We start from the raw sequence: 72,089 nt of genomic DNA on the forward strand, positions 1-72,089 counted from the left end.
ATATTGTATACTTATTTATAAAATATTTGGAAATAATAAAAATGTAAAACTATACATTTTTGAAATAGATGTTTAATGTAGTATTTCTATTTCTTATATGGTATATTTACTTATCTAATTGTTTTTCTTTTATATCAAATTGTAATATTACGATAGATGTTTAATGTAATATTTCTATTTGTTATATTATATATTTAGTTATTATTTATTTTATAATATATTTTTCAGATAGATGTTTAAAGTATTTTTTTGTATTTTTATATTGTATATTTACTTATTATTTTTATGTTTTATATTTACTTATTGTAATATTATAATAATTGTTTAGAGTAATATTTTTATATTGTATATTCACTTATTATTGATTAAACTACACATTTTCAGATATATGTTTAATTTACTTTTTCCATTTTATATGTTGTATATTTACTTATTCTAATTTTCTTGCTTTTATATCAAATGATAATATTATGATAGATGTTTAATGTAATATTTCTATTTATTATATTGTATATTTACTTATTATTTATTTTTCCTAATATTGTATATTTAATTATTATTGTTTAATGTAATGTTTCTATTTCTCATATTGTTTATTTACTTATTATTTATTTTATATTTTTTAAATAAAAATGTCATGGAAGAAGTTTTTTCCGCTGATGTGAACCCTTTATGGAACCTCAAAATGTTTCTTTTATTAGTATCTATTTCTACTATTGTATATTTACTTTTTGTGTATTTTTCATTATATTGTATATTTACTTATTCTAATATTATGATAGATGTTTAATATAATATTTCTATTTTTTTAAATTGTATATTTACTTATTATTTATTATTCTAAATATTTTTTTCACATAGATGTTTTATTTAGTTTTTAATTTCTTAATTGTATTTTACCTATTGTTTATTTTTTGTTATATCGTATATTTACTTATTTTAATTTTATTGCTTTTATATCAAATGATAATATTATGATAGAGATTTGAAATAATATTTATATTTCTTATATTGTATGCTTGTTTGACTTATATTGTTTATTTACTTATAAAATATCTGAAAATAATAAAAATGTAAAACTATACATTTTTAGATAGAAGTTTAATGTAGTTTTTCCATTTCTTATATTGTATATTTACTTTTTATTACATATTTACTTATCTAACTGTTTTGCTTTTATATCAAATTGTAATATTACGATAGATGTTTAATATAATATTTCAATTACTTATACTATACATTTACTTATTATTTATTTTATTATATACTTTTCAGATAGATTTTTAATTTATTTTTTGTATTTCTTATATTGTATATTTACTTATTGTTTATTTTCTTTTTTTTTTATATTTACTTATTGTAATATTATAATTAATGTTTAATGTAATATTTTTATATTTTATATTTACTTATTATTTATTTAACTATACATTTTTCAGATATATGTTTAATTTAGGTTTTTCCATTTTTATATTGTATATTTACTTATTGTTTTTCTTTTCTTATTTTATATATTTATTTATTCTAAATTTCTTGTTTTTATATCAATGATAATATTAAGATATATATCTAATGTAATATTTTATTTCTTATGTACTATATTTGCTTATTATTTTTTATTTTATTTTATATTTATTTATTCTAATATTATGATAAATATTTAATATAATATTTCTATTTTTTATATTGTGTATTTAGTTTTTATTTATTATACTATACATTTTTCAGATATATGTTTAATTTAGTTTTTTTATTTCTTAATTATATATTTACTTATTATTTATTTTTCTTATATTGCATATTTACTTATTATTGTTTAATGCAATGTTTCTATTTCTTATATTGTTTATTTACTTATTATTTATTTTTCCTCATATTGCAAATTTACTTATTATTTATTTTCTATTTTTGAAATAATATTGCAACGTATCATCTTTCGGGAGAATTGTTTTTCGCTGATGTGGACGGTCTATGGACAATAGAACACTATTTATTTTATATTTTTTAAATAATAATGTCACGTCTCATGGGAGAAGTTTTTTTCGCTGATGTGAACTCTCTATGGAACCTCAAAATGTCTCTTTTATTAGTATCTATTTCTACTATTGTATATTTACTTATTGCGTATTTTTCATTATATTGCATATTTACTTATTCTAATATTATGATAGACGTTTAATATAATATTTTTATTTTTTTTAAATTGTATATTTACTTATTATTTATTTTTCTAAACATTGTTTTCACATAGATGTTTTATTTAGTTTTTAATTTCTTAATTGTATTTTACCTATTGTTTATTTTTTGTTATATCATATATTTACTTATTTTAATTTTCTTGCTTTTATATCAAATGATAATTTTATGATAGAGGTTTGAAGTAATATTTATATTTCTTATATTGTATGCTTGTTTGATTTATATTGTTTATTTACTTATAAAATATCTGAAAATAATAAAAATGTAAAACTATACACTTTTTAGATAGAAGTTTAATGTAGTTTTTTCATTTCTTATATTGTATATTTACTTTTTTATTATATATTTACTTATCTAACTGTTTTGCTTTTATATCAAATTGTAATATTACGATGTTTAATATAATATTTCAATTACTTATATTATACATTTACTTATTATTTATTTTATTATATACTTTTCAGATAGATTTTTAATTTATTTTTTGTATTTCTTATATTGTATATTTACTTATTGTTTATTTTTCTTTTTTTTATATTTACTTATTGTAATATTATAATTAATGTTTAATGTAATATTTTTATATTGTATATTTACTTATTATTTATTTCACTATACATTTTTCAAATATATGTTTAATTTAGGTTTTTCCATTTTTTATATTTTATATTTACTTATTGTTTATCTTTTCTTATTTTGTATATTTATTTATTCTAAATTTCTTGTTTTTATATCAATGATAATATTACGATATATATCTAATGTAATATTTTTATTTCTTATATACTATATTTGCTTATTATTTTTTATTTTATTTTATATTTATTTATTCTATTATTATGATAAATATTTAATATAATATTTTTATTTTTTATATTGTGTATTTAGTTTTTATTTATTATACTATACATTTTTCAAATATATGTTTAATTTAGTTTTTTTATTTCTTAATTATATATTTACTTATTATTTATTTTTATTATATTGCATATTTATTTATTATTGTTTAATGCAATGTTTCTATTTCTTATATTGTTTATTTACTTATTATTTATTTTTCCTTATATTGCAAATTTACTTATTATTTATTTTTTATTTTTGAAATAATAATGTCAGGTGTCATCTTCGGGAGAATTGTTTTTCGCTAATGTGGACGGTCTATGAAGCCTCTAAAAGTCTCTTTTATTAGTAAGGATTTAGTCACAACATATTCAATAGGTCCAAAATTAAAAACATGCCGTGGTAGAATTCAAATAGGACTCTATTTTAATAGATTAGATGTTTCTAAACAAATTTTTAAAAAAAATTGCTATACATGTTTCCAAACAAACCTAATTTGTACTTGAGCTTTAATAAGATAAATAATTAGGTGAATGTGCATTAAACCTCCTCCTAACGATGATAGATGAAAGTGAATTTAATAAAATTTATATTTTTATATTTAGTCACAATATATTCAATAGGCCCAAAATTAAAAACATGTCATGGTAAAATTCAAATAGGACTCTATTTTAATAGAGTAAATGTTTCTAAACAAAAAATTTTTAAACAATTCTAATTTGTACTTGAGGTTTAATAAGATAGATAATTAGGTGAATGTGTATTAAACCTCCTCCTAACGATGATAGATGAAAGTGAATTTAATAAAATTTATATTTTTATATTTAGTCACAACATATTCAATAGGCCCAAAATTAAAAACATGCCATGATAGAATTCAAATAGGACTCTATTTTAATAAAGTAGATGTTTCTAAACAAATTTTTTTAAAAAATTGTTATACATGTTTCCAAACAATTCTAATTTGTACTTGAGCTTTAATAAGATAGATAATTAGATGAATGCGTATTAAGTCTTCTCCTAACAATGATAGATGAAAGTGAATTTAATAAAATTTATATTTTTATATTTAGTCACAACATATTCAATAGGCCCAAAATTAAAAACATGTCATGGTAGAATTTAAATAGGATTCTATTTTAATAGAGTAGATGTTTCTAAACAATTTTTTTTTTTAAATTGTTATACATGTTTCCAAACAATTCTAATTCGTAGCTTTAATACGGGATTGATTCCAACCGATCAAATGTGTTTGTCCTCGTTTGAATTCCATCTTCACAAGACATAAGTTTAAAAACAAATATATATTTTTATTTCATAGACAGAGAAATTACCTCGAAGATTGAGTCAAGAAGCTTCGCTCCAAAACGAAAAGGGGAAAAAGAACCCAAGATCCCTGCCAAAAAAAATAAAATTTGAACAATTAAGAAATTTAAATCGCGAACAGTAGAAACATAAGAACGATTAACACGAAACTTATAAACCCTAATTAACATATAGACTGAGCGGAAACAAGATCTACTCGATATCTCTACAAAAAAAAACAGGAAAAGATTGAACAGTTAAGAAAATTGAAACCCAAAAGATTATCCGAAGCAACGATTAGACAAAACACTTACTAATCTAATAATGTAATCGGGATTTTGCCTCTTTTTTTTTGAAGAGTCGATCGTCAGAACTCTCTCAATTCTTCACAGGAAAAAATAGTATATGAAAAATGTGGAAATAAAAGTTAAGAGAAAATCGTACATGTCCAAACGGGTATATTTTAAAATCTGGGTCGATTTATTTGGAAACAGTTTATTCAAGTAGCAAAACACTTTGTGTAAGGTCTGAAGATGTAAGTCTAGTGAAGCCGAAGAATACTAAGCAAGTTTAGAAATCACAAACGCGATATCATGTTTAGTAATATTAATAGTCCAATAATATTAAAGATTGTTTGATCCAGTGAAGAAATGAGTCCCTAAACAACAAAATGTACATCTTGCTAAGGTTTTTCCTTTCTAATGTAAATGAAGAAATGAGTCCAGTTAACTAAGCACGAAGAAATGAGTCCAGTTAACTAAGCACTGGCAGCCTAGGAGTAAGAGCTAGTTTGAGATAATGCGTAAGTCCTTCGGTCCTGGATTTGTTTTTCTTTAGGAATAAAATTGTTGTTGCTTTAATCCTTATTAAAAAGTTTGGGACCGGACTAGTCGTCGGTACTGTTCTCTTGGATGATTTGTTTGGTCATATTACCCACAAACCCTCCAGGTTAAAAAGGAAAATGAGTCCTGAGAAAATAACAGCCACTATTCTTGTCTTCTCCCCTTTTTTCCACATAAGTTGATCTTGTGTTTGGAATGGACCTTTCATCTTTGCACAAGCCCATGGTATTTCCTTTGAAGCTTATTCAAGATTGGTGGTTTTCTCCTCTTCTTCTTCTAAGCCCACATGAAGTAATGTTTAGTGATTCTGTTTTTGGAAGCCAAACCTTCTTCAGACCGTTTGCACACCATTTCTACTTCCCAAGTGTTAAGTGTCGGTTATTAAGCCAAAAACAGCACACGTTTTACTAAATAAAAGGTTTGAAACCTCTAATTACCGTTTTTGAATAGAAGAGATTAAATTATGTGAGTAAACAACATATTCGGACGCAATTCACAGAACTGTAATGGAGAAAGACTTTTATTGCAAAAAATATCTTATAATGGGATGATAAAAGCTTCCTTTTGGAAATATTTCAATGTCAACGCGACATTACATAATGGTCCATCATAGTTTGCTGCTTAAGATTAGTTTCCTTATTATTTTATTGCTATGAATACGTAGGCAATATATCCCTGAATACGTACAAGTAGAATTTTTTTTTTTTTTTTTTTTTGCAACTGATTTTGTACAAGTAGAATTTTTGTGAAACATTCTTCACTTTTCACAATTTCTGGATCTATCTCTTAAGAACGAAGGATAATATCAATTAATGATTGATTTCGCAATACGCATAAGATTAGGCGTTTGGTAAATTTTAATACGGAAAATAGAAATTTGACCAAATATCAGTGTATCTTAAATTACCTACGTGCGTGGGCTAATGAACTTCTCATGAAATACAATATTGAAAATGCTATATCTGCTTTCACGACTTTTTAACATCCACGTGATTATATACAAACACAAAACAATCAATGTCACTACTATTCATTTATGAAATTCATATTATATATAATATCACACTCGATCGTTCTTATCAGTAATTGAATCACTTGTCATGCAGACATAAACATTGCCGGCTTTGTGACGGAGATCCATAACTCGTGATTATTGTTTCTTCTTATCTGCTGATTATTATTTTAATCAAAATCTTTGTATCTATTCTCCAAGATACATGCTTCTATAATTGTACTATATTTATTCCTACTGATGTATACAATTAGAGGATGGACAAAAAACAAATGTATGTAAAAAGAGAAATCACATGGCTTGTGGGAGGGTCCTGGCAGTGATTAATTATTATGCCATCCCTTAAGCAATCATAGCTTTGTGGAACCTTTTTTTTCTTAGTTGTTGCCAAAATTAATTGTTTTATTATCTACTTAGATACTTTTTTGCTTATGAATTTTAATAGACTACATTTGATGATTTGTCTCTATTGCTCTAGACTTGTAAATATTCTATTCTGGAATAAGTTCCAGTTTGATCATTATATTTTACCTGGAAAATCTTATAATATTCCATGCAAAAACCAAAATATTCACTCCACATAGATAATAATATAAAATTTGCTAAAATAATTGAGGAAAGGCTGCCCATGTGGGCACTTCTAAGTAATCTCCAGAATCGATGCTTGAAATACATTGGATATTTACTAAACAACACATATATGAACAAACAAACACCCACAAAAGAAGATCAGAAGACCATATCTTTGTTATAAACACACAAGTTCTCTCTTTTTAGCATCTCTTGTCTCATCTTCTCAACTTTCTAGTCTTTCTTTTCTTTTGTTATCTCTTGTCTGAAAAGGAAATGAATCTCTCAAGTTCAAGTGAATCACTTATTGATGATCTTCTAGATGATTACTGGTTCTTTGAGAACTTATTTACCAGGAGATCGAGAGTCTTAAGGTATTGTCACTCAGATCCTTACCCATCTTCTTCTTTTTTGACAGCTCCTGAAAAAGTGGGAGATTCAGATGAGAAGAAGTCTTCAGAAGCCTCCACAGGGAGGTGTTTGATCAGGGCAGCTTCCATAGATGGAAAAAAAGGAGAGACAAAGCAGTTCTCTGAAAAGATTAGGGTTCAAGAACCGAGACCAGTTGGATGTTTCTTGCGGCAAAAGGAACCTGTGGTTCTTCCCAAATCTGCTGGATCTTGTTCTGCTCCAGGAAAGATTCAAGAAGCTTCCACCGACCGCTGTTTGGTCCGAGCACCCTCTTTGCCGCCTCGGATAGAAAAAAGAAATGTTGATTACGAGGCAAAGAAGATGATCAGTAAGCTGACGCGTCAGTTCTCTGAGAAGATTAGGGTTCTAGAACCGAAGACAACGGGTGAACGTTACTTGCATAAGAAGAAAAGGAATAGTGAAAGGAACATGACAGAAGGTGGTAGTAGCAGTAGTAGCAGCAGCAGTGTCAAGATTAGTTTGCAAAGAACTCAAACGATGCCAAATGACATAAGAGAAGAAGATGAACTTGAAGATCACGAATCCGACTCAAGAATGGGATTCTTGATACGTGAATCCCTCGCTAGCTCACAAAATGTTCCAAAGGTAAATAAATTAATTACTATTTATGTAAAAAGCAAATGGGTTTTTGAAAATCTAGAAACCAAAATAGAGTTTGATTCTTGATGTAGGTTTCGATCAATCCAAGGCAGAGACCACCAAGACAGCTGAGATCAGAAGAAACTGTTGTGGTCAAACAAGGAAGCTCAAGTCCCAAAACGCTGCGTAAAACGGTAAGTAGCATAGAAACAACCAAAGAGATTCAAAGGCTGAAAGGTTATGATGACCAGCTGGTCGAGCCACATGGATTAGCTACACCGCCTAGGGTTCCAAAGGATTCGAGGAAAGAAATGAAGGATCAGATCAAGTTTTGGGCTCGAGCAGTTGCTAGTAATGTCAGACAAGAGTGCTGAAAATTCTTTTAATTACACTTATTAACTTTGTGTTTTGTATGACAATATTCTGTACATATGATTCTTATCTTGAACTCTTTTGTGATCTTTTTTCTTTCTGAACCTCCTGAAATAATGAGATTCCTCTGTTTATATGATGATGTTGTTCTTTTCGTTGGGGGCAAGAAGAAAGTCATGATTATCATGAAGAAAAGGAGATGAGAGAAAAACAACAAGGAAGAACATTATAATAATCGAATTTATATTGAAAACCAAAAGAAAGAACATAATAATTTGTGATTTGATTGCGATTTATGAAGAGTTTCCTAGAAGCATTCGAATCAAAATATTCATTCGATTTGAGTAAACATTACACGTAAAATACGTTGAATCATGTTGAGTTAAATCTATATATAAATGTAATAACGTGGAACTAACTAGATTGAACCGGTTCTTGATTGCAGATATCTCTCGTAAGACCAAAACAATAATAACTTATGCATTCATTTAACTTCAGTTTCTTTCTTCTTTTTTTTTTTTTTTTTTTTTTTTTTTACGTCAAACGACCATTCTATTACTCAAGCTTGAGGTGGTCTGGGTAACCAGACCAGAATAGAACAACCAATGAAAAGTAACTCCATACGAAAGGTTCTAGCAGTCTTAGCTAAAAAATCAGAAAATTGATTGCGCACTCGTGGCACATGGATGATTTTGAAGTCCGGGAAACAAATCTGCAGCGTCTCTATCTTCTCCAATTCTGTCGCGAAGCTTGGCCACTCCTGAGGTTCCTTTATCATTGCAATCAGTTCCTTGCAGTCTGTTCCGTAGCTCTGGCATGGCGAGTGTTGAAGCATATTCTCCATCGCCCAATCGCAGTGCTTCTACCTCCGAATGCATTGCTGATTCACATCGAGTGAAGTTCCGTGTTCCCATAAGTTGTATGTTCTACTCACTATCCATCGAGACCCATACACATCCACTAAAGCGATCAGAAGCTGTCCATGATCCATCTAATAGGCAAATATTACCCAAGCTTAAGACTTGGTTTTCATCATTATTGCTGGCCTGTACTACTGGTGGTATCATCTCATTTGCATTAAACCAGGCTTGACATTCACTTTCTGTGTATCGAACTAGCTCCAAAGGGTCTCTGTCTATTCCCCTGAAAAGTTTATCATTGCGAGCCTTCCAAATATACCATATTATCCAGGGATAAGGATCCCTGTATTTGTCTGGTTCTAGGATATTATTCTTCCTCCAGAATAGATAGTCCATGTTTGTGTAGACGCTTGCCATTGGAAATGTACTTGGGCTTGTAGGAGTTGTCGATAAGGACCATACTTGCAGAGCTGGAGGGCATTCGAATATTGCATGAGTTACAAATTCCTTTGTTTCCCCACACTTTGGGCAATAATTATCGCACCTCATATTCCGCCTTACTAGATTCCTCGTTACTGCTACCTGACCCGTTATCAATTTCCATATAAGATGGCACATCTTCCTTGGCGCTTTCAACTTCCAAGCAAAGGCTTGAAGTTTAATGATACTTGGTTCCAGTATTTCCTTTTCCTCTTTTGGCTTCAACAGATTTTGAGCAACCCAATATCCAGATTTAACTGTGTATTGGCCATTCTTCGTGTAGTTCCAGCAGAAAGTATCACGGCGATGAGTAGGCCATACTGCGAATGAGTGTTATGTCATCAGGATGGACATAATCCTCTAGTAGTCCTACGTCCCATTCCTTCGATTCCTGATTAATGAGGTCACTAACTCTCATATTTGGGTGCATCACAGGCGCTACAGGTGTAGCTGGTCTAGCAGGTGTCGTTGGAATCCACGGATCCTCCCACACCTTGACTTCATAACCAGAATGAATCTTCTGTCTGATCCCCAGAAGTAAGAGCTTCCTTGCGGCGGAGATGCTTGTCCACACATATGATGGGCTACTTGCAGAGATTGCTCTTAATGGCGAGGTCATCCTATAATATCGTCCCCTCAAGACTCGGGCAACCAGTGAATCGAGGTACTGAACCAATCTCCATAATTGCTTTGCCAGTAGTGCTAGACTGAACTCATGAATTAAACAGAAACCAATCTTGCCCTTTTCTTTTGGTAGACAAACTTTTTTTCATTTCGCCTAGTGTATTCCTCTTTTTGGTGGATTCGAACTCCACCAAAATTGTGCAATGGTACTAACGACGTTTTCACAAATCTCCAATGGGAGCGAGTAAAACAGATTTGATCATTTTCTTATTGTTAAATGATTAGTTTAAAAAATATATATAAATGATAATAACTGAAGATCATTTGATAGGATCACTAAGCATATCAGTTTGCACAAAATGATTACATAACATGTTACCGTTAATTACGGGTTATTGTTAGGATGAATAGTTGCTACCTTCCATTTTACTATCTTTGCGACCCAATCATCTTACAAAAAGAGAAACACATTTAACAAACAGACAAATCTCACCAGACTTTTAACACTTTTTCAGATGACAGAAAACAGTAGGTCAGATCAAATCACTACGTAGAATAATGAAGAAACTATGACTTTTTAAAAGCATCAAATAAGAAAACCCTGAAAAGTAGAAAAATGAATTTACAAAAAAGTAGCCAATTGGTGTAAACAAACCAAAAACAAGTAGCCACTTTTTTGAAAATTACACATCCTATTCTTACTTACCCTCATGTGAAGAGACCATCTCTTTCGGGTGGATCATAGACAATAAAAAATAACCTTTTGAAATGCACCACGAAAAGCCAAACTATATATATCGTAAAGCAATCTAATATTTTATTATCTTAACTAAAAATTAAAAGAAAACTTAATATGATAACAACCAAAAATATCATATATCAATAAAAGTTACTAAAATAATGATAGACACTATTATATATAAAATTTACTAAAATAATAGGGCTATATTATTTAAACGAAGAAGTGTTTTACTTATAAATCCCATAAAATACAAAATAATATATGTCAAAATATATTTTTAAACACAACATGTAAATATAAATGATCTTTAATATATTTCTTTTCTATAATATAAATAAATAAATTTTAAAAATGTATTATAGAAAAATGTATAAATTAATGAAAAAACATATTTTGAAGGAGGTTGTCTATTTGATTATTTCATATTGTTATTTTATTGTACCTAACTCAAAACTATATTAGTAGGTAATAAATATTAATAACAAAGTAAAATGTATTACACAAATCACTATATATTAATAATACCGAATAAGAAATAAAACAATAATATTATAGAGTTACATAATATATAATACTAAAAAGAAAATTTAATATTTAAAACATTTGTAATAATATCAAATATGTTTATAAAATGAAAAATATCCGCACGGATGTGCGGCTTAAAATCTAGTTAATGTTAAAATATGTTTAATCACATCTAATCCGGCTAAGCCACATTGCTAAGAGAGTCTCTCATATTTACATCCAGAAGAAAGCAAACACTTTATCTCGTGTGACACTCTGTGGTGAGAAACAAATTTTGGTCAAGACTGACAGAAAAAGACCATAACATTTGAGGTTGATAGCTCTGATACGATTGATTAGGCCTGGGCATTTTACCCGGACCCGAAGACCCAAACCGGAACCGACCCGAAAATACAGATTCGGGTCCGGGTCCGGGTCCATGCTGAGTACCTATTGAATCTTTTTTTTTGGACTCGCGGATCTCGGTTAGGATCCGGGTCCTATCCGAGACCCGTCGGGTACCCGAAGTACCCGCAAATAATTGTATATACAAGGTATATTTAGGTGATTGGGTAAATTTTTGGTATTTTGGATTTTTTTAAAAGTTTCGGGTTTAGATTTTCGGGTATAATTGTAGGTTTCGGGTAAAATTTTAGATTTTTAGAAAATATAATTCGGGTATTCGGGTAAAATTCGGGTATTCGGGTAAAATTCGGGTATATTTTGGGTTTCCGGGTCTGATTTTGGATAAAGTTTTGGGTGTTTTTGCGGTTCTTCGGGTATTTTTAGAGTTTTCGGATCCAGTTCGGGTATTACGGATCTATTTCGGTTCCTAAATACCCGAACCGATCCGGATCCAAAATATACCCGCAAATGTGAAGATGTGAAGAAGAAGAATGATGCTTAACTCCTCTTCTCCGGTTGATGAATATGTGAAGAAAAACAACGATGGATTAACTTCTCCGTAGGGTGATGATAATGATGATGAGAAGAAAAATGATGGCTTAACTATTCCTCCTCCGGTTGATAAAGATATGAAGAAGAAGAACGATGGCATAACTCTTTTTGCTCTGGTTGACGAAGATTTGAAGAAGTAAAATGAAGGTTTAACTCCTCATCCGGTTGATGAAGATGAGAAAAAGAACAACAAAGGTTTGAGGCTAAGGAGAGAATATGAGAGAATGCAACATGATGATGAGCTCGAGGCTGATGAGAGAATAGTAGAAAATGAAAGGAAGCGGCATGATGATGAGTTTGAGGCTAAGGAGAGAATAGCCGAAGATGAGTGGAAGCGGCAGGATGATGGGCTTGCAGCATGGATAGCTGCTGAGGAGCTAGGACTTCAAGCTCTTTATGAGAGGAACAAAGAAGCTGACATGGAGGAGCTGCTAAGTTTTTTGTAACCAATATCATCTCGACATGAAATTCAAGATTCCGGCAAAAGGAGTAGCCAGAAAGGGAAAGTCCGTTGTTGATTGCAAGTTATGCAAGGCACGTGGGCACTATGCCTCGGATGCAAACCAGAAGATATTTTATGCGAGAAATGAGTTGTGTATGATTGTTTCTGAGGTTCAGTTTCAAACGGAATGACTTTTATAGTTGAATTGAAGCATGATGTTTATACCTTTAGGTGGGATAAGGAAGGAAGCCTTGAGCTTTGGAGAAATAACTATTATGAAATTGTTGCATAAGTGGACGGAGAGGGAGAATAGAAGAAGATAAGGACCGGCGGTGGCGGTGAGAAAGTCATCGGGTCCGGGTCCGAGAATAGCAACACGTAGAAGAAAGTAGATGGATGAGATTAGTTTATGTGATGCTTTAATTTTATTTCGTCTCATCGTGTCTTGTAATGGAGCCCTAAATTTAGTCTAATCTTGTTTAACCCTTCTTATTCTCACCTAGACTATCAAACTCTTGATATATCTCCCTAAACATACAAAATCTCTTTACATTAACCCCCAAACTTTTTAGACATGCACAATACCTCTCTGTAATGAAATTTCGAAATCAATGTTTTAGGCTGTAAAAAAAACGGTTATACAAACGATGGTGATGAGGATGATGATGAGAAGAAAAACGATGGCTTAATTATTCCTCCTCCGGTTAATGAAGATGTGAAGAAGAAGAACGATGGCTTAACTCATTTTTCTCTGGTTGATGAAGATATGTAGAAGAACAACGTATGTTTAACTCCTCCTCCTCTAGTTGATGAAAATTTGAAGAAGAAGAACGATGCTTAACTCCTCTTCTCCTGTTGATGAAGATGTGAAGAAAAACAACGATGGATTAACTCCTCCGCTGGGTGATAATAATGATGTTGAGAAGAAAAATGATGGCTTAACTATTCCTCCTCCGGTTGATAAAGATATGAAGAAGAAGAACGATGGCATAACTCATTTTTCTCTGGTTGATGAAGATGTTAAGAAGTAAAATGAAGATTTAACTCCTCATCCGGTTGATGAAGATGTGAAAAAGAACAACGAAGGTTTAACTCCTCCTCATCCAGTTGATGAAGATACGAAGAAGAATAACAATAGCTTAACTTCTCCTCTCCGGTTGATTGAAGATGTGAAGAATAATAATGATGACTTAACTACTTCTCATTCGGTTGATGAAGATGTGACGAAGAACGATGGCTTAACTTCTCCTCCTCCGGTTCATGAAGATGTGAAGAAGAACAACGATAGATTAACTCTCTTTCCTTCTGATGATGATGCTCCTCCCAGTGGTGATGATGCTGAAAACAAGAAAAAGTAGCAAGAAGAAGCTAAGAGGAAGCGGTAGGATGATGAGCTTGAGGCTGAGGAGAGAATAGCAGAAGCTGAGAACAAGAAGAAGCAGCAGGAGGAAGCTGAGAGGAAACAGTAGGATGATGAGCTAGAGGTTGAGGAGAGAAAAGCAGAAGATGAGAGGATGCATCAGGATCACGAGCTTGAGGCTGAGGAGAGAATAATAGAAGATGAAAGGAAGCAGCATGATGATGAGTTTGAGGCTGAGGAGAGAATAGCAGAAGATGAGAGGAAGCGGCATGAGGAATAATTATTATGAAATTGTTGCAGAAGTGGACGGAGAGGGAGAATAGAAGAAGATAAGGACCGGCGGTGGTGGTGAGAAAGTCATTTGGTCCGGGTCCGAGATTAGCAACACGTAGAAGAAAGTAGATGAATGAGATTAGTTTATGTGATGTTTTAATTTTATTTCGTCTCATCGTGTCTTGTAATGGAACCCTAAATTTAGTCTAATCTTGTTTAACCCTTCTTGTTCTCACCTAGACTATCAAACTCTTGATATATTCCCCTAAACATATAAAATCTCTTTACATTAACCCCTAAACTTTTTAGGCATGCACAATACCTCTCTGTAATGAAATTTCGAAATCAGTGTTTTAGGCTGTAAAAAAACAGTTATACAAACGTTGTTGATGAGGAAGCTGAGAGGAAGCGGTAGGATGATGAGCTTGAGGCTGAGGAGAGAAAATCAGAAGATAAGAGGATGCGGCAGGATGATGAGCTTGAGGATGAGGAGAGAATATCATAAGCTAAGAACAAGAAGAAGCAGCAGGAGGAAGCGGTAGGATGATGAGTTAGAGGTTGAGGAGAAAAAAGCAGAAGATGAGAAGATGCAGCATGATGATGAGCTTGAGGCTGAGGAGAGAATAGTAGAAGATGAAAGGAAGCTGCAGGATGATGAGCTTGCAGCATGGATAGCTGCTGAGGAGCTAGGACTTCAAGCTCTTTTGAGAGGAACAAAGAAGCTGACATGGAGGAGCTGCTAAGTTTTTTGTAACCAATATTATCTCGACATGAAATTCAAGATTCCGGCAAAAGGAGTAGCCAAAACAGAAAAGTCCGTTGTTGATTGCAAGTTATGCAAGGCACGTGGGCACTATGCCTCGGATGCAAACCAGGAGATATTTTATGTGAGAGATGAGTTGTGTATGATTGTTTCAGAGGTACAGTTTCAAACGGAATGACTTTTATAGTTGAATTGAAGCATGATGTTTATACCTTTAGGTGGGATAAGGAAGCCTTGAGCTTTGGAGGAATAACTATTTTGAAATTGTTGCATAAGTGGATGGAGAGGGAGAATAGAAGAAGATAAGGACCGGCGGTGGCGGTGAGAAAGTCATCGGGTCCGGGTCCAAGAATAGCAACACGTAGAAGAAAGTAGATGGATGAGATTAGTTTATTCGATGTTTTAATTTTATTTCGTCTCATCGTGTCTTCTAATGGAACCCTAAATTTAGTCTAATCTTGCTTAACCCTTCTTATTCTCACCTAGACTATCAAACTCTTGATATATCCCTCTAAACATATAAAATCTCTTTACATTAACCTCCAAACTTTTTAGGCCTGCACAATACCTCTCTGCAATGAAATTTCGAAATCAGTGTTTTTGGCAGTAAAAAAAATGGTTATACAAACGATGGTGATGAGGATGATGATGAGAAGAAAAACGATGGCTTAACTATTCCTCCTCCGTTTGATGAATATGTGAAGAAGAAGAACGGTGGCTTAACTCTTTTTTCTCTGGTTGATGAAGATTTGAAGAAGAACAACATAGGTTTAACTCCTTCTCCTTCGGTTGATGAAAATGTGAAGAAGAAGAACGATGCTTAACTCATCTTCTACGGTTTATGAAGATGTGAAGAAAAACAACGATAGATTAACTCCTCCACAGGGTGATGATAATGATGATGAGAAGAGAAATGATGGCTTAACTATTCCTCCTTCGGTTGATGCAGATATGAAGAAGGAGAACGATGGCATAACTCTTTTTCCTCTGGTTGATGAAGATGTGAAGAAGTAAAATGAAGGTTTAACTCTTCATCTGGTCGATAGAGATTTGAAAAAGAACAACGAAGGTTTTAACTCTTCCTCATCCGGTTGATGAATATGTGAAGAAGAATAACGATAGCTTAACTCCTCCTCCCCGGTTGATAAAGATGTGAACAATAATAACAATGATTTAACTACTTCTCATCCGGTAGATGAAGATGTGAAGAAGAACGATGGCTTAACTTCTCCTCTTCCGGTTCATGAAGATGTGAAGAAGAACAACGATAGATTAACTCCTCTTCTTTCTGGTGATGATGCTCCTCCCAGTGGTGATGATGCTGAGAACAAGAAGAAGCAGCAAGTTGAAGCTGAGAGGAAGCGGTAGGATGATGAGCTTGAGGCTGAGAAGAGAAAAGCAGAAGAGGAGAGAAAAGCAAAAGATGAGAGAATGGGGCAGGATGATGAGTTTGAGGCTGAGGAGAGGAGCATAAGATGAAAGGAAGCGACAGGAAAATGAGCTTGAGGCTGAGGAGAGAATAGCAGAAGCTGAGAACAAGAAAAAGCAGCAAGAGGAAGCTGAGAGGAAGCGGTAGGATGATGTGCTTGAGGCTGAGGAGCGAAAAGCAGAAGATGAGAGTATGCGGCAAGATGATGAGCTTGAGGGTTGAGGCTGAGGAGAGAAGAGCGGAAGATGAAAGAAAGCGGCATGATGATGAGCTTGAGGCTGAGGAAAGAATAACAAAAGCTGAGAGAAAGCGGCAGGATGATGAGCTTTCAGCATGGATAGCTGCTGAGGAGCTAGGACTTCAAGCTCTTTATGAGAGGAACAAATAAGCTGACATAGAGGAGCTGCTAAGTTTTTGTAACCAATACCATCTCGACATGAAATTCAAGATTCTGGCAAAAGTAGTAGCCAGAAAAGAAAAGTTCGTTGTTGATTGCAAGTTCTGGAAGGCACGTGGGCACTATGCCTCAGATGTAAACCCGAAGATATTTTATGTGAGAAAGGGGTTGTGTATGATTGTTTCAGATGTTCAATTTCAAACGAAATGACTTTTATAGTTGAATTTTAGCCTGATGCTTATACCGTTAGGTGGGATGAGGAAGGAAGCCGTGAGATTTGGAGGAATAATTATTATGAAATTGTTGCAGAAGTGGACGGAGAGGAAGAAGAGAAGAAGATAAGGACCAGCAGTGGCGTTGAGGAAGTCCTCGGGTCTGGGTCCGAAAATAGCAACCCGTAGAAGAAAGTAGATGGATGAGATTAGTTTATGTGATGTTTTAATTTTATTTCGTCTAATCGTGTCTTGTAATGGAACATTAAATTTAGTCTAATCTTGTTAAACCCTTCTTATTCTCACCTATACTATCAAACTCTTGATATATCCCCCGAAACATATAAAATCTTGATATATGGTGTTTTTAATATCATTATATGTGTTCTTTGAGTTAATTCTCAGTCCTAATTCGTGCTTATTTGATATCATTCCAGGTTTAGAGCAGGTGAAAGAGTAAAGAAGAGAGTGCCATGAAGGAAGAAGTCATTTTGGAATATCTAACGCAGAACAGCCAGTCGGATCAATCCGAAGATTGTTCCCAAAAAGAGAAAGCGACTGACTGTTCCCGACTATTAAGGAAACCTCCAAGATTTCAGGGGTTTGCCCTAGATTTTCTGTCCTTTCTCAGCTGCCGGCGCCTCCATATAAAAAGCCTATGCTATCATTTCTAATTCTTTACGCTAGTTTTACAAGAGTCCTAGAACTATTTTGGATTTAGCAACTTGTAAGGGAGAATGCTTCATCTCTCATTTTCACGAGAATATCATCTTGAACCCTTGTCTTTCTACTTTATTTTATATGAAGTATTATTCAGAAATCATGTATGTGTCATCTTGCTTTATGATTGAGTAGTCGGCTAAGCTTACTTAGGGTTTAGGGTGTCAATCGCATGAGCTAAACGCTTCGATCGATATTATAATCGAATAATCGGTCGACGGTTCAACAAGTGTATCGATCGATATTCCTATAGAATCATCGATCGACACTTATATCTGGTCAATAGACAAACCTAGAAAGCGAGAGCCTATCGGTTTGTTTATAAGTGTTGAGCTCTATAATATCATGCATACAACTTGTTAGGAATCTGTAGGATTATAATCCTGATTACCTGAATAAAAACCCTAAGTCTAGCTATTTTCATCTAAGTACCAAAACCCCCCAATCAAATCAATCGAGCAACGGCCTTGCTCACAAACCTGCTTTTACATTTAATCATAATCTAGATATACTAGCTTAATCAATCTGATTAGATATACTAGGTTCCCTAGCTTCCTGTGAATTCGATCCCTAAGTACTACAACTGAACATCTTATTTGAGAAAGTAATTCATTCCTTACGGTAATTTGAATGAGATAAATTATTAGATTCACAAACCAGAATATATAAATATCTTAGTTTTTAGTATCAGCTTGAGAAGGTGTAAGTAATAATTGATTGGCTCTATTGAAGTTAAGAAATGTTCAGTTTCTCACTCGGTTTTATACTTGGATGTGTCATCATTATGTTGTTACTGATGTTTTTTTTTCCTAATAAATCAAAAACCTATCAGAGAGCTTATGCATTAAGTGAAACTAGACAAAGAAACAAAACAGTGGTCGGTTTAGAAATGGAGAAACAGCACCATTCTCCTTTAGGCAGCTTTACACAGCAACAACTGGTTGATGTGGTTGCAGTTAAACGTTCCTAATTTAGTTGATGATCATTATCTTCTTCAAGACCCAACTTATGACAACACATCAATGTTCTATGGTCTTCCTCAGTACCATCAATATCATCCTACCAATTACTATGTTCCCTATGTTGCATTTCAAGCTAAGCCACCAAGTCAGTTACCATCTTCAAGCAGCCACGGAGTAAGTTCTGATCATTTTTGGATCACACATGGTGAACTTATAAAAGAAAAGCACATAAGGAATACACATGAATCCTCAGTTTTGAGTACTTTTGGAGGCACAAGGAACATACCAAGAGCTGTTATTCCTCCTCCTCATCTTCCAAACAGATTTATTTAAGGGAACTATGCTGGTCATCATCCTTTCCCACCTCCTGGCTCAATCTGGTATGACCAACAACACCATGGTAGATCTGATGGTTCACCTTCCTTTTGGCCTCTCACACCTTACGTACGTACTAACCGATGATCTCTTTTGAAAGTGTTTTGGACTTTGTAATCTTATTCATCTATCTTTGAATGGTCTTTTAGGTAGTAACATTGTCGCTGGTTCTAGAGTCTAGTAGTAGAAACCCTGCACCATTCATGAATCCTTCTCAGTTAAATCCAAGGAACCATTATTATAGTCATCATCATCCTCTTGTACAAGGAGTGAGAGGTCAGAGCGCCATATTGTTCCCTCCTAAGGCTTCTTCTCCTCCCTTATACAGAGGTCCTACTGTGAACACAATCAGTAGCGCGGTCCCTTGAGTTCAGAGATGGGTCCAGTTCAACCAACTGGGTGTATGATATACCAGAATCATCAGCGAGATGATTCAGTACCTTTAGAAACTCTTAGACAACACCTTGGAGGAGTTCCTCGTCTTAGAGTGATGCCTGATGATGTAGCTATCTTGCCTTGATTGTTCTTTCCCATCTTCTTCATTCTTGGTTTTGCTCAATATTCTGCGTCTTTTGGTTCACGCAATGTGTTTAGGAAGTTGCAATATTTGAGTTTGGAGACTTCCTTGGTGGTTATGTGCATAATCACATTGATCATCATCGAGATATGCGATTAGACATTGAAAAAATGTCTTACGAGGTCAGCCAATCATATTACTATTAAGCAGCTGCAAGTTGCATTGTGGACTCTCAAGTCGACAATGTAGTTTTTTGTGATCATGGTTAGGTGTATTTTTGTTAAGTCTGATTTGAAAATCCATGGCTTTGAACAAGAGCTTCTTGCCTTGAGCGAGCGAATAGGAACAGTAAACACTGATTTGCCAGAGGAAGATGTAAAGAATCATCTGAAAACAAGAACATGTTTTGGAACCAACCTTGCACAAACTATTGATAGAGAGACTACACCTTGCATTATATGTCAGGTTAAAGAGATATATCCAAAGATAAAAGCATTTAGAAGGCTTCTCTCAATGTTTATGTATTACTGGAAAGCTTCAAGAAGGAAGAAAAGATTGCAACTTTGGATTATGGGCACGAGTATCATGCAGAATGCTTGGAGAATGACTGATTGTGAAGAACGTTTGCCCTGTCTTCTAAGCAGAGGCATTGGTCATGGGGAAGAGAAACTTATAACAAGAAGAAGTATCTTTTTGGTTTTATATATATATTTACTAGGGTCGGGCGAAGCGCGGCGAGTGGATTCGCTAAGTAATTGACCTGATTTTTTTAATAATTTCTAAAATGCAATTATATATATTGTATAGGGCATTATTTCTATGAAATCGCTTTATAATGAATTTCAGTAAATTAAACCACAAAATCGTTGCAGTTAAGTAAATTATGTGATAGATGATTTGTCTTCTGCTTTTTATAAAACACATATCATTTATTCTTTCGTTATATATCACTACAAAATCACAAAAGAATAATTGTTAAACAAAATGAATAATATTTCAATCAGATATAAAGAATCAAACTAAAATAGTTATTGGAAAAACACATAATACTACACTATATAATTTTACTATTTACTTAATGTTTAAAATAATTTTGATGTGGTATTTATTTGAAAAATACTTAGAAATGGATTGACATTTGTTTATGTTCCATGATATACAATTAATTATAAGATTAACTTTCTTTAATTATATGATTTTGGAAAAAAAAATTAGTTACACTACTATTACTTATTGTCATTATTGCTAGATATTATGTAATTTCTGTAAATAAAAACCTCAAAGAATCCCTTTGGATTAAAAATAATTGGTACCAAAACTGATAATAAGATAATTAATTTTTAACCGCAAATTTCAACATTTTCCGTCTCTTTTGATCTTTCTTTTGTTTGATATTTTTAATATTCATTCTTCATGCCAGTGATTGTTGTTTTTGGGTGTCATCAAAGGTACAATAGTCACTTCTTGTCTTACAAATTGTTTTTGTGTGTTTGAATTAGATCAGTTAGTTAAATCTTGAGCAATTTTTAGATATTCTTAATCAATGTAGTGAACCATTTATCTTGTAGTTTTAGGGAGTGAGTTGTTTTTATGATTCTGTATTTGATCCTTTCAGATTAAAATCATATACAATATTTTATTACTGTTTTTAAATTTGGGATTATTTTGCTTTATGTTTTTTTTTCATAATTTGTTTTAAGGCTGATGTGTATTTGTGTTACCCGTTGAACATGCTTAGACCACGAAGAAGATCATGTTGAGACTTCTGTGCCAAAACTGCAAGCACTTTTCTCAACACTCGATCAAGGTAAAATGAACTATCTCCATGCATTAATTCTTTTTTTAATCAATTCCTGTGTATTCATGGGTATTACATGTTATTCTTGTCGCAGTAGTCACGTGAAGCTCTGTTTATTTTTTCTGTTTATTTTTTCTTTTTTTTTTTGCTTAAACTTTGGTGTTTATTTTTTCTTTGTAGCGGAAATCTATAGATGATAGAGATACACAAAAGGTCTCAAACGTGTTCCTTTGAAACAATTTGGAATCAGAAGTGTTCCATAGTTCATAAATCTACACCCATAGACCACATGTATATTAAAAACATTCTTTGAGCCAGGTGGGAAAGTGACATTAGTAAAAAGCTTGAGCCTTGGACTCATCACTGTTCAAGCGATGCAAGAAGAAAACACTGAGAAGCAGAGCACTTGATAAAAAATGAGACAGCATGTCTGGCCAAGAGTCATAGTAATCAAACGTATGTCGAACTGCAAGACATCAGAGACGAATAACCCTGAGGTGCAACTTCCACCCCCATACTGAAACGTGTAAGCGCAAATGTTGTTCTGAGCAGAACAGCCTGAATTAGAGGACTGAACACCCCAGCTGCATCTTTGGTCAGAACATGAGATTGGTGTCGTTGTTACTGAGCTCCTTGGATCAAAGTAAGTCAACTGAATCTGTAAAAATAGCAGCACATTAATCTCAAATCAGAGAATTTAAAAATGAAAAAGACATGAAAATCACAAAACATCACAGTGAATCACATTAACTCAAATCATAGAATTTACTAGGAGTTTACTGGTTTGAGGGCAGCCATTGCAAAAAGCACAACTAAGCACAACGAACACCAAACTGAGCGGAAGACAACAAAACCAGAGAAACAACTATTTGATTGAGACATGAGAAAAGAAGAAAATAACTCAAACACCTTATATATAGAATATAGGCAATCAAAATCATGTATTGAGAAAATAAAGATGGAAACTTTAGTTACCCAACAACGAAAGGATCAAAAGTTCCCTCGACGGGATATTTAATAATCGGCCGTGTGACTGTAACAATCTGTCGTATCTAGTTTGATCACGCAACTTGAGTTGAATGATTCCCATCTCATGACTAAAGGGAATAGCTTTTTCCAGTTTCAGCGCTGCCTGAACTCTCATCCTCATCTCAACTCCATCTCCTGTCAAAAAATCTTTGCCATAGCTTTTCGACAAAGCCCGCTTCATACTGAACAACGGCAGCTAAGATCTTCGACCTGATCCATCTGGTTTGTATTGAGCCAACAGTAGATAAGACAAAATCATAAGCAATCTATAGTGTTTATCAACAAATCTTATGGAGAGGAAAGAGAAAAAACAAAAAAGACAAACAAAATCTAGAGTTTGATAAACATAACAACTGTGGAAGAACAACGTTTGCTTTCAAATCAGAGTGGAAGACAGATGATACAGCCATTATAGCAAAAAATGATTTCTCTCGATAATAGGAGATGTAAAGATGATGTTCAAGGGATGAATACTTACCTTTTTATAGGAGAGAATCACCGACTGGAAGTTGAATAAGATTCATTGAATTCTTGATTGTGGTCCTAGTGGTGAGGAAGAGTTAAGTTTGTGTTAATGATGCCAATCTATGCGACTTGTAACGGTTTGGAGATAAAAGATAGAGTGTGTTAATGATGTCAATCTATGCGACTTGTAACGGTTCGGAGGTAAAAGATAGAAGACAAAACGATCTGAACATAAACGGATTTTGAGATTGTTGACAAAGCGTATACGAAAATTTCAGAACTGCAATTATTAACATGGAAGATTCCTAAATCGGCTGAATCTGGAGAGAGATGACACAAAATAATAGCGAAGCCCGTAACAATTAAATGAAACAGTACGTTTTGGTCAGTGGACACGTGACAGGCTAGGAGGAGATGAATTAGTGACGTGGAGGGAACTCTACTTTATATAATAAGATATATGAAGAATGAAACTTGCAAGAAGAGAAGAAAACAGAGTTTCTGTAAATTTTGGACTTCCTTTTTGTTTTTTATGCACATATATGTGTGTGAACGGTCCAAAAACTGTATCATTTAAATTGGTTTCTTGGCTACTACGTGAGAATGAAAAATGTGTACAGTCTAATTTGTTTTTGTTGTTGCTATCATTCTCTAGCATACAAGTGTTGTTCTTACTATTCTCCAGAAGACCGTACAATGTTTTAACATAACCAAACTCTGGTCCGTAGATACGACTTGCACATGCTGCTTTGTAACTCAGCAGGTCATTACATTGATGTCCGGTCAAAGATCAGAAATTCGCTTACAATTGGACAAAAAAAAAAAAAAAAAAAAAAACAGGGTCAATAACATTTACCTGTTCGGGCACTAGCCCAAGAGAAAACCCTAATCTCTGTTTCTTTTCCGGCGGCCGCCGCCTTGTGCGGTCGCCGGATCTGCCTTTCGTCCTCTTGTGTGTCTATGTGTTTCTCTCAATCTCTTCTCTTTCCCCTTCGTTTTTCTGCCGTAGTGTCGTAGTGAATGAGCTTTTGCTTGAAGTTCAGATCCGGTGTTGCTCTCTTCAGATCTGGAAGTTTCTGGCGTTTGGAGTTGCTTGAGGATGACCTCTCTTTCTGTCGTGTTCGTCCTCTATTATTGTTGCAGACTCTGCGATTGGTTATCTCTGTTCCAGCTGGTGCTTCGTGGGCCTCACGATGGGTTGGGGTTCTAGGTTTCACCATTCATGTAAGATTCGTGCTCTCTACTGGTTTGAGGTTCCTTTGTTGGTTCTCCGAGAATTTCTGGCTCCTAGTGGAGAGATGGTTTTGTCGTTCGTTTCCGGTTCCTAATGGAGATACGGTCTTTGTGTATTTGTTGACTTGCTCTATCTCTTGCGACTTTCTGATGGCAGGTTGGTTACATTTTCAGCGGCCAATGTTAGGTTATCATAAGCCATAATTAGTGAGAATTGGTCTTTTAGAGAAGGATCTCAAAAATTTGTGTTCTTTTCAAGCCACTGCTGTGGATAAAAAAGGAGCCAGTTTAAAAGATCCGAGTTTGTGCTTTAACAATTTGGACCCTAATTTTGGATCTTCGATATCAAAGACAAATGGCACATAATAGTGTCATCTCTGTGATCTCATTTTTTCATGCTTCAGATGCTATCTTGTACATGTTGCATTGTTCATGCTTAAAACATGACATGAATTTTTAGTTCATCGCTAATAGTGTCACAAGTACGTAGTCACCGTTATCATGCGTATCTTGCGACATTGGTCCTCAATGGCTTGACCTCACTATCCGAGAAGAGGCATCCAGTGATGGCGTATAGTTACATGGATGTGGCGCTATGGATATTCTGTTCTCCATGCAATTATTTTTCGCTTCTTCGGTCCTGCGATTTGATATGACACCTAATGGTGTATTCTTTTTACTTTCTATATTATGTTTTTTGTTTTCCCTCAATCCTCTGTTTGTGAGGTGTGTGTGCTTCAGGGGGTTCATTTGTTAAACTATTTGTTATTGAATACAATCAGCGTTAAAAAAAAATTGGACAAAAAAAGCATAGAGAATGTGATGCCAATGTAATAAGAAATTATAAAATATTATTTTATATTAAATTTGGTTCTACATGCCAATTTTTGATACAAAATCTTGGGGAAATTGTCAAAAATGACTCAAAACTTGATTTTGAATACAAAAGTATATTTCAAATTCAATCAAATGCAAAAATAACCCAAAAGACTAATGAAATTACAACAACTTCCTTATGACCAAACAAAAAACATGTATTGATTTTTATCATTATAACCCTACGCGTGAGAAGACTTCTTTGCAAGTTTTCTCGTTCAGTATATCTTTGAAATAATTTAAGTTTTTTATAAAAAAACATTTTGAAGGGGAAAAATTGAAATCATGTAATATTAAACATTTCTAAATGATGTAAATTTAGTTTTACTAAAATTGAATTATTTTCAAGATAGATGAGTTAAAGTAGATTAACTCACTATAGTCATTGATTTAGGGTTTGGTAACATATGTTATAATATTGTTGGTATTTTTAGAGTTAGATTTTGAAATCTTATCTTTTTTTTTTTAATTTGACCTACGTGTTCAGTGACTATATAATAACTTGATTTAAACACTTTATAAGTATCTTAAAAGTTTAAAGAAGAGTTTTTTATTTAGTTATTTAATTATAGAGACTGGAAGACTCACAGAAGACTTCCCAAGAAATCTTCTGAGATATACCGCCTAAATTTTAGTAGAATTTAGGGTTCCCGTCTAAATTTTAGAAGAATTTAGGTTTCCCGCTTAAATCGAAGTCTTCCATAAGTCTTTTAAGTGAAGTCTTCTCATGTAGTAGATTTTAAAAGTAATTAACAAATTTTATAAAGAATATTTTGAAAGAGAAAAAATCAAAATCATGTATTAATAAACATTTCTAAATGATGAAAATTCAGTTTTGCTAAAATTGAATTATTTTTAACATAGATAAGTGAATGTAGATTGAGTCATGATAGCCTTCAGTTTAGGGTTTGATAACTTATGTTATAGTATTGTTGATATTTTTAGGGTTATATTTTGAAATCTTATCTTTTTTTTAGTTTGACATTGTGTGTTTAGTGACTATATTATTACTTGATTTAAACACTTTTTAAGTTTCTTTTAAGTTTAAAGAAGTGTTTTTGCTTAATTATTTGATTATAGGGTCTGGAAGACTCTGAGAAGACTTTGGTTTAGGGTTCAGTAACATATGTTCTAGTATTCTTTGTATTTAGGGTTAGATTTTATAATCTTAACTTTAAAAAAAAAATTGACCTACATGTGTTTAGTTTTGTGTATATTAAACGCTTTATAAGTTGATTTTAAGTTAATGAATTGTTTTTGCTATTTAGTTAGTTATTTGATTAGGTTATGGTTTGGAAAACTTTTAGAAGACTTCTGACATATTCCCGCCTAAATTTAGTAAAATTTAGGTTTTTCGCCTAAAGCGAAGTCTTCCAGAAGTCTTCTCTTATATTTTATTTTAGGGTCTAGAAGACTTCCCAACTGTATCAAAAATATTTAATCAAATTGGAATTTTGGTCTCCATATACAAATAAAATTTGCACATTTTTTTCCTCATAAATGGCTGCAGTAAAAATGTAATGTTTCTCACTCTAAAACTTCACAACCTCTCTCTAATCTCTTTGAACATCAAAACGCCAAACTTTAAATCCATTTCTCATTTTTTTTCTTATGTCTTCTCACTAATTTATATTCTTTTTTGCAGGTTTTTCATTACATGGTTCTCATCTTTCACTCATTTAAATGTAGTTATATAAATTTTGGATATATATTATTGTGTGTTTTATATATTAGATTCTAAAAATGCTATAGATTCAACATAATGTGACTGTTTTGTTTATTATTTAAGCATAAAATTATATTTTTAAAGTTTTTCTCTGTTTTGAAGTTATTTGAATGTTTCTGAATTTGCAGATTTTTTAGATCTGAGGCAGACTTTGAAAGACTTCTCAGAAGACTCTCGGAAGACTTCTCGCAAGACTTTAGGCAAGTCTTCTAATACATTTTATGCTAGAAGACTTCCCACAAAGTCTTCAGGAAGTCTTTCGAAGTCTTCTGCCCAAAGTGATACAAATTTTGGATATGTATTTTGTGTGTTTTATACATTAGATTCTATAAAGTGATAGATTAACCCTAATTTGATCGTTTTTTTATTATTTAAGCATAAAAAAAATATTTTAGAAGTTTTCTCTGTTTTGAAGCCATTTGAACGCTTCTGAATATGCAGATATTTTCAGATCTGAGTCACACTTTGGAAGACTTCTAAAAAGACTCTTGGAAGATTCTCGGAAGATTTTTGGAAGACTCTTCGAAGACTTCTTGGGAAGTCTTCTAGTGTATTTTATACTAGAAGACTTCCCACGAAGTCTTCTGAAACCTTCTGCCCAAAGTGGTACAAAAGAATGATGTCAATTGGAGTCCAAACTTATCTATGTTGATGAATGACATCTAGCTCCATGTGTAATAGTTTTGTTTATGATATGTATTATGATTTATATGTGTACTATTTTAGTTGTGAATTTTTTTGTAAACTTGAAGAGATGCTAATCAAAAGAATTTGGTATATATGTTCATGTTTTCCAAAAGTACTTGACATTATTGAAGTTATTGATACAACATACCAATAATTTTTTTAAACTATTCTACTCACTCATAACAAAACACAACAACACAAAAATTTAGTCAAATTTACTAAACTAAGAGAGAAGACTTCACAACAAAACTTAGTCAAATTCACAAAAGATCAAATTTGAATTTTAAGTGAAAGTTGAAATTTTAAATCTCATGTAAGTTAAAAGTTATAACTTATGATCTAAAAAGACACATTAAACCATATGACTTTATATTCTTGAAGTTACTTAACACTTTTGAAAGTTTAAAACATACCTTGAAGTTACTTAACACTCTTGAAAATCTAAGATTAGCTAGAAACATTAGTAAACATAATATTTAAAATCTCACAATTATCACTAAATAAGTTATAAATTTCATCCACGAGCCCCAATATTGACTAATACACATGAATTAATAAAAAAAATACTAAAAATTTATTTTAATTGTAGAGAAAATGAAAGTTTATTAAACATTAACGTAGACGACTTCCTAAGAAGTCTACTCTACAGAAGACATCTTGAGAAGTCTTCCTTTGTAAATATTGTCTTAATTTTGAATTTGAAAAATTCTCGAAAATGCTAGTGAATAAACATGTTAGTTTTGCAATTGACCGAAGCTTGTCAATATTTACGAAGGAAGACTTCTTAAGAATGCTACTCTACATAAGACATCTTGAGAAGTATTCATTTGTAAATATTGGCTTAATTTTGAATTTGAAAAACTCTCGAAAATGCTAGAGAAGACTTCTCGAGAAGTCTTCTTGGATAAACATGTTAGTCAATGTTTGTCAAAAATCATTGACTTTTTATAAGTCTTCTGAATGTCAAAAAAAACATCGACTTTTGACTGAAGTTTGTAAAAAACTTGACTTTTTATAAGTTTTCTGAAAGTCTTCTCTATGTCGCAAGAAGTCTACCTGAGATACTTTTGCAATTGACTATATTTAACTTTTCCAGAGAAGACTTATAGAAGTCTTCCGTCGGAAGACTTCTATAGAAGTCTTTTCTCGTAATGAAAGGTTTAACCAAAACTCGGGATAAAATTTGAGAAGTCTTCTCATTAATATTAAGTGTTTCACTGTTATTTTTCAATTGCAAAATAACCCATACAGACTTCTTGCGACAGTGAGAAGACTTCGGAAAAACTTTCAAAAGACTTCTATAGAAGTTTTTTGAAAAGAAGACTCCTCGAGAAGTCTTCTATAAAAAGTCAAAATTTTGACAAACTTTGGTCAGTTGCAAAACTAACCTATTTATTCGAGAAGTCTTCTCTGGGATTTTTGGTTTTTTTTTGTCTTAATAAAGGAAAGTTAGAAGACTTTGATGGAGAACACATCTACTGAAGTCTTTTGAAAGTCTTCCCGAAGTCTTCTGAAAGTCTTCACGAACAGATCTGAGAAAAAAAATGATTTCATATCTTGAGCCTGTGAGATTACCTGCCTAACTTTTCCAAGCACCCAGAACTTCACTACAAAAGCTACCAAGTCGTTAATGACCACGAATCGTGATTTTCAATGTCTCTATGAACCTTACAAAGCTTGGAATCAAAATCTTGTTTTTTTGGATGAATTTGAAGAGAGAGTGAAAGAGATTTGATTTATTTGCATAAGTAATGAGATATGAAGAGTAAAAATCGAAACTTTGGTGCATTAAGAGCTTCATATGGGTTGTTCATGGTGGTTAGTGTATTCATGGAAACGACAATATTGTAAATACTTGGTGAAAATGAAGATGATGAGGGTGCATAATCATTTTCAAAAAAAAAGGAAAAAAAATATAATGGTCTTTTCGTAAATAACTCAAACTTCTAGAGTGAATATGAAAAAATAAAGTGTTTAACTAAAACATGGGTTATTTTGTGTTTGACTTGAAATTTTAGGTAATATTTGAAAAAAAAGACCCAAAATCGTTTTGAATTTCGATTATTAATTTCAACTTTAAATATTTATTTAATTATTTGAATCTATTAAATTAATTATGTAGTTGTAAATATTTAATGGATATTATTTGTGTGTTTTAATCTCGTCTGATGTGTTATTTTAAAAATGGATGTTTAAAAATATATACTTTGAAATTCCAAAAAAATATCATTTTAGAATACAATATAAAATCAGCAATAAATTCTGCTGAATTAATGACAAGCTTATCTATTGTCACAGTTGACGTCATATACTACTGTTTTATTAAATTCGATTACTGCATGGAGCTTACAATATTCCTTATAAAATAAAAAGCTGAACAGTTAATTGTTGAATTTGAGGAAAGCATTAATAAAGGGAAAACCCAAGAATTTTATTTCTTACTTCGTCATCTTTTACATTTTGAGGTGGCCGAAGTCAATTGTAATGTTTTCATTAATAGCCTTATTACTGTACTTAAATAGAGGTACTCTATGATTTCTTCTCTATTTCACTCTAAAATCGAGCAATTCTAGTTGAATTTGTTCTAATAGTTAATTCTATAATAGAACATCTCCAATGGAATATAGAGTTAAAAACACAATTTCTCTATATTTCACTTTATTATAGAGTTAACCATCTGAGCAAAACCAGCTCTATAATAAAATTACTTTATTTCAGAGTGAAATATTGAGGAAGATATAGAGTACTATTGGAGATGGTCTTATATGAACAACTTTGTTTGTTTTTGATAAATTCTTACATAGTTTTTTCCTAAATTATTATGTATATAGAAGTAAAAAAACGAAATTTTAAATAACCACCAAGTTGCTATTAGCTATATTCATTATACAATAAAGCAAAAATCACCTCACTAATCAAATCTTGACACACGGAATATGTTTAAAACAAAAAAAAATACAAAAAATATTTCGAATCCCGGTTTTCTAAATTCCTGATAACCAAATTCCTAATTTTTCTCAATACCACGTTCAAAAAGATCCTCAACACTACAGGTCAAAAGTAAAGATCATGATTTAAAACTGTTTTATCTTCTATATAAATTCCCATCTATTAATTTGTTTTTTATCCGATCTCTTTCTCTTTTTCTTCTTCATCGCTGAATTTTTTATTAGGCATTCATATTTAAAATGATAAAACTTATAACTACAGACAAAGACAGAAGAAGAAACATAAACAGAGAAAGAACGACGCATGAAAAATCAGCCAAGGTAAAAGAGAAGATAGCAAAATAATGTTGTATTCATCACTTCATATTCTTCGTTCTTGGGACTGGGGTTTTTGACTGATGCAAAATAGTAATTCATTCATGGTTTATGATTACTCTTAATTTAGATTCAGTTTCCTTCTATTATCAATCGAGAATATCTTTTTTTTTTTCATATTTCAGGTAAGAAGTAACCCTTTAGTGTTTTCAAAACTTAAATTTTCAATAAAAGAATAAAAAAAACAAAGCTTACAAAATGTCTTAAAACAAAAATGGAGAAACATATTATTTTGTTAACTAAAGTTATTTGATTTTTATAGTGTATTGAGAAAATTAAAAATACAAATATGCGATCGATTGGACCGTATTGGGCAACAAATAAAGGTTTAAAAATCCAAGTAAATGAAACTAAAAAAGGCCAAGCTCTTTAGTACTCAAATGATCACTTGCATTGTGTTAAATTTCCTTTTTTGGGAAAATTATTTTTTTAGGCAAAAAAAAACGATAACTATGTCCTATTAGGCTAATTTCATATACTTTATGTCCTATTAGTCTAAATATTTTTAAAATAGCAATAATTTCCTTAATTTCAATTAAAAATTTGAAATTACAATATATAAAACAATTATTAAATATTAAAATATAATTTTTAACTAAAATAGTTACAAAAAATATTAAAAATTCCCCCCCCCCAAATAACCTATAGTTCGAAGTTTTTTTTCTCAAAGGGATCGATCGATCCCATAAGCAAGTGTTCGCTATGACCGGTCGATCCTAATAAATATATCCATAACAAAGAAAATATGCGAAGCATATATTGATCGACCAAGCCCAGGTCAGTCGATCGCAGAAGCTCGATCCCACTTCGATCGATCGGTCGAGTCTTTGGGATCGATCGGTCGCGTCTTTGGGATCGATCGATCCCATGCCCAGGTAAGTCTTCCAAATCGATTTCCTAGTTTTCGTCGGTTAAATCTGGTTTGATTCCCACTTGATTTGAACTGAACATACATGAGCTGGACTCTTAAAACTCTATTTCTAATCAATCAAACCCCATTTTTCTCTTCTCCTGAAGAACAAAGGGGAGAAGAAGATGGCGTGAGAAGAAGTTTTCAAATTGATGTTTTAATTTTTTATAATTTGAAAATTGATTTTATAAATAACGAATTTCTTTTTTAAAAAAAAATCGTTTTAATAAATATAAGGAAACTGAATATTTCCAAATATTCTCTTTCCATATTTTTGGAACTGACTATCCTTATCCGTAGAATATGTATTCTACTACATGTAAAACACAGTAAACATGTTTGAAATCGATTTCTACTAGTTTTAAATTTATATTAATGTGTAGATTCCAATTTCTACAGGTTTTAGATTTATAGTAATGTGTAGATTCTGGATTCTACTGATTTTAAAACGATAGGTTAAGCGCGGAATGTGTTTTCTACATATTTTTAGATTACTATTATTTGCATAGATCACGTATAGAAAACATATTAGATTGAATGAAAAAGTGGATTACATTTTCTACTATGTAGAATGTCAATTTTACTTTTTGTAGAACAAAATATGAAATTATGACTTAAACTTTTTTAGAACTGAAAAAAATATCAATACGTTGATATAAGTTTTTCATCAGTAGTTACTATTTTTCGAATTTTTTTGTTTGTTTGTAAAACTATTTATTTGATTTATTTTGGAAAATACTAAAGGGTATTTGAGGAGAAAGTGTTACAAAAAAAGAAATTAGCCTAATAGAACATAGTTATCATTTTTTTGGTCTAAAAAAATAATTTTCCCAATTTTGTTTTTCATGAAATTTTCTTCTAGCCGACTTAAATTTTTTTTTCTTTCGTTATAGTCAAAAAGGAAAAAAAGTAAATTTAAACAAAATATGCCAATAACATATTCACAATGAATTAAATCACTTTACCGTGATGTGTTAATTAGTCGTGGTAGTGATGATAATTCTAAGAAATAAAGTAATATTAACCTTTTTCATTATAAATTCCATACATATATCTATATTATTAAAACTGAAAACTTTTTGGTACTGTCTGGAAACATAAATAGCAGTATAAATGAGAATTGTTTGGAAGCATAGATAACAATATAAAAAAAACGTATAGTCTCATTTTAGTAATTTTATTTATAATGTATTACATTTATTGTCACTTAATTTTTCACTCCATATAATTATTTTACTGAATAAAAAACTCTTTCTATCATACTTAATTTAGCCAAACACATAGAAATAGTCATTTTTATTAGTTTATAAAATCAGTTAGACATGAACATTGGCTATCCATTTAGGTACAAATTTTTCTTTACAGGTATCGTTTTTTTTTTGAAATTAAGTTCCGCTTGAATATTATAAATTAATGTGTGGGTTTTCAGTTGGATCCTTCTGGTTCTGGATGAGTTCGGTTTTGATGTATAAGAACCTAATAATATCTAAATACCAAATGTATCTGAAACGGATTCGGATATTTGTACCAAAAATAACCATACTAACTGATTCGGTTCAGATCTTTTGAATACAATTAGTTATATTAAGATCCGTTTAAAATATATAACACTAATTATGAAAAATAGTCATCAATATATAAAAATGTAAGAACTGTTATGAAATAACTTATAATTTATAGTATCGAGAAATTTAAATAAGAGTAGAATTCAATACCCGTAGGAAGCAAATAACACTAATATAAGTGAGAGAGTTTATTATAAGGAAGAAGAAGAAGATGTAATGCTGTACAAAAGAGTGAGATGAGTGATGGTATTTATAGTGAGCAACAATACATAAAATATCAAAGATGGTGCTTGATTTGGTAAATGAGTGGGAGATCATAGTGCTTGATGAGTAGATGATCATAGTGCTTGAGTTGGTAAAGGAGTGGAGGATCATTTCAAAGTTTATCTTATAACACTCCCCCTTGATCATCCATCTTGTATTAAATTAAGTTTCATAACACTCCCCTTGGGGACCGGTGTCACTCTCCGCTCTCGCTTAACGTCTTTGTTGCCTCGTTAAAAACTTTTCTAGGAAAACCCAATGGGAAAAACCATAGTTAGGTAAAAAGAGTACAACTACGTAAGCTCCCCCTCGATTGAGCAGTCATAGATCCTTCTGATGACGCATTCCAATGTTATGGACATGTTTTCTGAATACCGAAGTAGGAAGTGCTTTTGTGAAGAGGTCGGCTGCATTGTCGCATGATCGGACATATCTTACTTCAATCTCTTGGTTCTTCTCGAGCTCGTGAGTGTATGAGAAGAACTTTGGATGTATATGTTTTGTTCTATCACTTTTGATATATTCTTCCTTCGTTTGAGCAACACATGCCGCGTTATCTTCATATAGAATAGTTGGCCCCGTACTTTTGTCAATCCCACTACTTGAACAAATGTGTTGGCTTATTGATCTTAGCCATACACATTCTTTACTTGCTTTATGGAGTGCGATGATTTCAGCATGATTTGAAGAGGTAGCCACAAGCGTTTGTTTCTGAGAACGCCAAGATATAGCAGTGCCTCCGATCGTAAAAACATATCCTGTTTGCGATCGGGCTTTGTGTGGATCTGAAAGATATCCTGCATCTGCAAAACCAACCATTTGACCATTTGAATCTTTAGGGTAAAATAAGCCTAAATCAATAGTCCCTTGTAGGTAACGAAAGACATGTTTAATTCCATTCCAATGTCTTCGTGTTGGAGATGAGCTAAATCTTGCTAGAAGATTAACAGTGAATGATATATCAGGCCGTGTACAATTTGCAAGGTACATCAACGCTCCAATTGCACTTAGATATGGTACTTCCAGACCAAGTATCTCTTCTTTTTCCTCAGGTGGTCGAAATGGATCACTTTCAATGTTAAGTGATCTAACGACCATTGGGGTGCTAAGAGGAGTTGATTTATCCATGTTAAATCGTTTCAACACTATTTTAGTGTATGTGGATTGATGCACAAATATACCATTTTGTTAATGTTCTATTTGTAGGCCAAGACAATACTGTGTCTGTCCAAGATCTTTCATCTCAAATTCTCCTTTGAGATAGTCTGATGCCTTTTGTATTTCTTTTTGAGTTCCAATAATATTTAGATCATCAACATATACCGCGATTATCACAAATCCAGATGTTGTTTCCTTGATGAAAACACATGGGCATATAGGATCATTCACATATCCTTCTTTTGTTAAATGTTCACTGAGACGATTGTACCACATATGTCCAAATTGTTTTAACCCATATAATGATCTTTGCAATTTTATTGCATATAACTCTTTAGGTTTGGAACTTAATGCTTCTGGCATTTTAAATCCATCAGGGATTTTCATGTAGATATCAGTATCTAATGATCCGTATAGATAAGCTGTAACAACATCCATGAGACGCATCTCAAGATTTTTATCAGCGGCTAGACTCATCAGGAATCTAAATGTGATCGCACCCATTACAGGAGAATATGTTTCCTCATAATCAATACCAGTTCTTTGAGAAAATCCTTGGGCTACAAGGCGAGCTTTATACCTTGTAATTTCATTTTTCTCATTTCGTTTTCGAACGAAAATCCATCTGTACCCAACTGGTCTCACATCTTCAGGTGTGAGTACAATAGATCCAAACACTTTTCGTTTGTTAAGCGAATCAAGTTCGATTTGTATTGCTTCTTTCCATTTATTCCAATCATGTCTCTTTTGACATTCATATATGGATTTCGGTTCTGGATCATCGATATCTTCATTTACCTCACTTGACACGATATATGAGAAAGCATCATCAAGGTCATTTTGTTCATTTCTATTCCATATCCTTTTATTATGGATGTAATTAATAGAAATCTCATGATTATCTTTCGATTCATGATGCTCTGATTCATCAGAGTCCTTATCATTTATTTCTTCCAAAATATTTTCTGCTATTTTGGGTGCATCATATATTTCAGCTTTCTTCTGTTTCCTAGGATTCTTATCCTTAGAACCAGCAGGTCTACCACGCTTCAGGCGTGTTTTTGGCTCTCGTGTGTCATCCTCCTTTTCTTGTTCATTTGGCATTTTGATACGAGCAGGAGCATTTGCAGCTGGTATATGAGATTTAGTTACCGTCTTTGTATCTGCAAATGCATCAGGTAGCTGGTTAGCTATACTCTGTAAATGCATAATTCGTCGAACTTCTAGTTCTGACTCTTTAGTAGGAGGATCAAGATATAACAATGATGGTACACTCCATTTTATATCACTTCCAACATTTTTGTTTTCTCCCCCTAGAACTGGGAATACATTTTCGTCAAAATGACAATCAGCAAAACGTGCTGTAAAGACGTCACCAGTCTGTGGTTCTAGGAAATTGATGGAGAATCACAACCAACATATATTCCCAACCTTCTTTGTGGTCCCATCTTTGTTCGTTGTGGTGGTGCTACAGGCACATATACCGCACAACCAAAGATTCTAAAGTGGGAAATGTTTGGTTCTCGACCAAACGCTAACTGTAGTGGGGAATACTTATGGTATGCACTCGGTCTGATCCGAATGAGTGCTTCTGCATGCAAAATGGCATGTCCCCATACATAAGTTGGAAGTTTTGATCTCATGATCAATGGTCTTGCAATCAATTGCAGACGCTTAATTAAAGATTCAGCCAAACCATTTTGCGTATGAACATGAGCAACCGAATGTTCAACTTCAATTCCCATTACCATACAATAGTCATTGAATGCTTGGGATGTGAATTCACCAGCGTTGTCTAGTCTAACTCTTTTAATAGTATAATCAGGAAACTGTGCTCGCAGTTTGATTATCTGAGTTAGAAATCTCGCAAATGCCACATTTCGAGATGATAATAGACAAACGTGTGACCATCTACTGGATGCGTCAATTAATACCATAAAATAGTGGAATGGTCCACATGGTGGATGTATCGGTCCACATATATCACCTTGAATTCTTTCAAGGAACTTTGGTGATTCTTTATCGATTTTGGTTGGCGATGGCCTTACGATCAATTTTCCTAGAGAACATGCAACACATGTCATTTTATTCCCTTGAGAAATCTCCTGGATTTTCAATGGATGACCATGTGAAATTTCTATGATTTTACGCATCATTGTAGTGCCTGGGTGGCCAAGGCGTCATGCCATAACGTGAACTCTTCTGGGTTCCGTTTTACTACCTGATTTGATTCGATCTCATCGATATAAGTATGATGTAATCCCGAAGGAAGTTCTGGAAACTTTTCCAATATGTGTTTTCTGCCACATTTTTCAGAAATTACATACATGTATTTCTTTCCATCCTCGGTTGCAGACTGAGTATCATATCCGTGAAGATATATGTCTTTAAAACTCAACAAATTCCTTTTAGAACTCGGAGAATATAAAGCATTATTTATGGAAAATTTTGTTCCATTCGGCAAATTAAAGTTTGCTTTACCAGTTCCTTCAATCACGTCTGCAGGACCTGACATTGTATTGACGACAATTCTTGTCGGTTTTATATCAGAGAAATATCTCTTTTGTCTCAGAATAGTGTGCGTTGTTCCACTATCTGGTATGCATATTTCACGAATCCGTTTCTTGGATTTTACTTCATTAGTATTTTGATCCATTTCTGAAATTATCATAAACATTAAATAAAAGTAAAACGTGAAATTTATTCATTGATTATATAAAGAAAACACACAATAATTATACATATATTGTTGTTAAAACAACATTATTCTTTGAAAACATAATTATTATACATTACAAATGAGGACTATTCAGTAGTCTTATTAGAAACATTTCCGTACTCTTCAAGAGTATTCTAGTCCAGCTCAATTGCGAAATCAGAGGATTCAAGGTATGATGTCCCTTCAACGTTTTCCGTGAGGTTCACCTCTTTAGCCTTTCCTTTTATGGATTCTTGATACAACTTGCACAAATGTGGGGGAGTACGACAGGTACGGGACCAATGTCCTTTACATCCACATCTGTAACATACAGTCTCACTTTTCTTTGTGGTATCCTCTTCGGTTTCTTTGCCTTTATGAGGTTGTTCAGATCTAACCCATTTGTTAGATCTAATACTTTTAGGATAGTAAGGCTTTCCACGTTTGTTGTTGAAACGCCGACCACGACCTCGGTTGGTATGGTTTCTCCTTCCCGAATATTATACCGCCGTAGCATTCACTTCGGTAAATGCCTTGGCTCCCGTAGGTCGGGAATTATGGTTTTTGATTAGTAACTCATCGTTCTTTTCAGCCAACATGAGTGTTACCATCAATTCAGAAAATTTGGTGTACCCACATTTTCTGTAAATTCGGGATAAGACGTTGTGTTCTTTGTGGAAAGTATTGTATGTCTTGTCAAGCATTTCTGCTTCGGTGACAGGGTTACCACAATATTTTAATTGTGCAACTATCCTCAAGATAGTGGAATTGTAATCTCTAACCCTTTGGAAATCCTGAAACCTCAGGGTTTTCCACTCTTCAAGAGCGTGAGGGAGATTGATTTCCTTCTGATTATCGAATCTGTCTTTCAAGGCTTGCCATAGTACGGCTGGGTCCTCAACGTCCCCATAGTCGTGAGTTAGATTCTCATCTAAATGCTTCTGCAGGAAGATTATCGCTTCGGCTATATGCTCGGGTGGCGATTTGGTACCTACTTTTATCGCTTCGGTTATTTTTTTTATTACAAGATAAGGTTTCACATTTGTGACTCATCTGACATAATTTTCGCCGGTTATTTTCAGAGCCGGGAACTGGAGTTTCTCGACGTTTACCATTTGTATTTCTAAAACACAAAATAATAATTTTATTAGAACTTCATAATTTAAAAACCGTTTACATTAATCATACAAGCAATTACAAGGAGAAGCGATGTAAATAAAATTAAACCAATATTCATCTTAAATTCACTAGGAGTAAATTCTCCAACGAATAAACCATAAATAGAAACACAAATAAAAATGGCACATAAAAACAAAAGTGCGCGAATCATCTTTCTTGAAATGAAAAATCGGAGGAGAGCGATTTGAAATTTTTGAGAGAAGATGAAATGTTTTGGATGATGAAATGGAGTGAAAATGAGTTGTATTTATAGATGAAAATCACTGTTCATGACCGTTGGAAAAAGGGTAAAAATTTGAAAATTTTTCTTTCTGACCGTTGGGGTTAAATCGAGTGCACCGAAAATCAGTCTGAAAATATCGTATTAAACGATCAATCAAATCCATAAAATTTCATAAAATTTTGATAAAAATAAAAATTATGGTGAATAAATATTTTTTGTTATGATAATAAATTATGCGACGGCTCAGCCGGTCAATGCAGAATAATAAATAAATTATACGGCGGCTCGGCCGACCAATTAGCAATAAACAAAATATAAGGCGGCTCAGCCGACCAGTTAACAACAAACAGAAAATAAAGGCGGCTCGGCCGTCCAGTTAACAACAAACAGAAAATAAAAGCGTCTCGGCCGTCCAGTTAACAATAAATAGAATATAAGGCGGCTCGGCCGACCAATAAATTAATTAAAATATTAATAAATAATATAGGCGGTATTCCGGCCATTATAACATAATATAAATAATAGTACATGCGGTGTACCGACCATTATAGCAGGGTATATATGATACAATAAATTTTACCGAATTGCAGAACGATCGTGCTGATAACGTGTTATGAAATAACTTATAATTTATAGTATCGAGAAATTTAAATAAGAGTAGAATTCAATACCCGTAGGAAGCAAATAACACTAATATAAGTGAGAGAGTTTATTATAAGGAAAAAGAAGAAGATGTAATGATGTACAAAAGAGTGAGATGAATGATGGTATTTATAGTGATCAACAATACATAAAATATCAAAGATGGTGCTTGATTTGGTAAATGAATGGGTGATCATAGTGCTTGATGAGTAGATGATCATAGTGCTTGAGTTAGTAAAGGAGTGGAGGATAATTTCAAAGTTTATCTTATAACAAGAACCAATATTTGCGTGAGTGCGTGGATCAATCCCTAGTTATACTTTAAAATATCTATGTATCTATATATGTAAAGTACAGTTTGCTTCACTCCTCCTAGACTGTTCACGCCGTCTTCCACGTCAATAAGTTGGGAGACATCGTGACGACACATGTCTCAGCTGTGCGTTTGTTTCATTTACGTGATTTGTAATCTTTTTTTTGGGCTTAGTGGATTACTTCCATATATTTGGGCTTCCAGTATGTGTTACCTAATATCAGCCCATTGAGAATTCATTCACCATCTTCGTCGCCAACATTGAGAAAAACCCTAATCTCTTTCTCTTCCTCGAGCCGTGGATCTGAGTAACAGAGTCACCGTACTTAAAGAAGAAGCCATTAAACCTTGCATTCAATCTCTATTAACTCTCTCATTACTTCAAAATCTCTGTATTCTTCAGTTTTTTCGTGATCTCAAACCTATAAATAGGCACCTCCGGCTTGATGGTTCCCACAGATTAATCTGTCTTTTCCACACGATTTACAAAAATAATCCTCCAACAACGATGGCCGCATCCCAGATCTCTTTCGGAGTTGAAGCCAGGGCATTAGTTGGCGAGATGGATCTGCTGTCGAGAGAATAAAAATGATTGAGTCATCGGCTGGGGTTCGTATAGATTCACACGAGTCGAGACGCAGATCGGTGGTGGCTGTGGTTGTCGTGGTGGTTGCTGAAGAAGGCTGAGGATGGAGAGGAGAAGGTAGAGTCGTAGACGAAGCCAACTCCAAGGACGGAGAAGACGACAACGGGATGACTTTAGAGTAAGCACCGCATAAACGACCGAACGGTGATTGGGAACGAAGCACATGGCCGGTTGATTTGGTACAAGACGAATTGATCACCTTTGTTTTTTTTTAGATATTTGAAAGTCAAAAAATAAAATTTGAAGAAGAGAGGAGGAAGAAGAAAGAAAGAGGTCGGAATGGCTAATCCATCCCCACAAGCCTTTCAATTCTCTAGTCACCACTATCTTTGTTTTGAACAGAAGCTTGAGCTCCAAATTTAGACTATGTCAACAATTTGATACCGAGAAACGCAAATGTTTTTTTTTTTTAAGTTATAGCAGATTTTATAATAAACTAAATCTTCAACTTGGTTTAATTTAAATTACACGAACAAAATTCCTATGTAATTGACGTTCCCATACCGGTTAATTTCATGGTACGGGTTTAATTCATGCTGAAAAGGTTGTAAACATCGTACAGTCTAAATTAACAAATTAAAAGTCATGGTAATAAAACCCATTTCCAAAATCGAGGGAGTTGTAAAAAGTTTTAAGTCAGGATTTTCGATTTAGAGTAGAAGGAGAGAAAATGAAGGAAATTATATATATGTTATGAATATTAATGGATGTCCATCATATACCCATAAGCTCATGTTATAAAAAGTTCTAAGCCCTAATTTTGTATTCCTATATAAGATATCGTCGTCTACGGACTAATAATAAGAATAACCGATTTTCTCTTTCTTTCTATTCATTATCAGTACACTCTAACCCTAGCTACCTAAAAAAAACCCTTGCCGTCAAAGAAAAAAAAAGGAAGAAGTATAGAGTCAACTACCTAAAAATTTCGTTAGACAAAATACCGAAAATAATTCTTAAATTGTCTAACGGCATATATTTTATAACATATATATATATAATATAAATACAAAACAAATAACAAAAATTATAGGAAAATTTCGGCATAGTCCGGCCGACCTTAGCATATAGTATAAAATGATGTCCACCCGTACACGGGAGATACACGGTAAGTAAATAAAATGGAACGTAATTGTTAAAATGGTAAAAAAACTCTTCTCTGTTTCATCTTCCTCCTTGAAAACAAATCGTCATATCCCCAAAGAAGACTGCCCCACACGATGTATATCTACTTCAGTCAATAAAAGCTCCAATCACACATACATGTGTATATAAACAATACTCATCCACGCACACTCTTTTAACGTCCTCCTCTTTCACTTTTTACTCAAATCAGAACAGAACCAATCATGAGATTCAGATCTCTGATCTCTCTCCTCTTCCTCCTCTTCTTCACTTCCTCCGCTTACGCTCGACTCGTCTCCCTACATCCATCTTCCACTGATCTCATCTCCGATGGAGTCAACGGCGAACCTCTCATCAACTCCAGATCGATCATCAAAACTGTGGTCTCTGCCGAAGAGGAAGCTTGTGAACAGACATATGGGTTCATGCCGTGCACTAAAACAGCGCTTGGGAACGTTTTCTTGATCTTGGTTTATGGGTTTCTCATGTTCACGGCGGCGACGTATCTCTCCGCCGGAAGTGAGCTTTTGCTCGAGATCTTGGGTCCTGGAATCGTCGGTGGTTTGTTTTTACCGATGCTCGGAGCTCTTCCCGACGCTATGCTGATCATGGGTATAGTGAAAATGTTCTTCCTTTTAAAAACAAATAAAGTTTGGATCTTTCGAGATTAGATTCCGACAAGTCCTTTGCGAGTTGTGTCAGAGAAAGACAGATTCTTGTCTGAATTTTGAAAAATAAAAAAATTGAATCTTTGTTAGGTTATGTGGATCAGATAGTGAGTGACTATGATACTTTGATGGTAACTGATGAACTTGTCACAAAAAGAGAATCTTTTATTTTCTTGTGTCAATAAAACTTTTTTTTGGGTGAAGTGTTGACCTTTGCTCTTTTTTTTATTTTCTTGATTGGTCGTGAATCTTAAGTATGTGTTGGTGTTTTGTTTCAGTGTCTGGACTTTCTGGAGACGCGGCAACTGCACAAACCCAAGTCTCTGTGGGAATGGGTTTGCTCGCTGGCTCCACTGTTATGCTTCTCACTGTCATCTGGGGAACTTGCACTGTTGTTGGCAAGTGTGACCTTCGTGATTCCATTGCTGTAAATAACCAAGACACTAAAGGCTTCCATCTTAAAGGTGCCGAGAAAGTGTCTTATGTAACTTTGATCGTTGATGAACACAAAGAAAGTGTTTTATTGCTTTATTATGTGGGTTACTTACTGTGTGTGTGTGTTTGTTTGTTTACTTTTGTGTTTGTAGATTCTGGTGTAACTGTTGATGTTTGGACCAGCTATGCTGCAAGAATAATGGCTATATCGGTTATTCCGTTCATCATTGTCCAGCTTCCACAGATGTTGGACTCAACTTCTGGAAGACATTTGGCTTTGTTGGTTGCTCTTATCCTCTCGGTTCTTATGTTGATCTCATACTGTGTATATCAGGTACATAGCCAGTAGACTGTCTCTTTGTTTTCCGCTTTTCTCCATCTTGTTTATGAGATTTATTCTTCACTGTATGATGATTATCTAATAGGTCTTCCAACCATGGATCCAAAGGAGACGGCTTGCTTTTGCAAAGCACAAGCATGTTATATCAGGAATCTTAAGGCATTTGAAACAACATGCTTTGGGAAGGCTTCTTGATGATGAAGGTCAGCCTGATGAACATGTCATTCGAAGGTAAGTCAAATGGAGAGAGTACAAAAAGTTCTTTTAGAATTTCACAATAGGCCTGGGTGTTTTTACTCTAAACCAAAATCCGATTGGAACCCTTATAAAAATTATCCTAATGGGACTTAAGAGTTAGGTACTTTGGGGCTTTGGTACAATACGAACCAAACCGAAATCTGAACTAGGATCCGATAGTATCCGAAATTATCCAAAATTAGTTAAATATTTATATAGATTTTAAGTTAATTTAGACATTTATAATATTTTAAAGATTTATTAACTCAACCCGACCCGGGAATGGGAATATAGTTCCGATCGACTCGAGCAAAATTACTCAATTTAAATGTTTCCTAACTAGCTTGGCTCAACCCATCATTTTGGTGCATTCCGCTAGACTAGAGCCATAATCCTTGAGTATCGTTTATCTGTTTATTACTTCACTTGGTTACACCAGTGCTTGAAGTTTTATCTGTTAATATTAGGTTGTTTGAGACAATTGATGCAAACAAGGACGGACACTTGTCAGCAGCTGAGCTTAAGGCGCTTATCATTGGAATCAGCTTTGAGGATATAGATTTAGATAAGGACGATGCTGTGGGCAAAGTTCTCCAAGATTTTGACAAGACTCTTGATGAGCAAGTTGATCAAGAAGAGTTTGTCCGTGGGATTAAGCGTTGGCTTATTCAGGCAATGGGAGCTGCTGGTCCATCTGGTCCTGGTGCTGGTCCTAGAACAATGAAGTACCTGGACCATTTCCATGTGGTAAGAAAGACAGAGAGAGAGACACTGTTGATACCCTATTTTAAAACCTCTATTGAACTAACTTTGTCTGTGTCTTGTGCAGCAAACAAAGAGAGAGCATGCTCTCTTGGGAGACGATGACAATGGTGAGAATGATGAGGAGTCAGGGGAGGTTGCAGATCCTAAATGGGTCACCATTAAAGCAGCTTTGTTGCTACTCTTAGGAGCAGCCATTGCTGCTGCGTTTGCTGATCCTTTAGTGGACACAGTTAACAACTTCTCTGCAGCTACAGGGATCCCATCTTTCTTCATTTCCTTCATAGCTTTGCCTTTAGCCACCAACTCAAGTGAAGCAGTCTCTGCCATCATCTTCGCCTCTCGCAAAAAGATCAGAACAGCTTCCTTAACTTTCTCCGAGGTCTATTTAGTGAACTGAAAACCATCTCTCTGTCTCATTATACTTATTACTTGGTGTTTGTTTTGCAGCTATGTGGTGGAGTGACAATGAACAACATTCTCTGTCTCTCGGTGTTCTTAGCGATCGTTTACCTAAGAGGACTAACGTGGAATTTCTCATCAGAAGTGTTGGTGATTCTCATAGTTTGTCTGGTGATGGGAGGTTTTGCTAGCTTCCGCACAACGTATCCTCTTTGGACATGTTTCATAGCATACTTGCTTTACCCATTCTCTTTGGGTCTGGTTTATATTCTGGATTACTGGTTTGGCTGGGCGTAGTTCAAAAGGTTTGGTGACAAGAGTTGAGTTTGTTAGTGGCGTGTTTTGTTTTTATTTCTCTCTTGATGTTATGGATTTATGAGTGAATAACTTGAAAGTTCAGTTCCTGAGATTTGTCAGTGATGATGGTTGTTTGAAATACTCACTATTAACAAATAAAGATATATTATCCTTCTCATTTCTTTGGTGTACAGTAATATTATTCTGCTACCCTATGTTACATGGAAACGGAAGCGGGTACGCGGAAGCGGGTACGCGGAAGCGTATGGAAGCGCAGAAGCGAGATTTTTTGAAAAATTAGGAAGCGGGTACGTATTGGAAGCGTATATCCATATGTATGTATATATATGTGTATATATATATATATATTAAAATATAAGATTTTTTTTAAAAAAATTAGGACTAAAAATTATATGTTATAAATTTAAATAAATTATTTATTCATTTGTAATAATTTTGTAATGATTTCATATTAAAACTGTGAAAATAGACATAAATTAAGTTTAAAAGAAATTATTATATTAATTATTGTTAATGCTTCATAAATAAGTGACACAATATATTTGAATATATGATATATGTTTAATAAAAACTTCAATACATAAAGATAATTTATAGTATTAATTTTAATATTTATATATTTATATCCTCTCTATTCATTACTATTAAAATTTTGATTTTACAGAAATTAATAACTACGATTATATTTTTATTGATATTCAACCTTGTATTTTTTTTTAAAGAACGGAAGCGTAATTCCAAAACGGAATCATAAGCTTCCAACGTGTTTTTAAAATGAATATTTTGGAAGCGATTTGGAAGCGAGATTCCGTAAGCTTCCACAAGGTTCTGATTCCGATTCCGGTTCCGAAGCGAGAAGCGGACGTCCGATGAAGCTTCCGTGCAACGTAGCTCCTACCTTTTTATCCATTCTTTTCTTATTCATGGATGTTGTAAAGAAAAAAAGAGAGTAGATTTTACTTGTAATGTCTCACTCATAGCTTGAGATGAGATTGAAACAATCAATGGTTGGCTACTGCTACTAATGTACATAAGTACTAGATGTTTTCCCCGTAGGTTTAATAATTTTACAAAACAATTGTAAGTATATATATTATAACTTCAAAAAAACCAATAAAATAATTTTTTTTTATGTTTTTGAAATATTTATTAATCAATTAAATATTAAAAAAATTATATGCAATACATTCTTTTTATTTTGATAAAATATATTTTATTACGTAAAATAAACTTGAAAATATTAATATATACATAAAACTATATACATGGGTTTATATTTATTTTTAAAATATTATGATGTACTATATAGAATCGTTTTAGATAATGATGATTATAAAATTAATGAAATTCGTTTTAAATTTATGGGTAACTATATATTATGTGAAATATATATTAAAATAGAATCTGTTTAATATTATTAAATTAAATATAATATAAACAAAAATATAATATTTTAATATTATTTATTATTACTAAAATAATATTTTAATTACGATATTAACATAAGATTTTTTTTAGTTATTCTCAAGATAATGATAAATTATGAGTTAAACCACTCAAATTATTTATTAAGATTAATAATTTGATCATAAAATATGACTAAACCTAAAATTATGGAGAGTATGACATTTAATAATTAATTAAATATTAAATTTTATACACAATAAATTTTTATATTTTAAAATATCTTTTATTAAGTGAAATAGACTTGAGCACACTCATATATACATTAAATTACATACGTAGATTTATATTTATTTTTATAATATTATAATGTAAAAAAATTTGGATGATATAAAATAGAATCTTTTAAGATAATCATGATTATAAAATTAATGAAATTCGTTTTTAAATTTATGGGTAATTATATATATATATATATATATATATATATATATATATATATATATATATAGAATCAGTTTCATATTACTAAACGAAATATAATATAAACATATATAATATTTTAATATTACTAAACTAAACATTTTAACTATGGTATTATCATTCAAACTTTTTAATTATTCTCATGCTAAAAAAAATTATCAGCTAAATCACTAAAATTATTTATCCAGAAAATTCACTTCTATAGAAAGACCTCACAATCCTATTCAACGAATCTGAAATCTAATTTTGTTCGTGTGGAATATGAATGATCTTGAAATCGGGAAAGCATATCTGCAGAGTCTCTCTCCTCTCTAATTCAATTGCCTAGCTTGACAAAGCATGAGGGTCCTTAATCATGGCGATCAAATCTTTGAACTCTGGCATGTCGAATGTTGAAGCATACTCTCTATCGTAGTGCTTCCACTTTTGAATGCAAGGCAAACTTTCGTCGTTGATAATTTAGTGTCTCCATAAGCTGAACTTTTTCCAAGCTGTCCATCTAAACCCATCTACATCCGTTGAACTGAGCTGTGGATGTCCATGACCCATCTATCATACATATATTATCCAAGCTTAAGACTTGGGGTTCCTCATTATTATGATCTTGTGGACTAGGAGGAACCATCTCGTTTGCATTGAACCATGTTTGACATTCACTTTGTGCATAATGTACTAGCTCCAATGGATCCCTGTCTATTCTCTTAAGAGCTTGTCATTTCGGGCCTTCCAAATATACCAGATAATCCAGGGATAAGGGTCTCTATCTAATTTTGGTTCGACAATGATGTTATTTCTCCATAATAGATAGTCCATATTGGCATAAATACTCGGTACCAGAAAGATATATGGACTTGTTGGTGTCGCCGATTGTGACCAAGCTTATAGAGCTGGTGGACATTCAAAGATGGCATGAGTAACAGACTCTTCTTGTTCTCTGCATCGTGGGCAATAGTTATCACATCTCATATTTCGCCGATTCAAATTCCTCGTTACTGCCACATGACATGTTATCAATTGCTATATAAGATGACATATCTTCCGAGGCGCTTTTATCTTCCAAGAAAAGGCTTGCAGTTTAGTACCTCCTTCTCTTCCTCGGTCATCAATAAGTTCTGGGCTACCCAGTATCCAGATTTAACAGTGTATTGGCCATTCTTAGTGTATGTCCAACATAATGTGTCATAACGACGGGTTGAGCTTATGGCCAAACTCCCTATGAAAGGTATACCGCAAGGGCAACATAATCTTCCAATAGCCGAACATCCCATTCCTTCAATTCTTGATCAATAAAGTCATTGACTATCATGTTTGGGTGTAAAACTGGAGCTAATGGGCAGGCCGGCCTAGCTGGTATAGTGGGGATCCAAGGATCTTTCCACACCTTAACCTCATATCTAGAATGTATGTTCTATCTGATTCCTAATAGAAATAGCTTTCGTGCCGCCGAAATGCTGGGCCACACATAGGATGGGCTGCTTACAAAGATTATTTGCAAAGGCTAACTCATTCTGTAGTATACTCCCCTCAAAACTCAAGCTATTAAGGAATCATGGTATTGAACTAGCCTCCATAGTTGCTTTGTAGTGCCAATCCCGCCTTTATCGCTTAATAAACAGAGTTTTTCTCATTTTACCCAGTGAATTCCTCTCTTTAGGAGATTTGAGCTCTACCAGAATTGTGCAATGGCACCAGAATTGTTCAACTGGTAAAAATGACTCTTTGTGTTACAAAAATATTTCTTTGAAATTATATATTCTAAAACTTTCATCATTCCATTAGTTGGCATTCTATTTTCTTTAATTCCTTTTATTCATAGCATTCCAAAACTTGAATACTAGTTACAGCCTTAACTTTGATCTTCATCTTCCTAGAAACCTCAGACATACCATCTCCTTTGTAATCACCTTTAAACTCGTTTCGGACACATCACCAAACTACGCGGCGGTTACCTTCTTCAAACCTCCTTCAATTCAGTAGAACACGACCAGAAACCCTATAAAACCCCTAATTCAACCTCAAGCAAAACTTTTATCTTCATCTTCTTCAAATACTCAGAGATATGACCTTCCACGTCGCCTCGGTCAAAAAAATCCTTTATGCATCATCACCTTTATCGTATATGGGAAATCATCATTGAAACCTTCGATTCACAAATCTGGGATGATCTCTTTCATTAATATGAGTAATTAATATATTAAATATTATTAATAAATATCACTGGCATTCATGTAAATACTTGTTTTAACAGAAGGGAACCTAAAAAAAGATGGAAAAATTGCCAAAATGGAACAAAAAAACATAGATGAGTGAATGTAAATTTGGGAAAATTGCTAAATATGACTCAAAACTTGATTTTAAACATAAACATATACCCCAAATTCAATCAAATGCAAAAGTAACCCAAAAGGATAGTGAAAATTTACAACAACCACCTTATGAACAAACAAAAAACATGTATTGAGTTTTACCATTATAACCTTCCGCGTGAGATGACTTATCAGAGAAGACTTCCATAGAAGTCTTCTCGTACAGTAGATATTAAAAATAATTTAAAAATTTTATAAAAAATATTTATACGAGAGAAAAATTGAAATCATATAACTATAAACATTTATAGATGATGTAAATATATATTTACTAAAATTGAATTGTTCGCAACATAGATGAGTGAATGTAGATTGAGTCATGATAGCTTTGGTTTAAGGTTTGGTAACATATACTATAATATTGTTTGTATTTCTAGGGTTAGATTTTGGAATTGTAGCTTTTGAAAAAAAATATACTTTTTGACCTATTTGTGTTTAGTTTTGTGTATATTAAACACTTTATAAGTTGAATTTAAGTTTAATTAGTCAAATGTTTTTTTGCTATTTAGTTAGTTATTTGATTAGGGGTTAGGGGTTTGGAAGACTTTCGGAAGACTTCCTAAGAAGTCTTCTGACATATTCTCGCCTGAATTTTAGTAGAATTTAGGTTTTCTGCCAAAAGTTCAGTAGAATTTAAGTTTTCCGCTTAAATCAAAGTCTTCTAGACGTCTTCCATTAGGTGTTCTCATGAATTAACTTTTAAAAATAATTAATAAATTTTATAAAAAATATTTTGAAAGATAAAAATCAAAATCATGTAATAATAAACATTTATAAATGATGTAAATGTAGTTTAACTAAAATTGATTTATTTTCAACATAGATGAGTGATTATAGATTAAGCCATGATAGTTCTTGGTTTAGGGTTATGTAACACATGTTATAGTATTGTTAGTTGTTTAGGGTTAGATTTTGAATTTTTTTTGTTTTTTTTAATTTGACCTATATGTGTTTACTGACTAATAATAACTTGATTTAAACATTTTTCTTAAGTTTAAAGAAGCGTTTTTGTTTAGATATTTGATAATAAAGTCTGGAAGACTTACAGAAGACTTGGTTTGATAACATATGTTATAGTATTGTTTGTATTTTGGGTTAGATTTTGAAATCTTAACTTAAAAAAAATAATCGACCTACATGTGTCTATTTTGTGTATATTAAACACTTTATAAGTTGATTTTAAGTTTAATGAATTGGTTTTTGCTATTTAGATTGTTATTTGATTTTGTTAAGGTTTGGAAAACTTCTCAAGAAGTCTTCTAACATGTTCCCACCTAATCTTTATTAGAATTTAGGTTTCCCGCCTAAAGCGTAGTCTTCCAAAAGTCTAAAAGACTTCTTGGGAAGTTTTCTCGTAGAAGTAGAAGACTTCTTGGGAAGTCTTCTGTATCGAAAATATTTAACCTAATTAGAATTTTTGTTTCCATGTATAAAGAAAATTTACACATTCTCTTTCTTCCTCTCAAATGGCTACACAAAAAATGTAATGTTTCTCACTCTAAAATTCTCAAACTTCTCTCTAATCTCTTTAAACAACAAAACACCAAATTTTATATTCATTTCTCATTTTTTTCTTATGTCTTCTCACTAATTTATCTTCATTTTCAGGTTTTTCATTATATGGTTTTCATCCTTCACTCTTTCAAATGTAGATCTATAAATTTTGGATATGTATGTTGTGTGTTTTATATCTTAGATTTTAAAAAGCTATAGATTTTAAAAAGTTATAGATTCAACCTAATGTAATTGTTTTGTTTATTATTTAAGCATAAAATTTATATTTTTGAAGTTTTTCTGCTTTTTATGTCATTTGAATATTTTTGAATTGCAGGTTTTTTCAGATCTGAGACAGAAGATTCTCGGTTCCAATGCATTTTATGCAAGAGAACTTCACACGAAGTCTTCTAAAGTCTTCTACCCAAAGTGGTACAAATTTTGAATATGTATTTTGTGTGTTTTATAAGTTACTTTCTATAAAGTTATAGATTCAAGCCAATGTGACTATTTTTTATTATTTAAGCATAAAAAATATTTTTAAAGTTTTCTCTGTTTTGAAACTTTTTGAATGCTTTTGCATATGCAGATTTCTCAGATCTGAGACATACTTTGGAAGACTTCTCAGAAAACTCTTGGAAGACTTCTCAGAAGGCTCTTGGAAGATTCTCCTAAGACTCTCGGAATACTCTCATAAGACTCTCGGAAGACTTCTAGAAAAGTCTTCTAATGCATTTTATGCTAGAAGATTTTCCACAAAGTCTTCAGAACATCTTCTGAAATATTCTGGTCAAAGTGGTACAAATTTTGGATAATGTCTTTATGTATTTTAGATATAGATGTTTAAAAGTTATAGATTAAACCTAGTGTGACTACTTTGTTTATTATTTATAACTTAAATTTATTTTTAAAATTTTCCCTGTTTTGAAACCATTTGAATGCTTTTGATTATGCGGATTTTTCATATCTAAGTCAGAATTTGGAAGACTTTTTAGAAGACTCTCGGAATACTCTAAGAAGATTATCGGAAGACTTCTTGGGAAATCTTGTGATGTAATTTATGCTCGAAGACTTCCCACGAAGTCTTCAGGAAGTCTTCCGAAGTCTTCTGCCTAAAGTGGTGTAAGGAGATGATGTCAATTGGAGTCCAAACTATTCTATGTTGAGGAATAATATCTAGCTTCATGTGTAATAGTTTTGTTTATGGTCTTTTTTATGATTTGTATGTGACTATTTTAGTTATAAACTTTTTTTGTAAACTAGAAGAGATGTTAATCAAAATAATTTGGTACTAGTTCATGTATTAACCATTCTATCCACTCATAAGAAAACACAACAATGCAAAAACTTACTCAAATTTACTAAAACTAAGAGGGAAAAGTTCTCGAAAAAACTTAATCAAATTCACAAAAGATCAAAACCACATGATTGATATTATTTAAATTACTTAACATAATTTTTTTTGTCATAGTTACTTAACAAAATTGAAAGTTAAAACATATCTTGAAGTTATTTAACACTCTTGAAAATTTAACGTAGAAGACTTCTTAAGAAGTCTTTCTCGGATTAACTAGAAACATTACTAACAGAAAACTTCTTAAGTCTTAATTATATAGGAAGTCTTCCTTTAACATTATCAATAACAGAAGACTTCTTAAGAAAACACATTAAACCACATGATTTGATATTCTTGAAGTTACTTAACACTTTTGAAAATTAAAAAAACATAACTTGAAGTTACTTAACACTCTTGAAAAAAATATTTTACAAAAAAAAACGTAAGTCTTCTAAGCGAAAACTTTTTAAGAAGTCTTCTCAGATTAGCTAGAAACTTTAATAAACATGAATGTTTATAACCTCATAATTATCACAAATTAAGTTGTGAATTCCACTCAGGAGTTCTAATATTGACTAACAAACATGAATTAACAAAAAAATATTAAAAATTCATTTTAAGTTTGTAAGAAATTGAAGTTTAATAAAGAATGACGTAGACGACTTCCTAAGAAGGAAGACTTCTTAAGAAGTCTACTCTACAGAAGACATCTTTTCAAGATCTTCAAAAAAAGTATGAGTTATTTTTGTGTTTGACTTGAAATTTTCGGTCATATTTGAAAAAGCCCAAGATCTTTATTATTTTCAAACTTAATAGAATGTTATTAAATATATTCATATTGGTTTGGTTCAAGTCGGTATAAAACCTCTTTCAAAAGAAGGGTTAAATACTTTAATATTAGCTATTTTAATAGATACACGATTTAAAATATTTGAAGATTCATTGTTAAGCTCAGTTAAATCTAGCTATGTACTTGACCAATTTTATTTGATTGCTATCCAAACTTTACTGTTTCTCTAAATGACAAAAATATTTTAAAATATTTGTTGTTACAAGTTAAAACGCACAACTATGAAATGATTGAATGATCAATTCGAATTGGATTGTTCTTTAAACTAAGATCAGATTTTTAGGTCAATACATATCACAAAGTACGATAACCTCTATTAAAAGATCTTTAGAATTTGCAAATAAATTTTCAGACAAAATTATTGATAAAACTAAATTACAAAGGTTCCTTGGAAGTCTAAATTATGTTTTAAATTTCTGTCCTAATATTTATAGAATAGCTAAACTTTTGCACAATCGTCCAAAGAAAAAATTCAGTTCCTTGGACAAAAGAGCATACTGAAATAGTTCAAAGGATTAAAATCAGGTCTTAGAAATCTCATGTCTGCACATAGCAGATCCAGATTTAGAAAAAATCGTAGAAACAAACGCTTTTGATGTAGGATATGGGGGTATTCGTAAGCAAAAGAATTTAAATGGTCGCGAAAGTATTGTGCAATTTACGTCATCACACTGAAATGATGCCCAAAAGAACTATTCTACTATCAAAAAGGAAATCTTGTGTATAGTTTTGTGTATTCAAAAAATTCAAAGCGATCTTTTAAATAGAAAAATTATTTTAAGAATTGGTTGCAAAAGTGCTAAAGATGTTTCACAAAAAGATGTGAAAAACCTTGCATCAAAATAAATTTTTGCGCCATGGCAAATGATTTTTAGTATTTTTCGATTTTGAAATTGAATTTATAAAAGGAGATTCAAACTTTGTCTCAGATTTCTTGATACAAGAGTTTCTCCAAAACATGTATAATGCCTCTGAAGAAGAAGATTAACAAAGGCAAGAGAATTTACCTGGAACCAATCTCAGAAAAACCCAAATCTACAAACACTCACCCAAAAACAGAACCCTGGATCTCAGTAACAAAAACTAGTGCTAAAAAAGAAGATATACCAAACACCCTGAAATTTCTCAAATGTTATCATGAATCAAATGTTACAATTGCAAAAAGCTTTTGCGGTTTTTGCAAATTTGACCAACAACTCAAATGCAAACGCAAAACCAACCTCTCATTTTTTTGGACATTTCATTTGCCCTATTCGCCCCACAAGTTCAGTTTATTTACGAAATTGCCATTAATTTTTTTTTTTCTTTTCGAAATTGACTTTTTTACTCTCTCAACCTAATCTTCTTCAAAATTTACAAGATTGTCATTGCCATCAATACATCAACCACCATGAACAACCAATTTGAAGCTCTTAATGCATCTCAAATCGATTTACACTTCTTCTTTCTCAATTCTTATGAACTCAAAACAATATCTTTTTCACTTTCTCTCCATATTCATTCAAAAAACCCCAAGATTTTGAATTTAAATTTTTTATGGTTCATTGAGACATTGAAGTTCACGATTCTTGGTGGGTCACTTTCGTTTGAGCTTCTGTGTGCTCGAAGAAAAAATTTGTGTGCTAAGGAAGTTATCTCACTAATTTAAGGTATGAAATCAGTATTTTTCCAGATTTGTTCGTCCAGACGACTTCCGAGTACGTCGTCTGTATTTTTCCATATTTGTTCGTCCAAACGACTTCCGAGTACGTTGTCTGTCTGTAGACGACTTACATGGAAGTCGTCTGGTCAATGCAGACATTAGTTTTGCAATTGACTTTTAAATGTGTACTAGGAGACGACTTACAGATAAGTCATCCACTTTTGTTTGTTGAAAAAAAAATACCATAGACGACTTCCATGTAAGTCGTCTAGGATAAACATGTTAGTTTTGCCCATGTAAGACTTACATGTAAGTCGTCCGCGGAAGACTTACACGAAATTCGTCCAAGATTTTATTCCGAGATTTTGGTCAAACCTTGCTTAAATTGGACGACTTTTGTGTAAGTTTTCTGGCGGACAACTTCCATATAAGTCATCTAGGAAAAATTTAATATTTAAGTTTTATTTTTCATTTTTAAAACTAACATGACACGACTTACATGAAAGTCTTCTAGTTTTAATAAAATATTGAGTTTATAATTTTCTAACGGACGACTTCTATGTAAGTCGTCCGAAAAAGTCAAATTTTCTGACACAATCCGGTCAAATGCAAAACCAACATGTTTATCATAGATGACTTACATGGTATTTTTTTAAAGCAAACAAAGGTGGACGACTTATCTGGAAGTCGTCCAATGAAATTGTAATTGCAAAAATGACCTAAACGGACGACTTACATAGAAGTCATCCAGAATACCTAAAGTTTAATAAACTTTCATTTTCTCTAAAACTATAAAGACTTTTAAACATTTTCTTGTTAATTCATGTATATTAATCAATATTTGAGCTACTGAATAAAATTTATAACTTAATTCGTGATATTTATGAGGTTACCAACATTCATGTTAATTAAAGTTTCTAGCTGATTCGAGAAGACTTCCGTGGAAGTCTTCTACGCTAGTTTTGAAGTCTTCTATGCTAGTTTTTGAATAACTTGTATTTTTAAGAGTGTTAAGTAACTTCAATATATGTAAAAATTGTGATATGTTTGAATAAGTTTTTTAACACAAACTTGTAAAAAATTGTGATATGTTTTGACTAGTTACTTTTGTTTGTTTCCATCCCTTAAGTATGCACCAATGATGATTACTGCTATGAGTGGGTAGAATGGTTAAAATATGTCTTTCTTAAAATGTTGTATCAATAACTTAAGTATTATTATTGTTATATGCATCAATGATGTTTTTTGCTATGAGTGAGTAGAATGGTTAAAATGATTCTTAATATGTTGTATCAATAAAAGTACTTTTGGCAAGTTTACAAAAGCAAGCAATCACAACTGAAAGAGTACACATATAGATCATAAACAAACTATTAGACATGGGACTAGACACTACAATAATCAACAACATGAATCTTTCAAGCTCGTCCCTCAATGATCTTCTTTGAATCACTTCACAAGCCAAATGCTCCAACTCTCTCTCTTTTCTTCAGATGCTGTTCTCCACAAATGGCTACATTAGAGAAATCAAGACCACAAATTTTCAGTAAAAACAAGTGTGATAGAGGTATATCAATCAACCATGAAGCATAAATTGAATGTAAAATCATATATACTCAAAAGAACCTTCAAAGTCTGAAACTTTACCAGTAATTGAATGTAATATCATATATATGTAATGCAATAACAAGACAAAGCTAAATTCAGAGTCTTTCAATCATTAAACAACAAGACACATCCATGGCGCGAATATTAGGACGACTTACATGTAAGTCGTCTGGTTTAAATTATTCACCAGACGATTTACAAGTTAGTCGTCTAGACCCTAAACATAACCCCTAAACTTAATTAACTAACTAAAAACTTCATAAAATCAAATTAAACTTAAAAAGTGTTTACTATACACAGAAATAAACACATATAGGTAAATTTTTAATTTTCCAAAAAAAAATATTCAAGCTTTCTAAAATCTTACCCTAAGAATACATACAATACTACAACGTTGTCAAACCCTAAAACCAAAGAATATCATGATTAACTACTTTCACTCATATATGTTGAAAACTTACCAAAACGCTCAGATCTGTTATGAAAGGGAGAAATGAGTGAAGACTCCGTCAGAAGACTTCCAGGAAGTCGTCTGGAAGACTTCCGAGAAGACTTCCAGGAAGTCATCTAGAAGACTTTCGAGAAAACTTCTCAGAAGTCTTCCAGATCTAAAAAACTTGCATATCCAAATCCAGATCTGAAAAACCTGCATATCCTAAAACGTTCAAATGACTTAAAACAGATAAAATGAGTGGAATATTAGATAGATCTACTTTTATAGAACGTACAAAAATACATATCTAAAATGAATAGATATACCTTTAAATGAGTGGAGGATGAGAACCATGTGATGAAAAACCTGCAAAAACAAGATAAATTAATGAGAAAGACACGAGACAAAAATAATAAATTGATATAAAGTTTGGTGTCTATAAGTTCAAAGAGATTAGAGAGAGGTTGGAGAGTTTTAGAGTGAGGAACATTATACTATTGTTGCAGCCATTTGATAGGAGGAGAGAGAATGTGTAAATTTTTCCTTATATAGGGAGACAAAAAAATTTAATTAAGTTAAATATTTTCGATTCAAAAGACTTTCAAGTAAATTGTCTAGGAATCCTAGACGACTTACTTGTAAGTCGCCCAGAAAACTTCAATATTTTTAGTGGGAAACGAATATATTTTTAAACGACTTACTTGTAAGTCGCCCAGAAAACTTCAATATTTTTAGTGGGAAACGAATATATTTTTATCGGGAAAATAAAATATTTTTAGCGGGAAACTAAAATAGAAGACTTCATAGACGACTTACAAGTAACCAACTAAGCACTTCATAAAATCAAAATTAAACTTAAAAAAGTGTTTAATATACACAGAACTAAACACATATTTGCAAAATTTTAATTTTTCAAAAATACATTTAAGCTTTCCAAATTCTAACCCTAAGAATACATACAATACTACAACATATGTTGCCAAACCCTAAACCAAAGAATATCATGACCCACTACTTTCACTCATCTATGTTGAAAATATTTCAATTTTGTTATATCTTAATTTATATCATTTACAGATTTTTCTAATTACATGATTTCAATTAGTGTTTTTTTTTCAAAAAACTAGGATTAATGATTTTTTTTTTGTTTTTCAGTTTTAGTTTAGTAAAAAAATATTATTATGTAAAATATTATTTTTATTTTTTCTAAATAAAATAATATTTAAGCGGAAAATAAAATTTCTTAAAATTTTAGGCGGGAATATTAGGACGACTGACATGTAAGTCGTCTAGACTCTAAACATAATCCTTAAACTAAATTAACTAACTAAACACTTCATAAAATCAAATTAAACTTAAAAAGTGTTTACTATACACAGAAATAAACATATATAGGTAAAATTTTAATTTTTTTAAAAACATTTAAGCTTTCCAAAATATAACCCTAAGAATACATACAATACTACAACATATATTGCCAAACCATAAAACCTAAGAATAGTATGATTAACTACTTTCACTTATCTACGTTGAAAACTATTTAATTTTATTAAATCTTAACTTACATTACTTAAAATTGTTTATAATTACATGATTTTAATTTTCACTTGTCAAAATATTTTTTAAAAAATTTATAAATTATTTTTAAGATCAACAACACCAGACGACTTACATTATCTGAGAAGACTCAGATGACTTACCGCGGCTATATTCGTAAAACTGAGTTCAGTTTTTTTTGTTTTGTCACAAGGGGCATGCTATAATTTCACAAGGATTTTAGGTTAGTTTTGCATTTGATTCAAGTTTGGGTATAGTTTTGGGGTTAAAATCAAGTTCTATATCATATTTGGTAAACCCCCCAAAGCTTTTGAGCTTAGTTTTTGAAAGCAAAAGTCGGGAGAATCTTCCAAAAATCTTCTTTCTCAAATTATTTCAAAATATATCGACGTCCCTTCAAAAATGATTTCAAGAGAAAACCAGACCACAAAAATTGTTTCAAAACCTTCAAATTTTCAGAAATTATCCTGAAGGAGATTTCCCACACCGCTCCATCAGAGTATTTTGAAAAACATACATATCAAAATATTATAAATATCGAAAATGGATTTTTTTGTAAACAATGATCCGTTTTTAACAATCAAAAAATATTTTGGCAAAAAAAATCTTTAAACCACATAATACATATAAAACCGTGTTATTTTCAAACCATTTTGAAAATTACATATTCAGAGTCCTTCAAACACTTTTATCTAAACGAAAACCACACCGATGCTGCTTATTCCAACTTCAAAATCCATAAAATCATAGCACCATGTGATTGGGAATACGATCTTAACGACAATCTAAATTTTCCGGAAGATCTTAAAAATCTCCCTTGTTACAGTGTCCCCTTTAACTATTAGGATTATTCCCAAGCATTGTACAATTCTTTTTTATCTAATCTCCTAAACACAAATATATGTGGTTGATCTTCTTTGACACCACCTGTAACTTATCCAAATTTCCCTATTGGTCCATATCATGGTGGAACTACTTTGGTTCTGTCACAGAAATATTTAAACCCAATGTCTATAAATCATTCTAAATCTTCAAGACAAATTTCATTCCGTCTGAAGAAGAAAAGAAACCTCCCCACTAGCCGTCTTCCACTCAAAATTTTCATATTTCTTGGGTATTTCATGGACCCCGGAATTTACTTCTGATCCAATTCCTGTTATCCGAAAAAATTCAGAGTCAAGTGGTGGGATAAATAAAAAATTACCTCAAACCTTTATCCGTCAAATATCCTTACCTGGATAAAAGAATAAAAATCAAAAATCCAAACACTTGACCAAACACCATAAACAACCTTTTTCTTGGCTCAAAAATCCAAAATGTTAGCAATGTTGGCAGGTGGAAAATCTGAAGAAGAAATTAAGGCTATCTTCTTACAACTGCTACCGTCGACGTTAGATCAAATCTCTCGTACTTCAGGGAATGATTCAGAGTCCCAAGTGCCAGATATCAATGACGAAATTTTCGGCCACAGTGGAGTTTAAATCTCTCTGTCCGAGAAATACAAATCTCTCAGATACGGTTACATTGTTACGAATATTTCCACGATCTCTTGTCGCAATACCCGATAAAAATCCAAAACATCAAATAAGAACTATCTCATGTAGTCATGAAGACCAAGGTCCACTTCCATCAGACAGCAAACAATTATGGAACTTAATGGAACAAACTTTTTCTAGTGGAATTATCCATATATTCCATTTTTTTAATTTTATGTATAATTGCACCCTTGTAAACTTCTATATAAAAGAGTCTTTACTTCAATTGTAAATCAAGTTCTCATTCTCTCATTCTCCTACTCCTTGATTCACATCCTCTCTTACTTCCTCTCCCATCCTTGTAATCGAGAACATTGCTACAATCTCCTTATTAATTAAGTTTTTAATAAAAAAAATTGATCATATTTTTCCTTGTCTCATTTTTTCATTTTAGTATTATGCTTTGTGTTTAAATGGCTGGTCTAACCGCTCATATTTCTGTTTGATATAGTTTGATATATGTATATATAGATATTGTAATTAAATAATTTTCATCACAACTTTTTGCCTGTAAGCAGGCCAGCCCCCTAGTTAATATTAATGAATATACATCCTGCAAACTAGCGTAACTATAGCAAGAACTATATGGGCCTCCTCTATCAATACAATCGATTAGGGGACTGTTCGTTTCACCATCTGTCTTTTTCATCCACATGATCCATTTGTATGATCTATCCAGATGATTTATTCGGATTTTTCAGCTGTTTTTTTATCCATCCAAATGGCGCATCTAGATGAATCATCTAAATGGATCTTATGTTTGTTTCTTTATTTTCATTTCCATCCAGATGAGTTTAATAAATAAATTACTAAAATACCCTTGTTTTGATTTAATCATATGTTTGAAATTAATTTTTAACTACATTATCTTTAATAATTTAGTTTAATATATATACGTTACAATTATTTAAAAATTAACATTTTGACAATGATAAATTATAATGTCATATAAATTATAAATTTTTATTTAGATTTGTATTAAACACAATTTTGTAGTTTTAGCGGGAAAATGCGTTCTTGCGGTTTTGGCGGGAAAATGCGTTTTTAGATTTTGACAGAAAAATATGTTTTTGGTAAGAAAGCGCGTTTTAGCTGTTTTGACGAGAAAACGCGTTTTTTGCGGTTTTGCGAAAAATGCGTTTTTGTGGTTTGACGGGAAAATGCGTTTTTGTGGTTTGACGGGAAAATGCGTTTTTAGGTTTTGAAAAATTGCATTTTTGTAGTTTTGTCGTTTTTCGTGTGTGACAAAATGATATTATGTATAGATTTGTAATTTGCGAATTACATGAGGGGTATAATAGATATTATACCATTTTGAATGAACCATCTCCATCCAGATGGTCCAAATTGGTTCAGCTGGATGGACTTTAAAATTAAGCCTAAATTTTTGAAAGTCATCTGGATGATCTATCTGGATGAATTGCACTTTTAGTAACTAAACGAACAAAACTCCATCTCCATCCAGATGGCTTATTCGGATGGAGAAACGAACATGCCCTAGTACAAACTAATCAATTAATTTGGCATTGTCGTTTGATATAGTTTTGAATTATGTATTGACATCAATTATTGGGCCTCACATATCAATGCCATTGATTAGTACAAACTATATAACTAGCAAAATATAGTTTGACATATTCATATGATAAAATTTTGGATTATGTATTGTCATCAATTATTATACTTTATACAAGATTTATGTATTCTTCTACTTTTTACGGAATAACAAGCATAATTGTGGGTTCGATTCATGCAATTGATGGTAAGTCATGATTGTTTACTACTCAAGTTTGTTAGGGTTCGTTTACTACATCTATTGATCCAGTTATTGTTTAATTTTGAAAACCCCTTGTGTTGCTTTTATCTTATGGTTTTCGTTACTTGTGCATTTTAGATTTTGAATTTCGCAAGTACTAGCTGGTTATGTTTCCTAAGAGTGTGTGAGTCAATTTCTTGTGTATTGAATTGGTGCATTGGTTGATGTTCATAGAGCTATATAATGGAAAAGGGTGTGAGATATAAAACAAGATCCCGCATTATAAAATTAGGCAATGAATATACCTATATATATAACAAAATGTCTAACTCTAATTAGTATGAGGTCTTTTGGAAAGAAATCCAAAAGTAAATTTATACAGGCTTGCCTCTTAAGCCTAGAGTAGACAATATCATACTAAATGGATAATAAATAATTGGACATGCGCTTAACAAATCCCAACAATTAATATCAGTGTGGTTAACGAGAAATCTGGAGGAAGACCAAAATACCTTTCAAGATATGAGGTACATTTCGAATTAGGAATGGGTGGTATGTGGCAGAGATCAAATCAGAAAATCATGGAAGTTCAGTTGTGCAACACGAGATGAATGTGATCCTTAGTTTGGGGGATAGAATGTGAGATATCAAATAAAATCCTATATTAGAAGATTAAGCAATGACAATCTAATATTTATAGAGATGTACAAATCTAATTAGTACGAAACCTTTTTGAAACGAATCCAAAAAGTAATCAATGCGAACTTATTTCTTAAGCGCAAAGTAGACAATATCATATTAATTGGATGATAAATAGTTGGACGGCTTAACAAATCCCAACAAAGGGATTACCTTGATGTGGTATAGATACTATATAGGCTGTTTATATATCTAGTTCTGGTCAGCATATTGAGATTTATGCTCTTCACCAAAGCAATGAATTGACATATCTGCTTTAGAAGAATTAAATGATCCAGTGCCATGTGTATCTTTCCCCTGCTCTATAAGACTGTAACCATGGCGTCGTACACGTTATTAGTTGTCTTCCTTTTCTTCTTCTAAAGATGATCCTAATAAAAGAGAAGGATTCACTGGCAATATATATATAACCATTTTAAGAAAGAGAGTTTGAGAACAACATGGTCTTAAGCTAACGATCATAATCATCCTTAACTGATCTAATTTTAGCATTAACATCTCATTTCTTGCAGTATTCAACACAATATCAACGAACTTCTTATGAAGATCTTCGCCATCATAAGCCGCATCGAATGTTAGAGGAGCCAATATATGAGCATATGATTTCTGAGGAGGCCATGTCTTTTGGGTATGAGCCTGTTGGGTTTTTCCCTCATTAGTCCAAGTTTAATCTTTAATTAAGTTATAACCAAGAAGCCCAAGAAGAAGAAATATCGAGAGAAAATGGAGAAAGACGAAGAAGTGTATAGAAAAGGAAGTGTGTAGAAGATGAAGTGTGTAGAAAATGGAGTGTTCTAGAACTAACTTGTAGTCTCCACTTACTAGTATAAATAGGGGTGCTTAGCACCATTTGTAATCATCCCACAACAAGCAAAAGCAATCATAAAGAGAGAGTAGTTTTTAAGAAAGAGTTCTTTCTAAGAGAGTCATAAAACACTCTCTAAACACAAAGTTTGGGTAGTAAATCCCTTTCCTAAAATCGAAGGCTATCTCAAACATAAACCGTCTACATTCCATCTCAACCTCTCAAAGAAAATATTATCCGCTAATTTTCCCAACAGCTAGTATCAGAGCAAAGTTACCGTTATCTTTGAAGAAGTGAAGATGGAGGCCACCGTTACCTTTGAAGGTGACATGTTCAAGCTTACGACGGAAAACTTCTCTTATTGGAAACCGATGATGGAAGATCACCTTTATTGTAAGGATTTGCATGAGCCCATCATCATGAAGGATAAGCCGGAAGGAAAGGATGATAAAGCATGAGAGATTCTTAATAGAAAGGCGGTTGCCGTAATACGTAAGTATGTTGACCGATCTCTCTTTGAACATGTCTCTACCTACACAAATGCTTTTTAATTATGGACAAAACTTGAATCCATGATTCAAAAGAAAACACCTCGAAACAAAGCTCTTCTTGTTCGACGGTTGGTAAAGTTGGAGTATAAGGATGGCCAGAGCATGATGGAGCACTTGAACAATTTCAAGGGGATTGTAAATCAGCTTAACAAAGTTGATATGAAGGTTGAAGACGAAATGCAAGCCCTTTTACTCCTTAGTTCACTACCAGAGAGTTGGGACACACTAGTTGTCACTCTAAGCAATTCAGCACCGGAGGAAAAGCTTACCGTGGACACCGTCACTGATAGCCTTTTAAACGAAGAAGTTCGAAGGAAGGAGTGAGGTTCGAGTTCTTATTTAGAAGCTAACATTGTTGACAGACGAGGTAGAGAAGAGACTCGTGGCCAAAACAGAAGCAGAGGACAGGACCAATCTCGAGGAAGATCTAAGTCACATCCGAGAGTTACTTGCTATTACTGTGGCAAACCGGGTCACATGAAGTCGGAATGTCGGTTTCTCAAGAAAGACAAACAAGCCGGTAATATCAAACCAGACCGGTTGAATCCTACAAAGAAGCATGAAGACAAGACTACCACCATTGTGGAAGACCAGAGCGAAGAATTATATCTCGTTGGAGAATGTAATCTTAGCTCTGATGATAGTTCATGGATCATTGATTCTGGTGCTTCTTTTCACGTCACTCCCCATGGAAGCTTCTTCACAACCTATCAAAGTGGTGACTTTGGTAATGTTCAAATGGGAAATCAAGGAAGAAGCAAGATTGTTGGAAAGGGGGGATGTTATTCTTACATCAAACACTGGATGTAAGATAGTTCTCAAGGATGTGAGACATGTTCCCGACATGCGACTCAATCTCATATCAACCGGGAAGCTTGATGATGCCGGTTTGGATAGCCACTTTGGCAGTGGCAAATGGAAGCTAACCAAGTGGAGTTTGATCATGGCTCGAGGAAGAAAAGAAGGCTCTTTATATATAACACAAGCCAAGCTTTGTAAGGAAGAAGTAAATGTCGCAAGTGATGACATCGATATATGGCACCGAAGACTCGGGCATATGAGTGAGAAAGGTTTAAATAAACTTTCTTGCAAGAAACTTCTTCGTGATATGAAAGGTATTTCTCTCTCACCATGTCATGATTGCTTAGCCAGAAAACAACATAGGGTCGCTTCCCGAAGATCATCTACGCCTATGAGAAGAAAGCATATTCTTGATCTTGTGCATACTGATGTATGCTCCATGTCCGAGAAATCCAATGGAGGGGCATCATATTTCGTCACCTTTATTGATGACCATTCAAGGAAGGTATGGGTATACCTTTCGAAGTCAAAAGATCAAGTTCTTGATGCTTTCAAGGAGTTTGTAGCCCAAGCAGAGCGAAGTACGGGTCAAAAACTCAAGTGTGTACGATCTGACAGTGGTGGAGAGTATCGAGGTCCCTTTGAAGCGTTTTGCAAAGCTCATGGAATCAGAATTGAGAAGACACCACCAAAGACGCCACAATTGAACGGGCTAGCAGAAAGAATGAATCGAACGATCACAGAAAGAGTTCGGTGCATGCTCTCTCACGCTAAACTACCCAAGCCATTTTGGGGAGAAGCCATAAAGACTGCAGTGGATGTCATAAATCTTACACCATCAGTTCCTTTGGAAGGCGATGTCCCGGAGGAAGTTTGGTCGGGTAAGAAGGTCTCTTACAACCATTTGAAGGTGTTCGGTTGCAGAGCGTTTGTCCATATACCTAAGGATGAACGAGCCAAGCTAGACTCTAAGACTAAAGAGTGCATCTATCTTGGGTCACCAAGAGATGATTTCGGCTATCGGCTTTGGGATCCGGTTAACAGAAAAATTATTCGGAGAAGAGATGTTGTTTTCTTCGAAGATCAAACAATCGAAGACATCAACAAATCAAAGAAACCAAAGCTAAGGGTTGTAAGGAATGAAGATCCTCATAAGCCTCAAGATCATGAACAAGTGATTGGAGATGATGGCGAAGGGGATCCTATCATGGATCCGAATGGTGATGAATGTGAAGAAGAAGTTCAAGTGGAGCCAGAGGAAGAACATGAGCTAAGAAGGTCTGGAAGAGAGACAAGACCATCTGTAAGATATTATCGAGATGAGTACGTTAATCTTACAGATGAGGGGAGCCTCAAAGCTATGAGGAGGCCATAGGAGACACTCATAGAGATGAGTTGGTTGAAGCTATGCAAGATGAAATGCAATCCTTGCATGATAATCACACTTATGAGCTGATGAAGCTACCAAAAAGAAAGAGAGCCTTGAAGAACAATTGGGTGTACAGGTTGAAGTATGAAGAAAGAAGCTAAAATCCAAGATACAAAGCTCGATTGGTTGTGAAAGGGTTCAACCAGAAAAAATGCATAGATTTTGAAGAAATATTCTCTCCAGTGGTGAAGATGTCCTCTATCAGAGTGGTTCTTGGTCTAGCAGCGGTTCTAGACTTGGAGATTGAACAACTCGATGTCAAGACGGCCTTTCCACATGGTGAACTCGAGGAGGAGATCTATATGGAGCAACCTGAAGGATTCAAGGTTCTAGGAAAAGAAGAATTGGTGTGCCGATTAAAGAAGAGTTTTTATGGCCTCAAGCAAGCCCCAAGACAATGGTACAAGAAGTTTGACTCCTTCATGGTGGATCATAACTTCAAGAAAACCAAGAATGATCATTGCGTTTTCATAAAGAGGTACAAAAGCGGCGACTTTCTCATATTATTGCTCTATGTTGACGATATGTTAATTGTGGGCCAAGATCGCAACAAGATAGTCGTATTGAAGAAAGATTTGGGAAGGTGTTTTGCGATGAAAGATCTAGGGCAAGCGAGACAGATTCTTGGAATGAAGATCACTCGGGATAGGCCAAAGAAGCTTTTATGGTTGTCCCAAGAACAATATGTTGAAAGGATGTTGGAGAGATTCAACATGCACAAAGCAAAGCCGGTGAGCACTCCACTTGGTGGACATTTCAAACTAAGTTCGAAGCAAAGTCCAAGAAGTGAGAAGGAAAAAGAGGAAATGAAGACTACCCCATATGCATCAGCAGTGGGTAGTCTCATGTATGCTATGGTGTGCACCAGACCCGACATTGCCTATGCCGTATGAGTTGTGAGTCGCTTTCTCACCAATCCAAGAAAAAAACATTGGAAAGCAGTTAAGTGGATCCTACGCTATCTACGAGGCACAACGAAGAAGTGTCTATGTTTTGGAAATGGAAAATTGGAGTTGAATGGTTACACCGATGCAGATTGGGCTGGTGATAAAGATTCAAGGAAATCGACATCAGGATTCGTGACTACCTTTGCAGGGGGAGCTGTTTCTTGGCAATCGAAGCTACAAAAGTGTGTTGCCTTATCCACCACGGAAGCGGAGTACATCGCAGCAACGGAAGGGTGCAAGGAGATGCTATGGATGAAGAACTTCTTGCTTGAGTTGGGAGTAAAGCAAGAAAAGTACAACATGCTATGTGAGAACCAAAGTGCTATTCACTTAGCAAAGAATCCAACGTTTCACTCTCGCTCAAAGCACATCGATATCCGGCATCATTGGATCCGAGAAGTTCTTAAAGAGAAACTCATACATCTCACAAAGGTACACACCGACGAAAACTGGTCAGACCTTATGACCAAGGTATTACCGATCAAGAAGTTTGAAGATTGCTGCAAAGGCATGGGCATGGCAACTGTCTCAGGCTAAATCGGGAAGGGGGAGATTTGTTGGGTTTTTCCCTCATTAGTCCAAGTTTAATCTTTAATCAAGCTATAACCAAGAAGCCCAAGAAGAAGAAATATCTAGAGAAAATGGAGAATGATGAAGAAGTGTATAGAAAAGGAAGTGTGTAGAAGATGAAGTGTGTAGAAAATGGAGTGTTCTAGAACTAACTTGTAGTCTCCAATTACTAGTATAAATAGGGGTGCTTTGCACCATTTGTAATCATCCCACAACAAGCAAAAGCAATCATAAAGAGATAGTAGTTTTTAAGAAAGAATTATTTCTAAGAGAGTCATAAAACACTCTCTAAACACAAAGTTTGAGTAGTAAATCCCTTTCCTAAAATACGAAGGCTATCTCAAACATAAACCGTCTACATTCCATCTCAACCTTTCAAAGAAAATATTATCCGCTAATTTTCCCAACAGAGCCATAGACCATAGGTATGGGATTCAAGCCTTCGACCATAGAGATTTTCGAATGACAATAGGAGTTTCGTGCATGTTCTGTTTTTGCTTCTTGTTTATAAATGAGTTAGAGTGTCCCCATAAGTGCAATGTTTATGGACACACTAGTTGTCTTCATAAGTATCAAATGTTTATGCAAGCAATTTACTTCATTAAAAACATTTATAATATTTGTTTAATCAGTTTTACAGTACTTAAAAACATTTATATATTTGTTTAGTAACACCATAACAATCACCACTGCAAGATTTTTAAGGTATCCGAAATCACGTCTCTCAGTCGCCTGATATGCCTGCAACTCACTCAACATGACTAAAGAACACTCATCCTTCGATTTCTCTTTTCTATAAAGTCGGGTACATGTGTTACACGATCACCGTTGACCCTTAGACCATTTTATAGGGTTCTCAATGTTTTCTTAATGCCTTATCCTACAAATTTAGAAGATTCCGAATAAGGACAATTTCGTTTTTTGTTCTCTATCAAAACTCTTCAAAGAATAGAGATGAGACGTATCTTTTGTTAGTTGGATCTAAATATTTTTTCCTACTCCATCTGAGGTGATGGAGTAGAAAAATGTGTATAAATGAGGCGAAGACATTGAATTAGAGATTAGATCAAGTTAGAGCGATGTCATTTTTATTAAAGCTAAAGAAAAATAATGCTATTTTCTAAGACTTAATTCTAAAACCGATCACCTTTAAAACTATGATAATGAAATTAAGAAATGTTATAAAATGTGTATAATAATGTTCATAGTAATTTCTGTTAAAAAAATTTGTAATTTATATATTAACATGTTTACCAAAAAGAAGAAATTTCGTATATACTTAAGTACAAGTCACTCAAACAATAAGATTTTGACATGTGTAATTGTTTTTTTAAATTCAAGTAAATCAAAATTCTACCAAGTTCTATTGACTTCAAATATTAGTTAACTGCAAAAGTCTTTATTTTTCTCACACTCACGTACACAAATGGCTTTAGTAACTATTTCCCTAGGTAACTGCTTCATCTCTCCATTGTAAGAAATATATATTTCTCTCTTTTTTTGATCTAAAAAGAATACTAATAAGCAGAAATGAGACTGATTATGGTTTTGAATGTGGTAAACATGAAAATATTGATTTTAATAAAAACAAGCTTCCAAACATGTATGATGTATTCATTTTTCTCAAACCAAAATCATAGAAATTGTTTTGGTGCTTCTTGCCACTTCTAAATTTATGTATAACATTATATAGACTAAGAAAATATTAACTAAATTAAAATTTTATATAAATTACAAGATCTTTTAGACTTTTGTGATCAGATAATTTAAAAAGAATTGAAGAAGTCTAGAAGAAGAAGTTTAAATCTACACTTCCTTACGCGTTTTCTAGTTTCTACTATTATCAACTGCTATGGATTAGTGTCAAGACACATTCATAAGAAAACAAAATATGTCACGATTAGTTTCAAACAAGAGTAGATTAGTTGTCAATAAACCGTTCTTTTGAAGAAAAGGTTTTATATTTGTAATAAATAAAGGGAACCACAGCCCACAGCCACATGCACAAAACTGGGTAAAGGGATTTTGTTCTTCTTTTTGTTATTTAAAATTCTATTCCAAATAATACCTTAATGGCAAAGTAGTGATTACCGAAAACTAGATTGAGATTTAAAATTATATTCCTAATAATACTTTCGCTTTTTTTTTATATAACTTATATGAGTTATGCTAGTAATTATTAAATATTTAAGAGTTAACTGAGTATTATTAGGTATGGTTAGAGTCATTATAATAGCTAATTTCTGCAAAAATTATATTAGGTATACGTATGTCAGTAAACCTTTTCACATGGCTCTCTTGCGTGACACTCAAAAATGATGGATCAAATCAATAGATTGGGCGGGCTTAAATATCTTCGATTTTTTAAAGTCGAGATTGTAGATGGTGGTAAATGGACCGTTTAGTTTCACTTGTAATATGAAAATTTAGAGTTCTTTCAATAAAAGAATTGTGGAGAAAAAATAATAATAAGAGAAGAAAATTTCATTTTAGAGAATTTTTTTATTTTTCTCCAAGCAATAAACTTTCCCCAAAAGTTTTTTCCTTTTTTTTTGTTTGAAGTAGTAGAGATATAGTGTGATATGCCTCATCAAAACTCAACACTTGCTATCCTTGTGGCTACTCTAGGACACATGCTTCATGGGACATGGTCTGATTGCATTTTCATCAACGACTACATCACTAATTTTCTCAGGCGAAAGAATTGGCCTCTATAAACTCATGTTTGCGTCAACAGTTTCGATGTAACAATCAACAACACATCATTGATGTAACAGTTAATACTTATGTTGGTGGAAAAAAATTCGCATAAAGTGAAAGAAATAAGTGAAAATCAAAAATGTTATATTTGAAAATATATATAAATGAGGTGAAGACACTGAAATTAGAGAATAGAAGAAGTTAGAACGATGTCATTTTATTAAAGCTAAAGGAAAGAAATATTATTTTCTATGGGTTAATTCTAAAACTGATCACCTTAAAAACTCTGATAATGAAATTAAGATATGAAAAAAAAAAAAAAAAATTAAGATATGTTTTAGAAAACAAGAAGTTTAAATCTACACTTCCTTACGCGTTTTCTAGTTTCTACTATTATCAACTGCTATTCAATGGATTAGTGTCAAGACACATTCATACGAAAACAAAATATGTCACGAATAGCTAAGTTACAAAAAAAAAAAAAAACTTTAGCCCAAAAAAGAGAAATACACAGGAGGTGTAGATGTAATCTGTTGAATAGCAGTTCATGATAGTGGAAAAACGCGTAAGGAAGTGTAGATGTAAACATCTTTTCCGTAATTGTGTAATTTAATTAATTTGTTTATACCATAACCTTTGCCAAATACAGAAATAGCTTCTAAGTGATAAGAAACAAAAAAGAACAAAACTAACCTTTTAAATTCACCTCAGACCAATCAAATTGACAGGTAAATTATTAATTAAAAATATTAAATTAAATAAAAAATAGTTACAAAAAATAAAAACGCTAATTTTAATGACGTTAACGCTTCCAGCGAAACCCTAAACCCTAAATCTTAAATTCTAAATTCTATACCCTAAATTCTAAACCCAAATTCTAACCCCTAAACCCAAACCCTATACCCTAAACCCTAATCCTAGACCCTAAACCCAAAAAATAGACTATAAACCTAAATCCTATACCCTAAACCCAAGTCTTAGATCCTAAATCCAAACCGTAAACCTTAACCCAAACCCTATAGCATCTAAGTTTGGGGTTTGGGTTTAGGATTTACTGTTTGGGTTTTAGGTCTAGGATTTGGGTTTAGGGTATAGGTTTTGGGTTTAGGATTTACGGTTTGGGTTTTAGGTCTAGGATTTGGGTTTAGGGTATAGGTTTTGGGTTTAGGATTTACGGTTTGGGTTTAGGTTTTGGGTTTAGGATTTACGGTTTAGGATTTACCGTTTGGACTTATGATTACGGTTTTGGGTTTAGGGTATATAATTTGGGTTTAAGATTTACGGTTTGGGTTTAGGGTCTACGACTTGGGTTTAGGATATAGAGTTTAGGTTTATAGTCTAGTTTTTGGGTTTATGGTATATAATTTGGGTTTAGGGTCTAGGATTAGGGTTTGGGTTTAGGGGTTTGGGTTTAGGGGTTTGGATTTAGGTTTAGAATTTAGGTATATGGCTTAGTATTTAAGATTTAGGGTTTAGGTTTGGCTGGAAGCGTTAGCGTCGTTAAAATTAGCGTTTTTATTATTTGTACCTATTTTTTATTTAATTTAATGTATTTAATTAATAATTTATGTGTCATTTTGATTGGTCATAAAGGGTGGGGTGAATTTAAAGGTTCACCCTAGGGGGTGAACCTAAGTTCTGTCTAATAAAAAACGACTTTTTCTTAAATTCACCCCCTAGGGTGAACCTTTAGGTTCACCAACCAATAGAAAGTTGTCATTTTAGATCTGGTATCTTTTAATTAAGGAAAGAAAATAACTTGCCAAATTATATTATGCTATTAAAATAAAAAATAAAAAAATTAAATAAATAAAAATAACAATAGTTCTAAAAAATATTATTTAAAAAAAAATATTTATTTTTAAGATTTAGAGTTTAGTGTTTAAGATTTATAATTTAGAATTTATCCAAATGTTTAGTGTTTTTCCAAGGGTTTAGGGTTTACCTAAGGGTTTAGGGTTTACCCAAGGGTTTAGGGTTTACCCAAGGGTTTAAGGTTTTCCCAAGGGTTTAGGGTTTAGGATTAGAGTTTAGGGTTTAGTGTTTTGTTGACAACATGTTTAGTGTTTTTCCAAGGGTTTAGGGGTTTACCCAAGGATTTAGGGTTTAGGATTTGAGTTTAGGGTTTAGTATTAGAGTTTAGGGTTTAGTGTTTTGTTGACAACATTTTTTTTTTGAATTCGTTTTTTATATATTATTTTTATTTATTTTTAAATTTTATTTTGAAAAAATAATATAATTTGCCAAGTTATTTGGTTTCCATAATTAAAAGATACTAGATTTAAAATGATAATTTTTTATTGGTTGGTGAACCTTTAGGTTCACCCTAGGGT

The 72,089-nt window shown here is 32.8% G+C and overlaps 4 protein-coding genes and 2 long non-coding RNA genes across 9 annotated transcripts; 5 read left to right on the forward strand and 1 right to left on the reverse strand.

Moving 5' to 3' along the window:
- The first annotated feature begins 6,703 nt into the window (after positions 1 to 6,703).
- On the forward strand, positions 6,704 to 8,290 carry LOC111210800. Its single transcript, XM_022711426.2, has 2 exons — positions 6,704 to 7,785; positions 7,872 to 8,290. Exons 1-2 carry the CDS (start codon positions 7,045 to 7,047, stop codon positions 8,151 to 8,153), a joined length of 1,023 nt encoding a protein of 340 aa, XP_022567147.1. The 5' UTR covers positions 6,704 to 7,044; the 3' UTR covers positions 8,154 to 8,290.
- A 5,984-nt stretch (positions 8,291 to 14,274) lies between these two features.
- On the forward strand, positions 14,275 to 16,170 carry LOC125583376 (prostatic spermine-binding protein-like). Its single transcript, XM_048750226.1, has 3 exons — positions 14,275 to 14,387; positions 15,764 to 15,956; positions 16,042 to 16,170. Exons 1-3 carry the CDS (start codon positions 14,275 to 14,277, stop codon positions 16,168 to 16,170), a joined length of 435 nt encoding a protein of 144 aa, XP_048606183.1.
- A 291-nt stretch (positions 16,171 to 16,461) lies between these two features.
- On the forward strand, positions 16,462 to 22,365 carry LOC111210802. Its single transcript, XR_007320549.1, has 2 exons — positions 16,462 to 21,575; positions 21,747 to 22,365. It is a non-coding gene; the product is annotated as an uncharacterized LOC111210802 (long non-coding RNA).
- On the reverse strand, positions 21,727 to 24,155 carry LOC111210801. Of its 4 annotated transcripts, XM_048750584.1 has the most exons (5): positions 23,917 to 24,139; positions 23,074 to 23,138; positions 22,542 to 22,814; positions 22,347 to 22,399; positions 21,727 to 22,224 (listed from the first exon to the last, which is right to left on the reverse strand). In XM_048750584.1, exons 3-5 carry the CDS (start codon positions 22,774 to 22,776, stop codon positions 21,934 to 21,936), a joined length of 579 nt encoding a protein of 192 aa, XP_048606541.1. In that variant the 5' UTR covers positions 22,777 to 22,814; positions 23,074 to 23,138; positions 23,917 to 24,139; the 3' UTR covers positions 21,727 to 21,933. The 4 variants fall into 4 exon arrangements, 2 of the variants coding, with proteins under 2 accessions (XP_048606541.1, XP_048606540.1); XM_048750583.1 differs by lacking the exon at positions 23,074 to 23,138 and having other exon boundaries at positions 23,917 to 24,155; XR_007320547.1 differs by lacking the exon at positions 23,074 to 23,138 and having other exon boundaries at positions 21,778 to 22,224; positions 22,336 to 22,399; positions 23,917 to 24,155.
- LOC125583528 lies at positions 23,901 to 24,757 on the forward strand. The gene is made up of 2 exons (XR_007320548.1): positions 23,901 to 24,284; positions 24,451 to 24,757. It is a non-coding gene; the product is annotated as an uncharacterized LOC125583528 (long non-coding RNA).
- A 16,917-nt stretch (positions 24,758 to 41,674) lies between these two features.
- LOC106391688 (sodium/calcium exchanger NCL) lies at positions 41,675 to 44,947 on the forward strand. The gene is made up of 7 exons (XM_013832389.3): positions 41,675 to 42,240; positions 42,575 to 42,760; positions 42,884 to 43,065; positions 43,157 to 43,302; positions 43,776 to 44,055; positions 44,138 to 44,452; positions 44,521 to 44,947. The coding sequence occupies exons 1-7, from the start codon at positions 41,853 to 41,855 to the stop codon at positions 44,767 to 44,769; spliced, it is 1,746 nt and encodes a 581-aa protein (XP_013687843.2). The 5' UTR covers positions 41,675 to 41,852; the 3' UTR covers positions 44,770 to 44,947.
- Positions 44,948 to 72,089: the final 27,142 nt, after the last annotated feature.

The sequence above is a fragment of the Brassica napus genome, chromosome C3 (genome assembly GCF_020379485.1).
Source record: "Brassica napus cultivar Da-Ae chromosome C3, Da-Ae, whole genome shotgun sequence".
NCBI classification, from domain to species: Eukaryota; Viridiplantae; Streptophyta; class Magnoliopsida; order Brassicales; family Brassicaceae; genus Brassica; species Brassica napus.

Bases quoted from the DNA above. Each gene is read 5' to 3' on its own strand.
- LOC106391688 (XM_013832389.3), top strand. From the start codon at position 41,853: ATGAGATTCAGATCTCTGATCTCTCTCCTCTTCCTCCTCTTCTTCACT. The intron at 42,241-42,574 runs GTATAGTGAAAA...GTTTTGTTTCAG, and splicing joins CGACGCTATGCTGATCATGG to TGTCTGGACTTTCTGGAGAC. The intron at 44,056-44,137 runs GTAAGAAAGACA...TGTCTTGTGCAG, and splicing joins ACCTGGACCATTTCCATGTG to CAAACAAAGAGAGAGCATGC.
- LOC111210800 (XM_022711426.2), top strand. From the start codon at position 7,045: ATGAATCTCTCAAGTTCAAGTGAATCACTTATTGATGATCTTCTAGAT. The intron at 7,786-7,871 runs GTAAATAAATTA...TTCTTGATGTAG, and splicing joins GCTCACAAAATGTTCCAAAG to GTTTCGATCAATCCAAGGCA.
- LOC125583376 (XM_048750226.1), top strand. From the start codon at position 14,275: ATGCATCAGGATCACGAGCTTGAGGCTGAGGAGAGAATAATAGAAGAT. The intron at 14,388-15,763 runs GCATGAGGAATA...TGTTTTTGGCAG, and splicing joins GCAGAAGATGAGAGGAAGCG to TAAAAAAAATGGTTATACAA. The intron at 15,957-16,041 runs GTGAAGAAGAAG...ACTCCTCCACAG, and splicing joins CTCCTTCGGTTGATGAAAAT to GGTGATGATAATGATGATGA.
- LOC111210801 (XM_048750583.1), bottom strand. From the start codon at position 22,776: ATGAAGCGGGCTTTGTCGAAAAGCTATGGCAAAGATTTTTTGACAGGA. The intron at 22,400-22,541 runs GTAACTAAAGTT...TCTTCCGCTCAG, and splicing joins TTTGATCCTTTCGTTGTTGG to TTTGGTGTTCGTTGTGCTTA. The intron at 22,225-22,346 runs GTAAACTCCTAG...CTATTTTTACAG, and splicing joins CAATGGCTGCCCTCAAACCA to ATTCAGTTGACTTACTTTGA.